General features: G+C 41.1%; 1 protein-coding gene across 1 annotated transcript; it reads right to left on the bottom strand.

Annotated features, from left to right (window-relative positions):
• Nucleotides 1-3,592: 3,592 nt before the first annotated feature.
• Nucleotides 3,593-59,874, bottom strand: LOC115046089 (metabotropic glutamate receptor 7-like). The gene is made up of 10 exons (XM_029506216.1): nt 59,371-59,874; nt 35,810-36,026; nt 29,201-29,336; nt 28,011-28,165; nt 26,050-26,187; nt 24,160-24,360; nt 17,506-17,645; nt 13,481-14,416; nt 6,664-6,916; nt 3,593-3,642 (listed from the first exon to the last, which is right to left on the bottom strand). Exons 1-10 carry the CDS (start codon nt 59,872-59,874, stop codon nt 3,593-3,595), a joined length of 2,730 nt encoding a protein of 909 aa, XP_029362076.1.
• Nucleotides 59,875-72,089: the final 12,215 nt, after the last annotated feature.

Consider the following 72,089-nt stretch of genomic DNA (forward strand, 5'->3'; position numbering starts at 1 on the left):
GTGACTGAGCTAATTGTGTACTGTCAGAATCCATATCTCCAGCAACTGTCAAGTGAGCAAATTTCAAATGTATTCCCTCCACCCACTAAACCCCCCCCCCAGGAACTAAAAGTGTTAAGAGGGGGAGAAGGGGGAGAAAGGAATAAATACCAGGAGACACTAATGTGATGAGAATGATGCCTGGCCTCTTCCGCTGATTAAAAATGCAATAACGCTATGACAAACACATGCTCACGCAAACACACAAATACAAGCACACACTGTGCACAAGGAGCAGCTCATGGAGCCAAAGATAAGAAATGGCACCCAATGACCCCCAAACCAGTTTATTCACTCAGAAAAATAGGGACTGTATCTTTTTCTGGGATCGCACGTTGAACAAAACAAAAAGCGCCTCTGCTGCCGTGCCTGTTTTTTTTTTTTTTTTTTGCATGATCTTCCTTCAGGTGGTAATTAGCGCTTCTGAGAAGATTTGAATTTCATGAATCATGTCTATCCGCTGGTTAGTTCACTGTACCACTAATTATACCACCTCAGTGTCTCTCTGTTCCCAGTAAACCATTACTGTTAGCGTTACCAGCACAGAGGAGGTTCGAGGAAGCAAAGCTTGCCGGAAAACAGAAGTATCATAAGGAGGTTTTCAGAATTAGTTGTGGTAAAGTAGTGGGAGATTAAAAAAAAAAAAAAAAAAGAGTGACGAGTGTCTTCATACTCCCTCTGTGATATCAGGTCTCGGTCACTGACTGGAAACAGATAAGGTCTCACTCTGGCTGGAGTTGGATAATTGGACATTTATGGAGAGAGGAGCCCAGGGCCCAGGAGCCATGAAACAGAGCTAATCTAGCCTCAGCATCAGTAAATTGTCTGCGAAATAGTGCATCAGGAGTTCTGACAAGATAAAGAAGGCTTTCCTCAAAGGCGGAGCGGGACCAAAGTGACATGAAAACTCAGATAGAAGGCAGTCTGAGCCTGTGATGCTGGGACTTCTACATGACACACAAGGCGCACACTGACATGTACATTGCATAGAGCAGTGGTGCCACCTTGTCATCCAAATTGGGTCACGCCGACTTGTAATTCTTACACGAGGAGGACAGTTTTGACAGCTTTGTAACCAGGCGGCTCTTAAGAGTCAGAACTTTTGGCAAGCATGCACCATGTACATTTTTAAAATCTGTTGTTCGACTTCAAATGTTCCACATGACAGTCCTTGGAGTTTGAAGCATTTAAATCCCGGTGGAGTGTGTCTCGCTCTCAGTCCACCATGATTAGTTTCCTCTCTTTGATGTCGATTCCTTCAGGAAACTGCTGCCCACAAAACAGGTGTACCCTGAGCAGGTGGGTTCTTTACACCGGAGCCTCGAGAGTTTGGAGCTGGGGCGAACCGCATATCACGCTACTCTAGGTAAGTAAAAACCATACCTGAATGAGCCATGCACAGACTTTTAAATATTTTCCGCATTTCAAAGGTTTTTGTGGGGCTTCATATATCAAGAACCGGAATTCTGTTGCTTTTTTTTTTTTTTTTATGTTTCTTTTCTTTTTGCTGAGCTGCAAATCTAAACTCTGTTCAGCCCCCTACTGATTACTTGCACACAGACACTGTCACAGGCAATTAATTTGGTGCGGGAGAGGCTGGTCTTAATTGGACATAAGTGGGATTTTTCTTGGCTGCGCACAACAGAAAATGACAGATTGTGTGTATGAGAAGTGAAGACCATATGCTCCCACAGGAGCTGAAAGAGATGCCAGACAAATGGAAAGAGAAACAACAGAAAACCTGTGTGGGAAAGGATGTCTCTGTCTCTTTCACACACACACACACACACACACACGGAAAAAGGGGAGAATCAGCAGCTCTGGGTCATATATCACTTGCTCATGTACCAGCCTGGAGGGAGATGCTTGCCGAACGCAGAAACAGTCTTTCATGCGTGGCCTGTTCGGGTTTTTATATAATAATCAATATTGAAAATAGGAACATTGTGCTTGCAAACGCGCACAGGAATAAAGAACAGTTAGCTTGTGAAGGCCTGGCTATCAGCGGGACAAATTGATATGACATGTTATATTACTCTTGCAGGGGACTGTTGGGGAGACTGTAGAAGGGACAACCGTGAGAAAGAGAAACAACAGACGACAGAAAGCTAGAGCGAGAGAGAGAGAGAGAGAGCGAGCGAAGGTGTGAGCGAGTGGACATCCTGTGCTCTCTCATGGGTTCATCTCTGCATGACAGCACCGTGCAGTGAGTTGGCTAATGCTCCCTGTCGTCAGGTGAGATGGTAAGAGCACATGACATTTCCATCAGTTCACGGACATCCATTAATAATAATAAAAAAAAAAACAACAAAAAAAAAACAAGCAAAAATAGGTTGATTCCACATATTCATAAGTCACTTTAAACACACTCTGTGTCCAAATGGACCCACACATACAATGTACGCAAAAATAATTATATTGTGCTGCCCGGTTTAATTGTAGAAAAGATACAAATTATTTTATTACATCTTCATAATATAGCAGATATCACAACATACTTGCATGATTGCTCTGATATGAATGTTTCCCACCCTGTAATTAGTACCATGAAGAAACTCGGTAAAGCAAACATGCTAGAACAAACGGGGTGGGGAGGGTGAGGCGACTGGGAAGTGGGTTGGAGGGTGTTGGGGTCAATTCAACAACAGATTAAAGCCATATTCTGTCACCTAATTAAGATCGGTCCTCGTAAAGAAGACAAACTGCATGAGAAAGCCGAAGCTCATTATCATTTTCAGAATTTATTTCTCTTTTTTTTCCTTTTTTTTTTTTTTTTGTTTACATCAAATATAACAGACATACATTGGCACATGCAAAGTGAACACTTTGTGGTGCTTTTCATTACCATCCAAATCCAATTGAACAAAGACTGAAGTATCTATTTTTGTACTCCAAACATGAAAATACTCTCAAATATTTACAAAGAAAATATACTTACAATGCTCGTCACTAACATAATAATCATCTGGGACTGATTTGTGTTGATTTTGGTAAAACAAAATACTGTATGTGGCAGAGTTTGCTGTTCAAGGTAATTAAATTAAACTTCAAGAAAAGAGAGGCACAGAAGAAAATCACTTAATACAAAACAGAAATCAGATAACGGGAACCCCAAGAGAATATGGCTTTAATGACATTTCAAAAGAAAACATTTTGAAAGCAGATCCATTGTCCCCCTTTTTTTTTTTTGCAGCAGTCTTTCACAGTGACCCCCCCCCCACCCCCCATTTTAGCAGGCAAGTTGTTCTCTGTCAGAGAGAAAAGGGGTGCCGAAACACAAGCTTAAAACCTACAGTTTGGTTCTGGCGGCTCGACCACACTGGCCTACAGCTGTGCTAGTTTCTGTCAGGACGTATGTATCATGTGGGATGAAGGTCAGGTGCTATCCACACAGTCCTGGAGTGCATGGTGCTGCAGGTGGTGCTGGGATGCCTGCGCTCGCCCTCTCCTGTGTCTGTCTGTCTGTCTGTCTCTCTTTCTCCGTTTCCACTATTGCTCCCCTCCCCTTTTTCAATCACAGATAAAGGACAAACAGCATTCATTTTCAAGCAGATCAGATCCTGAGGTTGTTGTAACTCACATATGTTTTCTTGGTTGCTTGACCTGGAGACAGATTAAAAAGAAAAAAAAAATTAATTTCAAAAAACAAAACAAAGAGGGAAAAAAAAACAAAAACATTTCCAAATTCATTAAGCAGAGACATATAAACACCCGCTTTGGGAAACTTAGCCTACTGTGCCATGCATTTTTATCATCAGCCATGTGCAATCAGTAGCACTATATTCTGAGCCAGTGTACCATTTCGACTCACAATGCCCTCATCTGAAGCCTTAGATTCTATTTTCAGATGTGAACTAGTGATAAAAAAAAAAAAAAAAAAAAAACAAACACCACACAAGTGGGCACTGAACAAATGCTACGGCGCACATTGTGATCCCAGACTGGATTGCCATGGAAACATCTGAATGTGGCTGAGTGCCTAGGTGCTGTGTACGTGTTTGTGTGTTCGCTTGTGCCGTGTATCTGTCGTTATGAGAACCAATTTGAGTTCCAACCCTTCAAAGTGAAGGCGTCGTTTGTGTACTGGCTTCATGGTGGCTCTTTGTGACTTCCTTTAAAAGGTTTCTTTTTTTTTTTTTTTTTTTCCACCCAGGTATCTAATATAGAGTTTTGGTCTGTGGATCTGGCTGATATTTGGACAGGGTGTCATGTTGTGATTAAGACCAGGATAAGAAAACGCCGGTGTAGTCTAACAGAAAGTACAAGGGTGTGTGTGTCTGCACACACTTTGTACTGTCTGTGCGGTGCAAAAGGTCAATATAAAATCATTTTCATTATCACAGACTTTTTGCTGTGAATTTCCATTCTGCTCCTTTAATGTTGCTATGCCGACCAACTCCCATGGGCTATGCAATTAAAGTCGCACCATTTCTTTACAGCAGCATTTTGTAGTCTTGGCCAGAGAGTATGATGAATAAAACATTAGTCAATGTACAACACAGTCTTTCTGGTAGCCATAAACAGCCATTTCTCCAAAAGATTGCTGTTTCTGAAACTGTCTGCGTGTGTGTTTACTCCAGGATTAACACATCTACCTATGCTGTCATCTAAATTTTTTATATCGATAACTGATTATATACGTCTCTCCTTTTCTTATTTTGGCCTGCGGTTTGTTAAGGTTGTGTATTCTTGCCAGAGAATTAACAATTGATGAAATGAAATCCACCTGAAAAACATTGTTCCCACACATCTGCACTTTTTTTTCTGCTATAAATGAGCCTCAGCAGTGACAGTGAACAGTTTTACTCTTTGAATTACAGGGTGAATCCTCCCATCTGAGAGGTGCACTGATGAAGATATTACACAGTATACTGATACAAATCTGAAGAGCTATTAATGCTCTTAATCCTATAAATCACTCCAACTCATCTTATACCAAGCTGATGGGCCCTGAACGGGAGGTATTTGGTGCTCTGATGGTTACAGAAATCGACGGACCGTCTCCTGGGATGGTCGAGGCACGGTTCAGGTTTCAGGGCGGTCGTGCACATAAATTTGCCATTAATAAATGTCACTTCCACTGCTGGTAGAAAAGAAGGGCAAGAGGAGGAGAGAGTGCACCGGGAGGAGAGATGAGTCGAGAAGACATTCATATAGGAGAGGCAGAAGGTGAGAAACGCAGAACAGATGACACGCTGCACTTTTGGGAGGGGGTCCCAGAGACCGCGTGTCCTGCTTGGGGACTTTTGATGTGCTGCTCCGACAGATGTTAAAGTTTCACCCAATACGCAGTGTGTATGTGCCTGATGAGCCACATGTGTGACTGGCAACGACGTGTTCCCAATCCCCTGATATGCTTGCATCATCTCCCCGACTCACACGTTCAGCCACACACCGATACACACATTGGGAAACCAAACACACAGACTCTCACATACACAAGCTCCTTTAACTCATGACACGTGAGCGTGACAACTGTTGGGTGTTTGGAGAAGTTCCCAGGAAAAGCTGTCATCTCAAAGGCAGAATTCAAAGAGGGAATGGGAAGCTGGTGCACCTGTGGGTGCCATGATCAGTGAGTGTGATTAGAAGCGTTGCAGGAGAGGAAACCTTTGGAGCCGCTTATGTGTGATTTGCATGAGCCGTCAATCATCTGTCTTCATTCTGACTCCATGACAACACTGTCTAAAAATCAAGTATTTTCAGGTTTACTTCTTTTAAGCCATTTTTAGTGTTGGTGTTGTTCACCTAAAATAAATACCTGAGTATGGAGAAATGTAGGCTTCCCCAGTCATTTAGGAATACCCAATATTATTTTTGCTAACAGGATCATGATTACTGTTGCAGATGAGGGGTGGGATGAATAGCACAGCTACAGAGACTGATAATCTCCCCGCGTTCTCAGCAACAAAGCCCCACTTCTTAAAATCTCTTCACAGAGCAAGTCCCCCATATTCACACATACTCTCTGCTGTGTGCTGTGTACTTGGACTGAAGGTCTATCATTTTATCAGGAAACAAGATAACCGGGTACATTCTACACATTACACATACTTTTTAACCAGTGGGCGCCCAATTAAATATCTGGAATGGTAGTTTTAGTGATGAAAGGAAATATGACAATGATATGAGAAGGACTTATCATTTTGCTCTTCTAGGGACTAAAGATATATATATATATATATATATATATATATATATATATATATAGAGAGAGAGAGAGAGAGAGAGAGAGAGAGAGAGATTAACTGGATCTTTGTGGTCCATAATATGAATTAATCTCCATAAGCTTTATTAACTTGTTGAAAACAGACCTGACAGTTTGACAGTGGCTGAAGAAATTAGCACACAGAGTTAGAACTTAATAAATGCTTTATAGCACACTATAGTGTAGTTGTATTTGTCAGCCAGCATTGCCAGTGTAATGTGGTGTAGAAACATAAAAATGGAACACTGCTGACATTTAAGTTAAAAAGCTGTAGAGAGACTTCAAGTGGTCCGACTTCATTCTACATTTATATCTAAAATCATTTTGACTTTCTACGCCCCGTGATCTCACAAACTTGAATGATTATGGTTCACGGTGCACATGTATGAGGCTCTGAGTCTCACTGGGACACTTACTCATGGGGTCAGCAGCAGGGTTCTCGCACAGCTCCGTCTTGGCCTCTCCATTGGGCCTTTCACTGGGCTTCTGGGACAGACGCGATGACATTGTGGCAGCTGTGACCACCGCCTTGAAGCTACGCTTCCTCTTCTGTACGTTCAGCTCAGGGTGGAAGATGATGATGTACACCTTGGGCATGTAGAGCATGCCCAGTGCTACTGAGGCACTGAGGTTCATGGAGATGGTCAGGGTTGTTGTCTGAATGTACAGCTGGAAAGAAAAACAGATCAGAAGTGATTTTAATTCAGACTGGAAGAGCGGAAAAGTACATGGAAATGGGCGGTCCCTTTGTTGGTGGGATTCGAGATATCTGTAAGGCAGATAAGTGAGGAGTCACAATTAAGTGCTTATCAAGAAGAATGAGGGACATCAGTGATGGTTAAACATCTGTGGCCAATTACAGAACAGTCACACTGCTGAGCTCAGTGATGAGGCAAAACTAACAATAACCATTGCCCGATATCAACAATGCTAATAATGTTTTTTTCCCTCCATCATTAGGCGATATGTGTGAGTTTGACATGCTAGTATAATGCAAAACTCCCAGTTACATTCAGCGATATGCGCAGAGTAACATAATCCAGCAGCATTTATTCAAGCCTGACCTGCAGCTACTCACTCAAGTCAAAGATGGTTCAAGCGTATTAATGACAGCAGCAGAAGCATCACAATGTCCCCACGTCGTTTTATTTCTACCAGTCCATCCAATCGCACCCTCAGCTACATTGGTAGACAAGGCTGCGACACGTTGGGGTTGCTGCTGCTGCCGCTTTCGTTTCCCATCAGGTGTTTCATCTCTTTTATCAGGTGTTCATCAGACCATCTACAGTCTCTGAGCTGCATTTCCCTCCGCTAACAGCTCCTGTAGCTGTCAAATATGGACTGAAACATTGTGTGTGTGTGTGTGGCGTACAGTCAGTCTGCATTGGCTTTCCTAATGCTCTGCGTGTGGTGGAGTGCAGCCCATGAAAGGCTCTCACTGCGTTAAGTGGTAACATCATTGGTAGGGCTGCCATTCATGTGAGCCTCACACGGCCACGTTCTCTCTCTGTTGTTCTTTTTCGGAGGTTACATAACACCTTTTACACCGTCAAATTGTAATTGTGAACTTGTATAACCCAGATCCCGCTATGACTGAGGATAGCACGAGTTTTCTGTAGTGACCTCATTAAAAAGGTAGTGATTTCACTCAGAGCTACCGAAGTCAGCCATTTAGCAGACATGCAAGAGCCTCTTGTTTCATTTAAGGGTCTTGGTGGAGAAAGAAACACTTCAAAAGGGGGCATTATTGTTTCAAGAGCACTGCAGCACTTGATGGCATCAGATGTCACTTACACAGTCTTCCAGTTGGCCACCGGTAATGTGGATGGGGAGAGGAGACAACTGTAAACTCATCGGGGCAGAACACCGAAAATGCTCAATGATTCACTCAGAGGGAGAAATGTCACCATTTGCATAGTTTTTGCTGGCAAATAGCACGACTAATGGTAATTTCCTTCATACAACATTGGCTCATTTACATGCCAGTCATGCTTCTGCCTTCCGATCGTCCGGTCATTCAGGTGCCTGGTATCATCAACATACCAGTGCACTCAACTGCTTCCTTCTCCTCCACCACCTGCTGTTTGTCTGTGGAGCAGCATCGGACGCAGTGATCTGGCTGATGCAACATGCATTAATAACTATGAATTTCACGGTGCTCTCTGTCTTGTGTCACTTGAAGCCAAGCGAAAGCTAAAATGTTGCGCCTTCTCTGATTGTCTGAGCTGTGAATTTGTAGTCATTATGATTAGACATTGGAGCAAGTGATTACAGCGTTGCCAGGAGTACACACAGCGTGAAATATAATCACAAGAGGATCTTCGCCCTGTGTGTTGCGCTTCCATGTTTGGTAGTTGGTAAGCTGGCTGGTATCCATAGCAACGCCACAGAGTTTGGTGCGAGCAACTACACACACAACTGGAATAAGCTTTTTAATGAGATTCTGACACCTTAGACACTGCAATGCTGACCCTATCAGAACTGATTTATTGACCATGCAGGAGAGCAGACGCACAATAAGCGTCAGGCACTATACTCGTCGCACACAAGCAACAGCACACGTGCACAAAAAAACATGTATCGGTATGTGCGCTTTCCTTCCTCTGATTCATTGCAAGTGCAAACAAACATGTGTGCGCACAGACCAAATCCTTTTTCTTACTCTCTCTAATCACCAAGACAGGGCTCCTCTTTGTGCCGCTCTATGAGCTTGACCCAATTTCGAAGCCCCTCTCACCCACCACTCGAATGTTTAGCTTGTCACAGAACATTCATAATTAATTCCTGTTGCCTTAACATAAATAAATACATGAAGTCATTTTCACAACTGCTTGGCAACGCCCTATTTATAGCTGCAGTAATGATTTATTAAAATCCTCATCAGAAATCAAACGGTTGATTTTGAATTTTACATCTCATCGACAATTCAAATGCCAACATCCAACCACAACAAATGACGTCTTCCATGTAGACAAAAGGCTGTTGGAGGGTAATTTTCATAATTATACCCACCAGGGATATACTTTCGTTGGGTATGGTTGAGTACTATAAATGCACAGAGTGATAAGGACTTGATTCGCTAAGTGACAATTAGGATAACTCTGCCCCATTAGAGAATGTCTTCAATAATGGATCCAGAGGATTTGCAGTCTCCTCTCAACTACCTAGATCCCTCTTGTTCTTTTGGGTGGCCTACTTTCACACCGGCTCATGTCATGAATAACTCTGCCCGGCTTTATGCTGCAAAGCCCTGTTCTGTTGGTGACACCGCTTTCTGTGCAGATGGTCTCCCCTCTACTTTGACTCAGCACAGGAGGTCCCCAATTTTTGGTCATTGAGGCTGCTGGATAAAGAGGCTGTGAGACACATCAAGCGCTCTGCCTGTGTTACAACAAGCAGGTGATAATAATCTAAATAATAATCCAAACTATCTGAGGGAAAAGATACAGCTTTTTGGTTTTGTTGATTGTTCTAAATAGGGGCTGTACTTATCGGGTCGTCGGGGGTGCTGGAGCCAATCCCAGACAACGTTCCATGCGAGGGCAGGGTCCACGCTGGACAGGTCGCCAGTCCATTGCAGAGCCAACACAGAGAGACAGAGACTAACAACCACTCACACTCAGACCTACGGACAATTTAGAGTCACCAGTTAACCCAAACATGATGTCTTTGGACGATGGGAGGAAACTGGAGGTAGCCCACGAAGGCACAGGGAGAACATGTATACTCCACACAGAAAAGCCCCAGGCCGGGAACCGAACCATTGACCTTCTTGTTGTGGGGTGAGAGTGCTAACCAATACACCGCCCCTCAAAAGATACATTTCTGACAAATATTTAGTAAATGTTGTGGCTCACTTAGTGCTCGTGAGCAGGATAACACAATGTTGAAAAATGAACATTGCAATGTTCAACAATTTCTAAAGTCAGAAATCTCCCATTATTTTGGGAGCTCATAAAAATTCACCTGTATTTGAGAACAACTTTAATTTTACTTTAACTTGTTTTTGTCCCTTATCCAGATACAGGTAATGCCAGGTGGAAATGGGATATATGTACAGAGCAAATTGTTATGAATTGGAAATATCAGATATTTCCTTTGAAAATAATTTCATGCTAAAGTCTAACTTCCATATCAATATCTTACATACGCAGATAATCAGAAATGAATGGTATAACCAACATGAAATACAGTATGTTAGTAGAGGATGGTGCCAGAACAAAGGACAAACACCACGAGTAACCAAAAGTTACTCGTTTAGCTGGCGCTCTTATGATGGTGGTGGAGAGTGATACATCACCCCAAAACCTGTTTATGTTGAGATCCTCTGACTGTGAAGGGCCTTGCCAATAATGATGTGAGAATAACATCATTCTCACCAGACCATTCAGTGACTGCTAATGTTACCCTATTTTTCCACTCATCTTCTAGCCATTCATTTGTAACCTGCTTGTTTTTGTTGATGACATATGTTGTATGCTTTCCCCTGCGTGACAAATAAATACAGGCTCTTGGCTGTGGTATCTTCTTTCTAGCGAGGTATGCTCAGCATGTAATTTTCAAAATATAAACTTCTACCTCTTCTTGTTTTTCCAAGTACACTTGATCATCTTTAGCCGTTTGCCCACAATCTTCTGGCAGAATCTGCTCAGGGTTTCAAACATAAAAGCAGCTGATGGGTAGCTGGTTTTCAAATGAGATAACACATCATGGCCTTAAGTGTTGTGTCTAACTCTTGTCAAGTGTAGTTTGTTTGCAGAGGTACAGAAGGATTAGACATTTTAATTATCAATGTGCTTACTGAAAGATGGAGTGAGAAAATTTTTTCTGATTATAGTTAGACCACTGCTAATGAAACTTGACAGTAAGGTAGTGTAGGGAGGTGTCTTACAAGAGCTTAAGTGCTTTCCAGACATGCATTGAAGATCGCTGTGTCAATTTTATTAATTCATTATCTGAGTTTCATAGTATGGTGTTTGAACTTTTATGACTTGAACTTGTCTTTAAAGTGTGGCTGAGTCTTTTTGTGGGTGTTTTACTAGAAGGTTTCTGAGCCTCGGGGAGGTGTTTCATTATATCATCAGCCCTCACTTCTCAGCTGGAGAAACATTCTGCTTTGTGGTCAAAGCAAACACAGAATAAGAAAATTCTTGTTTTCCAGCAAATGTTGATTCATTAAATAGGAAAAAAAAAAATGCATCGCTGTATTTCATTGTATTGGATTTTACACCTGCCTGTGAGGAGCAATTGCTCAAAAGTCGGCTTGAAGTGACGTGCAGGCCTGGGGTTTGTTTCAAAAGATCTCTAGGCCTGAGGACAGATGCATTTGGATGCTGGTGACTCTCACAGTCATTAACTTGAGAGTGCTGAGTAGCTGAATGAGCACATGCAGGTGCACAGGAGGGATGGGAGAATGCTCTGTGATCCTTTGTTACTGTTTTCGCATGGCTTCTCAGAACACGAGTTTGGATGGGCTAATCAGAGAGAGTGTGGGAGGGGGGAGTCACAGGTGTGGAAAATAAGTGCATCTGAATGGTGTAGAGTTATAGAAACACCACTCAGTGCATTGAAAACTTCTGCTACAATATAATGCTACCAAGCAACACAAGGCCAAACGGGTGGCAGATTTATTTATTTTTTTTAATAAATTTTTTTGGACATATGCAGTTGGCATCATATCACTTCCGTGTTTTCATAATTCTTTTCTGATATTGGACAACCGAGGGTGGGAGAGATGACTCAAACCTGTGTGGGTGTTTCGCCCCATCTGCACACACAAATGTAGGGCAAGGTATTTAAAGATAACGTCTAAAGGATCGCATTCAGCCTGACTAGTTTATTCATGCACACATTAGGACACATGCACAAACTGCATCCCTCTTATCTGACACCTAATGCTATTATTTTCCACTATTTCTGTGCCATTGTTTCAGTGAAATATTCATGAAGGAATCTTATCAGCCGGTGAATACATTCTGTGCACAACCAGATGCAAGTAAGGTGTGTTGTAAACCTGAGCATAAGTCAGCCGGAATGATAGATAACATCGCCTCACTTCACCTTGGTTATATATGCTGCTGCTTTTGAAAGGATGTTATCGAGACATGCAAAGGCACTTCTCGCCAGCAGAGGCTGAGGTGTAAGTAGAGATGCACCCACAAAAGCCATTATGCCAGGATGCTGCGGTGTGAACTGGAGGCGAGAGCTGGTGTGACCAAAGGGTTAACTGTATAAATGGGAAAGATAAACACATTACTGCCTCGCTGGTGGCCGTGAGTAACATAATGAACTCCTAATCGCTGCTGAAGGTGTAATTCATCTATGAAATCAGCAGCAAATTGAGATGAGGAAAATCACTTTCTGATCCATCTCATGCTGTAGCTTAGCAGGAAGGATATTGAACGATGTGCCGCTCAAAAGGTTAGGAGCAACACTTTCCTGTCAGCATCGATATTCTGTCAGTGGAAAACTTACCCACTGCTCTGTCTCACACACATGGCCTGCCAAGCAGCACGCCCAGCTCATGGGTCCAGCGGATGAATGCATTTGTATTCCGTCCAGTGCTGGCCAGATAAGCAATGACTAGCATAGAAGGTCAAAATGTCATATTCTCAATCAACTGCAGTAGCAGCCAATGTCAAATACTTTGTTGAGTGGAGCACGGCTCTCAGGAATGGAATGTGTTGAATCAAACTTCTATTTATTCCCCCCATTTCTCCCTGCCTTCATACAACTTCAGCACCTTGTCCTCAACCTCCCCTTTCTCCCATCTACACACTCCGCTTGGCTCCATCTCCACAATGAGGCATAATGCTGTATGTGGAGCCTTAGGTGTGAGAGCTAAGATAATGGCATCTTGAATTAGAGGGTGGGCACCCCCTCCTGTATCACTCCTCAGGCATTTCAGGATTCCTGATGCTTAACATCAATCCTTTCTCTGCCTTGATATGCCTTTTTCTGTCTGTGGGGGTCCAAGGGGGGCTTTCATGCACATCAGAATCATGTGAATATGAAATCAAAAGAAAATTAAGCAATAACTTATACAGTCAGTAAATGTGTGTGCGCGTGCGCCCATGCCCACGTGCACGCATATATACTCCCTTTATTTTTTATAGTTTGTTTGTGTGCGTGTTTAGGCTAGATAAAAGAATGAAAGGAGAAGGGAGAGAGAGAGACAAAGAGAGGGGTGGTGACAGAGAGAGAGAGAAAATGCAAACGAGAGAAATGACTCACCTTCTCTGCTGACTGGGCTGTGCCAAAGAAAATTGGGATGAAGGCCAACCAGACTATGCATGTGGTGTACATAGTGAAGCCAATGGGCTTGGCCTCGTTGAAGTCTTCTGGTACGTCCCTTGTCTTGATGGCATAGATGGTGCAGGTCACCATCAACAAGATGCTGTAGCCCAACGAGCAGATGATCTGTAGGTCTGTGATGTCACACTTCAGCACGCCGCGAGCCAGTTTGGGGTTGATGGTTTTCTGCTCATCATAGTCGACGATGGTGTTCGGTGGGTCAACGGCGAACCACACCAGCACGCCCAGCAGCTGCACACAGATCAGACTGGAGGTGATAGCGATCTGGGAGGTGGGACTGATGAAACGCGGGGCCGTGACCGTCTGCTTGCCCTGCTCGAAGATCCGATAGATACGGTTGGTCTTGGTGAGCAGAGCGGCATAGCTGATGCACATACCCAAGCCCAGGAAGATCCTCCTGAAGGCACACACTGCCACGTCAGGCTTGGCGATCATCAGGAAAGTGATGATGTAACACAGAAAGATGCCTGTTAGCAGGACATAGCTCAGCTCTCGGCCTGACGCCCTTACGATGGGTGTGTCGTTGTATCGTATGAAGGTCGCCATGACAAAGATGGTGGCGATGATGCCAAGCATGGCCAGGAAGACAGGGATTATGGCCCAGGGGGAATGCCACTCCAGTTTGACAATGGGGATTGGCTGACAGGCAGTTCTATTCAGGTTGGGCCTCATGTTATAAGCACACAGTCTGCAGGATGTCTCATCATACTGGTACTGGTAGCCATCACACAGCTCGCAGTGCCAGCAGCATGGCATGCCCTTTACCCTCTTCTTCCTTTCTCCAGTTTTGCAGGGCAGACTGCACACAGAGATGGGCACCTCCTGCTCCCCATCTGGCCACTGAAGCTCCTCCAGCTGGGAGAGAGATGACACACAGGACAGGAGGAGGAGGTTAGCAACGGCCAGATAAGCCAGAGAAAACACAAAATACATGAAACTACAAGGATAGTGAAGAACAACTGACGACAAAAGATTAACCCAATACAAGTACAGCATATTTCTTGAGAATTTCTTGGAGGGATTGCCTATTCTAGTACTTGAAAGTAATTGAAATCACCATGGCAACAGAGCTTACCTTTGCTCAGTGAAATAAAAATAAAGAAATGTGAAAAGCAAAAGACATTATGTTTTAATACCGTAGCCAGTGATGTATGAAATATGTGATGAGAAGGAAGGAGAATGGGATTTGGGATTTTAAAATGCCTCTTTTAGACTTTGCAGAGCTATTTCTATTTATGATCTTGTGCAATATACAGAAAGATGTGAAGAACTATCTGGAAATCCAATCCAAAAACATCCCAAGGTGTTTATGATTGAAGCACAAATGATAGTTTCAACATGCACACTAACCTAAAATTTTTTGTGTTCTTTTGTCATATTTGGAGCTAAAAAAAAAAAAAAAAAAAAAAAGCCTTTAAAAGCACCAAAAGAATATGTATATGTGTCTATATGCAGCAATATACACAGAAATATACCATTATTAAACTAAACCGAATGAACAGAGTCAAACATAGACAAATCATTCAAATATAGCAATCTGCCATCTTAATTATCAACTAAATTGGCTTATCATGAATTTGCAAGGATTTTTAAGAAGAGCAAGTATTACAATCACAGCAGCATGGCAATAAATTTTACTGAAAATGAACAAGAATTTATTTTTGCATTATACTTTCATGTAAGGCAAATTCCTGACTCCAAGGAAGGCTTGTAGCATATTGTGTTTCTTGCCGCGTTAGCCGAGAAAATCAATACCAATTTCATATATCTGTATTGAATATAAAACCACCCCTAGCAGACACTTATCCTCACTTAGCAAGACTGGAGACAGGGGCCTAAAAATCACTCAACAGCGAGAGCTGAATTTCATGACCTTAATCCATATTATACTGTCAATGTCATGGTGACAACATGACTTCAGCAAAGTTTCACAAGAAATAGTTTGGCTCATAAACCTTGTCAAAATACACATTTATTATAAACAACAAACAAAATATGAGACGAGAGTAGTCACACCTTGGATATCAGTATTAACAGATAAAAACTTAACCAGGGGCAAATTATATCACATATCTTGAGTCCAGCTAAACATATGAGAACCATGGCCCCCTCCAATGTGGCAACTGCCAATAATTTCAGATACAGAGCAACGGCTTTGCAGAAAACACACACATGCTTTTGCAGCGTGTTTGTGTGGTTCGTACCTGTATGACAAATGCGTTGTTTCTGTGCCGTCTAGGCAGATTATCATCTGCCATTTATCTGGGGGCCTGAAGGTGCCATTTGTTATTTGGACAATGAATGGTGCTCTCTGGAAAACCTCCCAATTACACCCAGTGTGGAAACAGTAATGAGACCAACAGCTCTGTTTCCATGGAGACCAGAGCCAAGATTTTTGACACCTCGGACTTGTGCAGTTGTTACAGTTTTCATTTGGGTTTTGCAACAGTTTTTATATTTAATTTCAGCTTGCAGAGAGCAGGAATAGCATTACATTGAACTTTTTTTTCCATTCATTTCATTCATTCATTGAGATATTCAATTCAAGGTGACCTTTAAATTACATTTGTTTTTATGTCTTAGTGAACAATTATCTACCTATTGAAGTGGAATATAATTATTTGGTATTTGGTTTGTAATTACACAAAAAGATATTCCATCTGTTCTATCAAATGCATTTAATTTTTGTAAACTAAAGTGCCATTTTGCATATGTTAACTCATCTGTATGCAAAGGTCGGTTTGTTAAGGTTGCATTGAAATTTCAGTTTCATCCTATCTTTCAGTATGTTTTTTCCCCCCCCAAGTGAATTAAACAAATTTAATGATGTGAGGAAATAAAAAATGTTTCATCCATCCCATAGGCTCTATCCTTTGAATATATCAAAAATGTCAAATAAATTACATTTTCTTTTAGTTCTGTATTAAAATCCTTCCATTTCCAAGAGCTTTCCTATGATTGATTTTGCACTACCTTAAATTCCCTCAGATGAAACATCATCATGGATTTTGGTTTCGTGTACAGGAAAAACTGCGGGAGAGCTGCTGAGCACCAGGAGCAACATGGGAGGTGTGTATTTAGTTGTCAGTTCGTAACAACATCAACATCTTCAGCAGCTCTCTGCTGCCAGAGACTGAACATATACGGGCTGACACTTGGGTTAAAAAAACATGGTCTTTTTCTTCCTCCCACTCTTCTACATCGTCAGTCCTCTAACCTGTGCAGTGGGAGAAGAGTGATCTTCAACAAGATTAAGAGCTATTCTCACTGTTTTCTTTCTGCTTCCCTCCATTTAATATTGAAATATCAAATTGAGACCCCCTCTGATGCCCAAACATCCTTTTACAAGCCAATATATCCCAACGGGTATAGCATACAAAATGACAAATTACCATCTTTTATCCCCATTCACACACTGATTTAAAATCTTCTGTTAGTTTAATTGCATGTTTTTTCTTAAAAGCAGATGAATATTTCATTAAATAAAGGCTGAAGGTATCTTATGTAAGAAGGCCGAATATGTTGTGCTATTAGATTACATTAGTAGGCAACACATCAACGAAAACACGTTATTTTGTTTATGCATTGTTGGATTGGTGGGAGGAAAATATCACAACTAAAAAGGTTTCTGCTGCATAAAGTAACATTTTTCTTTTTCTCTCAGAATTGCACAAACGGACTCATTTTCTACAACTAGAATACATCAATTAGAGTGAGAAGTAAAACATCTGCACCTGAACTCTCTTCATATTTGAGATGCAAATAATTTGCAAGCCCTTGTCACATAAGAGATTTCAATTTTAGGAAGTGTAAAAAAAGCCTTTATGCTCGTTAAGTGCTGCATGCATGAGTGTCTATATGCTTTTTGGACACAAGCATAAAAACATCATTTATAATTGGGCTTTTGTCTTGTGTGTGTTCCCGGCACCAGCAAGCGGTCATACCCTGAGCTGGAGGGTCTCCACCCACTGTCCTACCATCTTATACTCCGGGGTGGAGGAATTGGTCATCTGGAACTGGAACAGGTCGTAGCGCCCTGGAGCATCGCCATTCTTGTTAAACACAACAGAGGTGCCGGCGCTACCTGTGCAGAGCAGGAGAGAGAAAGAGCAGCAAATAGCAGAGTAGGAAAGTGTTAGATGCAGGCGTGACAGGATGCAACACCTCTTCTAATAAGAGAAAAACATGAACTTTTAACCTCGTTGCCTCTAACTTGGTAGTAGCTTACACAAAGGACCACAAAATGCCTGTCAGTTCCTCCAAACACTGTGACCTATATCTTGAACCTTCATGATAATTAGGAGCAGGGAGGCAACAAAGCCCTTCCTCACCTGCTTCTTATGCTTCATCGTCGCTGCACAGTGGCCACTGGAGGGATATATTTTCGCATTCAAAACACAGTTACTCATGAGGGCTCTCAGCTGCACTCTAATATCAGAAATTGACTGCTGCTTAAAATGAGCGCGTAGGTCCTCAGGTTAAAAGAAATGCCTTTCAGTCACACCGTGGACAACAACAGGATATGTTAGGAGGATAAACAGGTCAGCCAAAGCATCATACGGTCCATATCTGTTCTCAGTATGCATCAGCTTGCCTCAAGCAGAGCCCTGAAGATTTCACTAATTAGCTTAGAGATGACTGTGGACACATGAAATATTAGGCATGAGAAAAATGCCTTTTTAAATGTGTGTTTGAATGAGCTTTCATGTCTGTCGGATGCCTCTATACTGCTACAAGTGTGGCCATGTGCAATCACTCAAAAGTATAAGGTATCTGACCGCAGGGTAGCGTGTGTTAAAACAGATGACACTCAACATGCGATTTCCCTCACAGCAGTGAATGCTGAATGCCGTTAATGGGGACACTGGTTGCGCTTTCCTTTATAAATGAGGTCTAAACTGTTGAAGTCATTTCTACTATCTCACAATGCTTGGAGAGAATTTGAAATGACTACATTTTATAAGTCTACTCACCTTGGCACTGCACACCATAGTTCATCAGCACAAATGGAGATACCATTTTTGAAATGGGACAGGGGGAGTCTCACACTTGGCATGGGAATTAAGTACTTTAATAGCTCTGGCTATAAAAAGTATGGAGGAAGGACCAGCAGCATATGTCCAAAACTCTTGGGAGCATGTTGTCTTTTTTTATCTAGAACAGAGCTCATGGCCTCTGGTTGGAAGGCCACTGCACCTTTTCCTTACTTTTGCAGCCAAAAGGGAATTGCACTCACTCGAGTTTTATATTTTCCAAGGACATCTGACATTGAAAATTCGACAAAAGTTTCAAGGCAAAATACTTGTAAAACAAGGAAGGATGTGGTAGCCGGAGGAAAAATAACTCCATTCAGCCCAAAGAATAAGGGCCATTTCTACAAAACGCTGTCAAAAAAGACCCACATTTCTCTTTTGGACTTAGTGACACTATTATGTGTCAGTTTATAAGAGTTAAAGTGTCCATTTCCATGTTGATGCAGAACCACAAATCCCTCATTATCTGCTGTTATGCAAAGTGACAGCATACATATTCCACATTATGTGGAGGTGGCACCACTGGAGTCGTTTGACCCATCTGCCTTTCCACTTAAAAGTGGAACACTAATTCATTGGCATCCATGTGTCAGCACAGAAAATGAACCTCGACGGGTGTTCAGAATGAATTTAACTGTACTTACAAGGCCCACAGTGAAAACTCTGTCAATATAAAAACCAAACTCTATCTCGGTGGGGGCAGCCACCGTCCTGTCACTCCTGCTTCCAGCAAACAGACAGCACACTTGTTGACACAGTTTATAACGATGTTGACAACATATTGACTCTTGTGAGCAATAGCTGTGACAGGGTTACCATTTTTACTGCACGCCCCAGCAAATATATACAGCTTACACAAACACAAAATCATTCAGTAAAGTGACTTAAAAGATTGGCCACTTGGCACTTTTTAGCTTTAGAGAAAATAATTAAGTGCTGTTTCTTTGTGTGCAGATTTAAAAAAAATAAAAAACTATCAGAAACTACTTCCTATTTTTTTTTTCATTGGCTGATATTTTCAAGGGAACAAAATGGTCTGCACGGGCTCCACAGTGAGAGCGCTGTCTAAGATGAAAGATTTATGCCTTTGCATGTGGCTCTGAACTAAGACATGACAAAAGTGCAGTGCTGCTGTGCTGAGCAGTGTGGGTGGACTGGGGATCCACTGCTGTGTTTCTCTACATCATTATTCTCTTCCTTATTATTTTTTTTTTCTTCTTCTCACTCCTCAGCTCTCACCCTCAGACATAGATTAGCAGTGGCAAATACACGGGATAATGTGCATGGTTCTAGCCTGAATGCAATAAGGGGCATTGAGATATGGCTGACAGACACAACAGAACAGCCTTCAAGAGCCGGTAAAAGGTTTGAGAATATAATAGCAAGACAGGAAGAGGAAGATGGGGAGATGGAAGCAGCAGAGATCTTATTTGGACTGAGGTGAAATGGACCTCCTACCTTTGTCAGAGCCACACTGACTCATATGTTTTTCTGAGACCAAACCAAAAAAAAAAAAAAAAGAAATCCAGAAAATTCAGCAGATGCCCAAATGGTTAGAGACTGAACAGCACATTCTTGATTCAACGCATGAATCTGCACTCTAAGCTCTCTGAATTTGAATAGCACTTCTCAGACAGCTGCATGTGTCCTGTTTCTTCACTTCCACCTTAGAGGCGGAGGGCAGAGACAGAGCAAAGTGACAGTGACAGTTTTCTGACATTTGTGTACATAATTACACAGTAATTGTTGCAAATGCATACGATGAATTTGCAACTAAAAAGTAGGAACTGTACATTATGTCAAATTCAAATTTTAGTGACAAATCTCAAATAAGCAAAAAAAACAAATGTTGATATAATGACAAAGTTAGTCCATTCATTCATATTATTAATTATTTCACTATGCCACTATATTGTTGCATAATATCAAAAAAACAGTGAACCACAACTTTGCAGTGCATAACACATTCATAGTTGAATAGAGCCAGTCTGTTTTACACTGTGCTGCTGCTGTGAATAGTCGCACTCGTAATGGTCCCAAAAATTCATTACTGTCATCTCTTCATGCAACATTATGTTATTCATATCTTCAGTGACGGTAAGTACAAGTCAAAGACTGTTCAGGGGAGTATCAAAATGTTCAGAGATTAACTAAATATTTGGTCTTTTTATGGGATTTGAGACTCATGTTACATATAAAGTGGTTAAACATCTACTACATATAAAGCCTCAAGTAAAAAAAAAAAACTGAGCTTTTCAATTGTGAAAGGCAGACTTTTGAGTGGCGATAGTCCAATACCTCTGATTTTTTAAGAGAAACATGGTTAAGACACAAGGACAATCCATCCATCTTTGACTTTCCTATGTTCAAATCAATCAAGTGTGTCTCTTGAAGTTGGAAAATTTTGAGTGTCCTTTTAAAGCTTTTAAAATAATGACCTCTTTTCTGCTTCAAAGTTTGATTCAGCCCTTTGGAAGAAAGAAGTAATTTTGATTGAAGCTATAGCTATACAATATCAATATCATGACCTAAGAAATACGTTTGGTTTTACTCTGTATTGCCATGGTAGAGTCAGAAATGTATAGACTGACTACATGAGCTAAAAGCGGGAATCCCGAGACAAGCACATGCACGCAAAATACACACAACAACATTACATGACAAAGAAAAAGAAAAAAAAAAAAGGATCACATCTAGGGCTGAACGAGTAATCAAATTTTAATCAAAATTGCAAAACGCTGCAGTGTATAGCTCATAGTCTCCCCTGCACACTGTTTTGTGCACTTTGCATTTAATGTCCAATATAATGTGGAACAAATTCCTTCATGGTCTGGTTCTGAAAAAAGTTATCCCCACTAAAGACAAAAGACTGCTCCGTTAACTCCAAATTAATTTTGTTATATTGATGAAGCCTCCCTGACATTCCCCTGACAAGTTAAGAGAACAATCCCAACATGCTGCAGAGTATGTGTCTTATTTATCACTACTGAAAGCAAGAGGACACAAAATTTAGGTTGCTTCTGATCAATGGTCAGTAAATACTATCAAAATCCAATGCAGCTGTTACACAACTGCTAACAAAACTTCTGCTTTGCCTGATGGTGAAAGGGTTCAATACTGACTGGTTCAGTCGATACAAAGTAGTATATACCTAAGTACACGAGCTATATACACACACACACATACACACACGCACGCACACCTGAAAGGAAGTTAAGCTACAGTTTTCCCAACAAAATGCACCAGATTTGAATCTTATTTTTATGGTAAAAAGAAAAGAAACACAGTGAGCTGGGTCCACCTCTGAAAGTAGGCCAGGTTTCTGAGGAGATTATGCTGATTCCTTATTTTTGAACAGCTGAATTTTATCTAGAACATTTTGTTAAGAAACTATTCGCTTCAACAGCCTCTAATGATCACTGGCTGGCATACATGCCAGCACATTTGTTATGACAAAGACTTCTCTTGTTTTAATCTCATTTCCCACTTGGCTCTCTTCCCCCACTCACTCCTTCATTTCAGAGCATTTGTCACTAATGGCTATTTGCCATTAATTGTTTATTATCGTGCATATCTCTGTATGCACAGGGCAGAATTATATAAAAGTTCAAGTAGTGTTAGACCTGTAACATAATATATTGGCTCAAAATATGACACAGATCCAGAAAATGTTGTGATGCTTTTGACTATAAATGAAAATAATTGTATGTATGTCTATGACTGAGGTTCATTACAGGGCGCTGCCGTCACTTCATGGCATTCAAACCGAGAAAAAAAAGCAGAACACATTATGCTACATTGGTACGTCATCGCAAACACCACAGGCCGGCAGCCAGTACTCAGCCGTAATCGGCCATACGTTCAAGCTGCTAAATGTTTACCTCTTATAAAGCAGGCAGGATAATTGATAAGAGAACAGAGACTGATTCAGTGGTGTGGAAGAGGTTCAGCTATCAGGATCGGATAAACTTCCAGTTTGATTGTGGTGCTAAATGTGCCGGAAAGGAGCCGACCAGCGGCATGAACACATCCAAGTCTGTACGCCATCTGAAGCAGTTCACCTCCATAAAATATTCTAAGAGCCTGCAGACATGGCACTATAGAACTTTAAGCTATCCTGCCCCAAAAACAATATCACCACCACTTCATGTGTGTTTTTATTGTTGCTCACTCCTTTTCCTGTATTTCTGTCACACTTCTGAGCACTTCTCATGCCTTTTATATTCTTTATTGTTGCTGTAAAGTAATCAAAAGATAAATCAGCCTATTTTGTAGTTTAAAGTTACTTTAAAGATATTATTATTGCCAAAGCCAAGGTTTTTGGTTTTGACAGTGATGTCATTTTCTTGTTTGTTTATGAAGACTGAATACAAATAAAAGGTGAATGTTGATCCAATTGTACCATTTTTATATCTAATATATTATACACATTTATAGAGGAAAGTTTCATCAACTTGGAAAAATTATTTTAACCATATCATCCAGCCCTAGGTAGAGGCATTTCCCAGAAATAATTTCCTTTTTAAAGATTGTAAAACTGAGAAGACTCTAAATTATATTTTATATTAATACCTAACATGCAGTAAAATAATCCAAGACAAAATAGTGATCAAAGGAATAATTTCGAATAAATAATTTGATTTGAGATACTTTTAGTTAAGAAGATCCATTACACTGTCAAGTCTTTCTGGTAAATGCCCACTCAGAGAAAAAGTTATGATTAGCTTAGTTAAGTAGTAGCTGGTTGAAAAAAAACATTCCTATTAAATACTGTGACAGTTTAGCTAAACTTAACGGAATGCAATTAGAGCTAATCAACAATTTTCATCCTGTTTGTTTAGTCTGGACAAAAAAGTGTACAGCCTAAACAAGTGTAAAAAAACTTTGTTTTAGTGTAGGCAGGAGCCAGCCATCTGAGAAGCTGCTGCTAGTGCTTGGGCCATAGTAATAATCCCTATAACTATAATTTGTCATTTCTACACTTAGGTTAAGTACAAAATGAGCATTCAAATGGCTGTTAAACAGTTGGTCCTTTGAGGTGGTTTCAGTCTTCGTGATAAGATCAGATAATCGGCTGCATGGACAGTTAACTATGCTTTGAAAGTGGCGCCCATCTTCTCTTGTGAAAACAAACCTGTTCCTTTAAGTAATGGATTTGGGTCAGAGGGCTAAATTGAGCTCATATACTGCCAGAGAAACAATGATGATATCATTGCAAAGATATCATTGTTTCATCTTGCTTGTTTTTAAGGTGATTCATCCATACAGTATTCCTCCATCTGCAGCGCCATTATTCTGTATCTCTGTGATAGAAATTAAAGATAAGTAGAGGAAATACATTTCATGCTTTCAATAACAACAGTATAGAATATATCTGCAGCGATGACTAACCAACAGCCTAATTCTAACTTGTTTATGATTGGATATAAGATGATTTGCAGAAGAAGCGGTTGCAAATGAAATGAAAGAAATTAAATGCCATTCGGAAGTGAATTTGATTTTGCTTTTCTTACCCACATATCCTGTAGGCATCTGTTGTGTGGATATCTGCAATGTGTCACTCACCATTAAAGCTGGTGTTACGTATGTACTTCAGCAGAGTCTTCCCATCTGCAGTTTCCATTTGAGGACACACGCCAAGATGATCAGGACATAAGTCCCTGTGCATGTTGTGGAGAGCGTGGGCCATGGCATACACCGCATCAATCACAAACTGCACCTTCCCTTCCTGCTCATATTTGGAGTTAATCCCAATGCGCTCCTGGCCTGAGGAAAGTAAGAGGAAGAGGAGGACTAGAGCCAAATACACCATGAGCCATTAGACATTACATCCTCTCATCTGTCTCTGTCATCTGCAGTTCCACTTCTATTCCTCCATTTAACGTTTGCCGTCAGTCGTTTCAGTTTCGAAAGCAATACACCTAAAGGGACACTGTGGCACAGCAAATAAGACATTTAATTCCCAAGTGAAAAATATCAAGCTGAGCTGTGAGACAAAGTGTTTGTGACAAATACAGCAGATTTAAATTGAGTTGCTGTGGCATATTACAAAGTAATTGGCTGCTATGAATGGCAGTCATTAGCCCCCTCTACAAGATGATGGAGATCACCATGAACTTTAGTAACACTCCTCCATGGTGGTTTTCTGCTCTTTATATCCTTCTCCCAGTGTACTGCCCTTTTGCTATGGGCTGTTGCAAAGGTTTTTGCCTCATGCTCCTGATACACTACTTGAATACATAATGCACAACCTCTGCTGGATTTTTTTGTTTTTGTTGCAACCCGAAAGAGCTCATTTATAATCCCAGTATATAAAATCTCAAATTCAACATTCAACGATTGGGTGAAAATGATGAACAGCAAATATACTACTGATACTTTCACCACTAAAAATGATCATCATCATAATCATCAGAATTATAACATTCATGCTCCAAAATGATAAAAATCCATCAACGAGAAAATAGCATCATATACTAAAAGGCTATTTTCTTTTCAGTGAGAGATGCTCGGAGCTGTCGTGGAGGGTTTAGTGAAGGAACATATGATGTTAATAGGCTGCATATAAGGATGTAGGAGACTTGTATAGACTGAGGGAGGTCAAAAGCAATCTGTGCTGAAATTTCATCCCATTTCCCAGAACTTAACATATATTTCAGCCCACACATAGCCTTTTTGCTTTTCTGAGCTCTGCATAGGGTGCTCCATGGACAGCCTGTGGATGCGAAAGCCTCCTGCTAGTATTTAACATTCATAAATATAAGCATGGGGTATAAAAGGGGGAGAAAATATAGTGACAATTGTGCAGCTATTTTCAGAGGAAATAAAGAAAAAGGATGAAAGACATTTATAATCATTTTACAGAGAGGTTTGTGGGACTCACTACATGGACCAGCATCTTCTGTCTCAGACGCATGACAAACAACACCAAACATGAGATTATAAAGGAAACAAAATCCCCCCGCAAACAGTAATTTGTGTCACACTGCTATTACCATCATCACGTACGCAAGCAGGATTAATACAGAATCCCACATCACAGCCATCATCCACATAGATAAAACATGCACTGCCATGCCTGTCACAATCCAGCCAGGCAGATTTTAGATTAAAGACGCATGCATCACTATTAGCAACAACACTTACAGGACATTAGCCTCAAGAGCAGACGGTCTGTAACTGTAGTATGACTAAGACCACGTGGTGCACTATTATTCTAATTATAAACTCAGCCTGTCATGTACCCGCTGGGTGGCAACACCTGGTGTTAGACTCTCTGGCTGCAACGCAGACAGGAGGGGTTGAATTAAAACCCCAATAGACTATCTGCAGTGTCTACTGTGAACCAAAGGTCAAGTTCACATCAACCTGATACAGGAGGGTGAAATTATGCATAATATTTTATTGTTTTACAAATGAAATGATCCTAATTATTTCATGTCAAAACTCATGTACCTGTGCATTTACGACTCGTATCCTCTCTCTTTGAGGCACTCAGGAGCCTGCAGTCAAAGTTTTCTTCCCAAAACTCAGCAAACCACACATTCCTGCGATTGTTCTCGAGGGTGAGCGCAGTAAAGTATTCATCAAACCCTGGGAACAGAAGAAACAGGAGGATGGATCGGTACCATACTAGTTATCAACCAATTCAAACCTGGAGGAAATGAAGCAAAATTTAGTGAGGTGGTGGTGGTGCTGGTGGCTGTTATGTATTAAAAGCACACTAGCAAGTACTCTTTCATCAAAATTTGACCACAGTGGTTCCTTTTCCTCTCGAACCCCATGGAACTTTAATCATTTCTTTCATCTAGGAAATTGCATTAATTAAAAAACAGGATGCATAATAAATAACACAGGGACTAAGTGATGCCACAGCTTGTTGCCTCAGGCCTGAAGGTGCTGAACAGGGTGTCCTCACTTCTTAAAATACATTACAACAGAGGTGGGTTGAAATTATGATGTATTAGCTTATTGCTATTTCAAAAGGGTGTGAGGATGAGGAAGTTGAACTAGAAATAAATGCAACTATACGATTCACTGCTTTTTTTTTTTTTTTTTTAAACACACAAATTTCCACCTTGAGAACAATGAATTTTACATTTTAAAGTCTTCCTTCTTAAGTGAGTCACGGGTAAAGGTGAGAATGGCTAATCAGGCTGGAAATACCCAGCTGATTTTCTCTTTAAAAAGACCATCAATGATGCATGGTGGATTAATAATGTTCCTGCTGCTGCCGGAGTGTACATTTGTCCTGACTAGACCTCCACAATTTGAGAAAAGCTTAATATAACTCAGGCTTTCAAATTTCCTCAATTGCATGATTAGTGGTTATGCGGACTTTGGTGTTGGACAAAACTTAAATAGGTGGTACATGTTGACAATATTCTGTCTCTGTGGTGAATCCGTCCATGTCCTGGCAAATGTAGCAGTATAATTATCAATATGGTTTTCTTGTTTACCTCCTCCTTGCGGATTGATATTTTAAAGATGTGGTGCATCTAATTTGCATTTCTTTTGGGGTTTGCTGACAGAAAATGTTCAAATGATCAAAAAACATAATTTCTTAATATCAAAAACTAGATTAACATCTTTCAGTTTGAATTCATTCCCGTAATGAGACAGAGATGAGTGATGCACTTTACTCCTGCAGGCAGAGATGTGCAACTCTCCACTTTTATTTAGCAAGTAAAACCACACTGATCAATATGTCATGTCTCCAAGAGAGAAAACAGTAACATTGACTAAAACAGCCAGTTTATTCAAACTGAATTTAGTCTGGCCCTGTCCAACCCACAGCCAAATGTAACAAGGTCATACTTGCTCTCTGAGGACTGTTCAAAGTCATTCTGAGAAATGTAGGAAACTGCAAACTTCAGCTGCAATGGATGAGACAAATTGGGATGAAGTGCCTCCAAAAACAGGTAAACACAAATCACATCACATCCACTGAAATAAATTGAACATCACACATTGGTGTAAAGTGCATCTTATAGAATTGCTTTTTCTTTTGCCATTTTTATTGATTTGCATTTATATGGGCTTGGGAGCGAGTTAACAACAAATGGAAATCCTGGAGAGGGGTCAAATTATAAATATTTTGACTGTTAGACCCTACCACACTTCTTTTTAATCTGCTTAACAGACTAAAAAGACAGCATATATCAGACTTAATTAGGCCTGATGGCCAGAAAATTAATGTTTTTATAGCAAACAAGCACACCAATAAAAGCACTATATCACTCTGAGATTCTACATGTCAGCGTTGTGTTTAAAGCCTGTTTTTCAGGGCATATATTTAATCAATTATGAAATCTTTTGGTCTGTAAATAATTACACATAAAAGAAAAAAGGAAATTAGTTTAGTAGAAACAATCCATGCAGTGTGAGTATATGTGTTTGTTCCACATTGGTTGTACCTTTAATGGAGGAGCGCTTGGGCAGTATAGTGACTGCTCCCACAGCCACATCCTCAAGCTGGTGGATCGGACTGCTCTTGGCCCCCCAGCTGTCAGATCCAATCCACAGGAAATGGCCCACCTGATTGGCCCTCTTGGTGGCATTGAGTACTCCCCTGCAAGGACATCCATGTGTGAATTAGGAGAGAGTACAAGAGGTATGTGCAATCTAATATCTATTACAAAAGGAACAGCGGGTTTAAGGAGCTATTGGGGCATTTCAGTCCTGTCATGTACAGTTTTTCATCTGTTCTTCCATTAGAGGTGAGAAAGAAAGGATGGAAACGCCTGCTTTCAATTCACAGCTTTTCACAGTCTTAATTTCAAGAAAATATCTTTTTTTGTCTCTTTTTAAAGATGATAGGGAAATGCGGGGATGTTGTTCAGATATGCATCATGCGTCCCCAATGCTCCAGACTCACTTAAAATCTTAAAGGACGCAGTAAACTCACAATCCATGCGCCATATTTTTCCATGTAAAATGGTACATTGTGAACAACAACTTGTGTTTCATCTGCCATTCTTCCATTAGCAATGTTAGCTTCACTGGTAATTTATTCAGCGAGAGCACCAACTTTTATTAATTTCTCGTCCCTTAAAAAAAAAAAAAAAAAAAAAATTGTAATCAAATAAATAAATAAAAACTTTTGTTCTGGTGCAGGTTGCTCACTATTAGGGACCCAATTAATGTACCAGAGACTCAGTGAAATCACCAACAGGGATTCACTACTTTGAAAAAACTATAGACTATATCACTGAATGTAGGCAGTTGCACTTAATAAGCTCCATTTTTCTCACTGAGCTTTTCTTTTACGTTTTACTAACATATCACTTGTGGATTGTTCATTCTAAATGTACAGGTACCAAATGTTTGATTGTGTGTTTCCTTACATAAGCATTCCTCAAGGGTTTCTGTAAATGAAACTATATATATGTAGCTTTGTTGTGATCTGTATTCCCACTTCTCCTCTGAGATACGCTACAAGTTCTTCGAGGTATGTTTATTTTTGCAGACATCCCGTGCACACATCATTCTGTGCCTCTAACCTGTCTCCAGGAGCTGCTACTCAGAGATAAAAGACTTTAACATGGCAAGTCATCAACAGCCTGAGCAACATGAATGAAGCCAGAATGTGCTGTGTGCTACTCACCGTATGTCTTCTTCGCTGGCAAAAATCACAATTGCCCGCGAGTGCTGCGTTTCCAGCAGTTGTTGGATGGCTTTGTCATAATCCTCCAGTTTGGGGTTGTGGGGTATCTTTAAAGACTGGGCGATGCAGATTCCACCTTTTGATGGAAAAGGAGTAACAAATGAGAAAGCCTTTGGGATGATCTCACCCATTTACTTACTCTCGCACACAAATGTACACAAACACATTCACAAAGCCTGAGGTCACAATAGCTCCTGTTTTTCTTTGGAAATCTCGCCCATATGGAAGTGGAAAACACACAAACACAATAGAGATTTTGATGTTGCTGTCATGCTTGCTGTCGAGTCTAAATGATAGTCTCGCAGTGTATACATTTACATTTTGGCAATGATAGGAAAACCACAGCAGCGTGCAATATAACACTCAAACTGTGCCTTCCGACTGAGCACCAGCATCATTTCACAGAGAGTTATAAACATATCTGCTATAACAAATCCAATAATCTGCACCACCAGGGACATAAAGCTACAGATTTCATATTAAGTATTTGTGAAAATCCAACCACTTTCCATTGACTTTTCATTTAAAGTCATTATCAAACATCTCTTGTTGAACCTAGGAACCAATCAGATACCACAGCAGGCTATAATAAACAAAGAGGATATTAATATTGACAATAAATCATTCTCAGACAGGTCACCACTAATGAGTTTTTACAGGATGAAGGGTACTGATGGCTTCCGTGCTCAGCTAAATAGTTTCTAGATACTGTATTTGGCACAATATATTATCGCAACAGGCTTTTGACAGATTGCCAGGCATTGTTATCTGCAGGGTTACATTCTACAGCTCATTATTAGGCAGTGAAGTCCTATCTTTAACAAAAATAAATAAATATAGATAATAAAAGAGTTTTTGTCCGCTCCGGTATGGTAATTGCAGGTGTGAAGGACAAGCTAACCTAGGCAGCATTTTAGATGAACAGATAATATGATCACCTGAGTAAGAGAACATCCTAACTATATATTGTAGGTCCAGACTGAAGACAGGAACCTGAGTCAACAGCAAAGCGCCACACAAACCAATTAAAAAATCTCCCACTCAAGCATTTTAATAGCCTAACCAATAACCTTTCAGTTTGAATTTCCCTGAGTAGACAGAGAAATGGAAGGGATATCCTAATTGCCAGTCTCCTCAGGCTCATTACTTTGATATAAGCAGCTTTTAGCTGGCAGATCACACATCTCCCATCATGGTTTACTGTAGCATTTCTAAAGGCAGGAGATAGCAAAATGTCAGCCCCCTCTTAACTATCCTTTCTGTGTTCTAGTACTAGCAGAATTAAAAATATTTCTTGATGTAAGAAAACATTCTAGGCTGATTGTTGTTTTCCTAGCACTAAAATGTACTTTAACAGAAAACAAAAGATTTTGCCAATGGTCAACTTTTGTTCAAAGATTTGTGGTATCCTGTTATAGTGAGACTTGTTTGGTGTCATTTGTGTGGAGCAGCCAGCATCATAGGTCTCCAAGGGAGAACACTAAAGCACTGTTTCAGAGCAGAGCTTTTGGGGATGATTTCAGGCAGAAAGTCCTACAGTATGACACCGCACTGTAAGATTTACAATTTAGAGAACTGATGCTGTTTAGCATCTGATCCTGGCATATTAGCAGCAGCTTTCAGCTCCAGGGGGCCAGTAAGTCTGCAAGTAGGTACAACATTACACATACAGTCACTCCAGTGAGGAAAAAAAAAAGGATAAACTCATATGCAGAGAAGTGAAGTCACTTGAAAATACATTAAATTGCATTACCAAGAAAACCTCATGGGCTTGTGTGAAGACTTAAATGAGAGCTGTATTCTAGGTAAAACAAGTCAATTATACACCACAAGGGCCTCTGATGAAGATTAGAAGCATTTGAACCAAATCCCATCTTCAGAGAGCACTAGAGCAGAACATGCAAGAAACCTGAGACTACGCCCCCTCAAAAAAAAAAAAAAAGAGCAGGGAGTTGTGCAGTGTTGGCTAAATTATTGAATGCCTGCAGAATATCTCATCTGTCAGTCACTCAGATGGCCTCTCAGTGTTTCAGCTGTTGAGGCCGGTATGATGGAAATGCAAGTGGTGTATCTAAAAGTCTATGCTAGGCTTCTAGAGCACTGTGCTGTGGGTCGGACTGTCTTCACCTGTCACTGGAAGGTCCGGTGGACTTGAAAGAGTTCTCAAAAGAAACAGTCGGTTTATAGAAAAGCTGCGTGTTTGCGTTGGCTAGATGTGTGATGCAAGACAGAAAAAATGTCAGGCTATGGGAGAATAACATATTATTCCAACTTGTTGAAATCTCATTCCAGAAATAGAATTGTATAGTGATACCCTACTGTCTAGCTGTCACTTACAATCAGTGAGGATGACAAGTTTGCTTTTGCTTTTTGCTGCTTACAATGGAAGTGAGACATTCTATTTTGTGACACAGAAATTTTTTTGCTCACCTCATTCGTTTACCCGTAATAGAACAACATAATATCAAAAGTATGTGCAGCATGAACCACTACCCTCTGCTCCATATTTGATTAATATATCCAAGACAGTTTAATGATCACAATGTCTATATTCATCAGGTCTTGGAAGTTCTCCACTTATCTGAGTGCCATAGGTCATGGCCTGCATTAACTACTTCAATTATTCATCTTCAATGCCCTCGCTTCTTAAAATGCACTTCAGGGCAGGAAATCCAGCCTTGCCATTTTGCTTAGTGAAATACAAATCCCTTTAAATTAGAGGCTCTTGATGGATTTGACCACCCCCACCTGCCCACTCAACACCCTCCAAACCCAAAGCTCCTGGGGATCCATAATGCTGCAATTATATTTATCATCTCAACAGTCAAAAGGTAGACCTGCTCCCTGCAGCCTCCCCGCCTGAGCACATGGGAGCACATCAAAATGGGCTGACATGTGGCTGACATTCATATTCGACATCTGTGTGCCCCCCCCTAACCTGTACGCCTTTCCTGACTGCTGCTCAGGGACTTGACAATGTGAGGGGTCATGTAGAAATTTCATGGTCTATTTGATGGTGTTTGCTATGGATCAGGCTTTTTCCACAGTCCTTTCCTACTGCTAGACATTAACATATATAAATACATCAAGTGCTACACCAGCAGTTTATCCCCCCCCCCCTCCACACAGACTGGATCCAAACAATGCACAGGGTTTGCATCTTGCTGAAAACCATTCTTCAGTGATATTTTGTAGAAGGTTTTCTTCAAATGCAAGCCTTTTTATGAAATGGGAAAACTGATCTCTATCGCTCTGGCTTGAATCCAGAAAGGAAAATACAACAGGATGAATTTCTGCCAGCTGCACCTGCAGCCAGGATGAAGGTACAAAATGGGAACAGTGCTGGAGAGAGAAAGCAGGCAAAAAAAACAAACAAACAATACAGACAGGCTGCCACTCCAGTCTCAGCTTGGGGTAATTGGCAGCCATATTGCATTAAGGGTCCACTAGATGGTTCTCCTTGAAGTGGTGAAGCGAGAATCCTACTAATGCATCTGACATTTCACTACAAGCAAACAGAAGAGACACACAAAACCATCTCAAGGCCTCATTGATCAATTTGCAAAGATGTTCTAACAACAATACCCCAACAATGTTATTTTTTTGCTCTGAATTTTTCTTTATAAAACTTAATTTACTCACATCAGACGTACAGTATTCCCAGACATCCTCCCTCATTATTCAGTAAAATGTTTTCAATACAATCAATTTCAGCCAGTTCTGGTACAGAGACAGTCCCTTTGAATGAATCTGAATTGTGCGATTTGTTGTGCTATTACATAATTGCTGTGTTTATTAAAGATTCATTGGGAAAAGAAAGCCTTTCTTGAGAGGAAATAATTCCCATTTGTATATGAATACAAAATATTGCCATGACTGCAGCTCAGACTCAACAGGATGAGTCAACAGCAACAATGGTTTGTGATTTCATAGTTCTTGTGTAGCTGTTCAGAAGTCATAATAATATCAGTGTGTTTACTGCATTTTGCTAAAGGGAGAAGTGGAGAAAAAAAAGATATCTGAGAAAACCAGCTGGGAGAAACTGCATTTATCACAGGATATAAGATGAGCTGAAACTTCTAAAATAAGTCTCAAAGTAGGACTTTTCTCTCTGCACAAGCTTTCTTCTCTCCAATGCATATTGCACAGCCACAAACAGCTTCTTAAAGTTTTAATGAGGGATCACACTGGACATGGATGCACACAGAGAAAAAAAAAATGCATGCTGGACTTCTGATCGGTGCCTGTGGGATGTAATTAGCTTTGCTCATATTAGAGCAGTGGTGGGCTGTAGGGGCCAGCTAAACCTTCTATATATACACATATATACATATACATATATACACATATACATATATACACATACATATACATACATACACATACACACACACACATATATATATATATACACATATATACACACACATACATATATAGCGCCATGCAAAGTAAGTTACGCCGCTGCCTCGCTTACTTTAAGTAACGTTAACAAAAGGTGAACCTGGTGACCCGCTAACTAGCGGTTTTTCATGTATAATTGAAGAAATTTATCTCGCTGCATATATACTTTCAACCTCATTTTCTAGACCGACCTTTCGAGAGGAGCTGGACATCGTGAGGAGAGGTCTTCCAACTAGTCCCCCCACCTGCTAGCTAGTGACGGAAAAGGGTGTGTCCTCGCCGCCGCTCCGCTCGCCGTGGTTGCTGTGGCCGAGCTATCGTAGCAACGGAGCAGCGGTCACGTGTCCGGAAATAATCCCGCAGAATTTGAAGATTGACCAATCAGAATTGAGTATTTCAGAGCGCCATGTTCTAACTACTCTTAATTGGTAATGCGGATGTATTGATTGGTCCCCAACCTTCTTTGGGTCGCGGACCACCTGCATGCTGGAGAAATTGTCCGGCGACCGGGTGGAGGGTATGCTGTAATTAAAAATGTCAAAAAAAACAAAGAGAAATGTAACCACTACACCTTACATTATGTGCTTGTAACAACTATTAAATGACTATCACAGGCTCCTTCTCCTCTATCAAAGAAACACCCCAGCCACTTCTGTTTGCAGGCCATTTTTGCGAGAGTTGGCTTGCCAAGTTCACAGAGGAATGGAAAACACTTGGGAGAGAGGTGCGGGCGGATGTGGCAATTTTTCATAATAAATTACCGGGAAAACTATTGACTTTAAAATACATTTAATTTTAAGCAATCTTCTTTTGGGGTGCGGAATGCACGGCCCACCACTGCCTGAGAGGTTTCTGCACATTAGAGATAGAGATGACGCCCTGCAGATTCGCAGGAAATGGATTGGAATCTAAAGAGTAGTAAGAGTACTTGGACCTGTTGTTGTGAGTTGCACGGATGTGCTAGATTGGGTGATGTAGGGTAATTTGTCCTGACCAGCTCTTGTTGTGAAGTGGTGAAAAAATGGATTCGCACTTTGAATTCAGATTCAGATGCTTTACGGATAAAACATCACTATTACAAAAATAAAAAAAGATTTCTGGCAATTTAGCGCAATGGTAATACTCTACGCCTATCCTAATCTTCCAAAAATATTGCAAAGCAAGCACTTGACATCTTTCCAAATGTATGTATCCCACAATAGACCGGATGATTGGTCAAAGATGACCAACCTTTGACAGATACTGTACAGCAACTGAGTGCCTCCTGGCTACAGCGATGACCACTGATTCACGTGTACCAACAAAACGCCATCAATCCAGAAAAAGATGGTGAGTCAAGCATGTGCACAATTTTAATCCTAGTTGGAGGCAAAACAAGAACACATTGTTATGCCTGAAAAAGGATCAACACCATTAAAAAAGATAAATAAACAGCTCACCGTTAATGTTGCATTACAAGAGCCAGCAAACATGACATTCTAATAGCTTGCTTGTTAGAATGGTTGGCTCAGTGTGTTTAATCACATGGGAATTCCCAAAGATATTCACAAAAGAAGGCTGATGTCTTTCCTAACAGACTAAATGTCTAAAACCCTGCTATTTCATACACACAATGTGACCAGAATGGCTTTAATTGACCATGAAGCTGACTGTCATCATTAACATCCTAAAAGTACTGCATTCTCACTAACAGGGATTAAAAAAAAAACAAGATGAGTGAAACAGAAGAGCCAGCACATTAAACTAAACTGACAAATGACAAATTGCCAGGTAGTTCTTTCCCCACTCTGGCCAGAGACACCACATTGAAATCTTTAGAGTTTGCAAAAAGATAGAATGGGTTTATTAAAAAAAATAAATAAACAAAAACAACAACAACAAAACTGTGACATGGGTACAGGCAATGCTCATTACTGGGATGTGGCATCTTTGCTAAAAGCCGTTTCTCTGTCTACATTTCCTGTAACACTCCAAAATTCACTGGGGAAAAGAGGCAGAAGCTGCAAAAGAGATCAATAATTCATCCACTGAAAACAGATTTTATAATTAACTGGAAAACTGGACTTTCCCACAGTCAAGACTGAAGCAGACAAAAAATATACTGATAATTTTTTGTAGTGGCTTTGACTGTTGGCCTTTTCTTACCTGCTTCTTTGGAGAGTTGTGTGAAGGCCTCTATTCCTTTCTCTCCATAGCTGCCCTCTGAGGCAATGGTGGAGACATAAGACCAGCCGAGGGATTGGATAATGTCCACCATGGCCTGGGCCTGAAATGAGTCTGGAGGAACCACCCGCGAGAAGAAGTCATAACGCCTGTCGTCACTCAACTCCGGGGCCGTTGACGCATAGCTGATCTGCGGGATCTTGAGGAGAGAAGATGGGGGGTTGGACAGACAGAGGAAACGCTTACTCATTTGTTGATGTTATTCTAGTGAAGCATCATGTTCGGTTGTTTTTCTGAGGAATCTGACTGACTGTAGCGTTTTAAACTATTTGCTGCCTGCCCTTAATTTGAGTGTGAAGTGATTGGCAGCTCAGTTATATTTGGAGGCTTCAGGAATAAACATGATGTTAATTTTTTAGTTTATTGGCCCCTTTGGAAGAAAGAACATGGAAAAACATGGTATGCACTAGTTTGTGGCTACTTTATGATTGACAGACTGTATAACAAATGGACAACCTGCTGGACAATCAGGATAGAGTATAGAGCAGGTCAGATCTACCCCTTACTGGTCAGCCCCACCTCCTACTGCAAATATAATTTCTTCTCGTTTCATTAAACCAAGATGGCGATGGCCAAATTACAAATTCTAGGCTTCAAAAACTATTCACAGACTATTGAGTGACATAACAGTTGGGTGCCACTTTATATGCTGCTACCTTGACCAGCTGGGTCAGGTATAGTAAGTAAGTCATCTGCCCTAGGAGACAGCTAGCTTGGACCTGTCTGGAGACAATCTATCTTTCTAGGAGATCAACATCTTACTGATGAACATTTTAAATGTTGTTTAATCGAAGTTGAATAAACCTGTAAAAATTTCCAAATATGTGTAAGGTCAAATGCCAAAATATTTCTTTTAAAGTTTATTGACTCCATTGAGGCCAAAAGCTACTTGTATAAATTATTTCCTTCTAAAAATTATCTACAGTAACAAAGTAATTAATTTAGTATAGCAACTTTCATTGAGAATAATTACTAAGCACTTCAAAAGTAAAATAAAACTATACAGAAAACATAAAATCAATTAAACAGTAGTGAAAAATAAGCAATGGAAAGTTACAAAATGAAAAGCATTAAACCACACAAACAGGAGAGAAAGAGGTCCACAGGAAGTTAGAACTAAGACTGCCATGAAGAACAATTAGTAACTGCTGGTTAAAAAACCTCAGTGACATCGTGGTGATACAAGGATGAATGGGTGTACATGGGTGTGAAAAATTCTGCTGCTGGTCAGCTGTCTCGCAAGAGCATTTGCAACCATTTGTTGATAACCCAGAGAAGACTTGCTGAAGCAGATGAAAAGGCGAGTTGATGTGGGAGGGGGTTGGACGGAGGGAAGGAATGCTTACTCATTTGTTGATGTTATTCTGGTGAAGCATCATGGTTGGTTGCTTTTCTGAAGAATCAGAAAAGGGGAGTTGTACTAATGTAGGAGAGAATTATTTTTAGCTCTCTGTAAGAACATATAGCATAGAACACAGGGACACACCACAAAAAGGACCAGCCCTTATAGACATGTAGGAAAAAAGCACAGTGAAAAGCCTCCTTTCTGAGGCTCCCACAGAAACCTTCCAACTGCCTGAGCCTCTCTATCAGGATAAAATCCTGCAGTAAAATCCAGTAGCACCAGAGCAAAACATTCATCCTGATCAGAAGACATTGTCATTGGAGACATAGATCTTTCTTTTTTTTTTTTCAACACTCCTGACAGAAACTGGATTGGAATACATCTAATATGGTGTGTCTGGCTCAGACGAGCAGCCATTTGGCAAGTGCAGCACAACTTTTGAAATAAAAGGCAGTAAAGATGTAGGCCAGTTGTTTTGGGGAAGAGATGGGTCAAGGGTAGCTTTTTCCCGATGCTCAGCAACTGCTTGCTTAAAATAAACTGGAACACAACAAATTGCAGGGGGGGTTTTTATAAAGAAAGCAAGCATGGACTAATATGTCTTGTCTAAAGGCTGGGAGAACATTTCCATATTGCCACAAGAGCAATTCTTGCAGGATAGAATGTTTTGTTTTTTTACATATATATTTTGAAATTTGCACCGATTCTTTTGCCCCTGGTGAGAGCATGATTAGCTCGATCCCCTGTTCCTAACCTTTGTGCTAAGCTAAACATTTGCTAGCTATAGTTTCTTTTTTAAAGCAAAAGACATGAGTGGTATCGACTTTTCCATCCAAGCAAAAACAAGAACTATTCTCACAATATGTTTTGAGCACATTTTCATTGATTTAATGGGTGTGGGGAAGCCATAGAGTTTAAAGCAACAATTAATTCACGTCAGTACACAGTTTTGAGAAGGTTCAAAGTAGAGGAGAAAGAACCCACAAGACACAAAATAATAACAATTTAGCCCCAGTACCAGTGGGGCTGCAGGGAGGGAAATAATGATCTGTCAGTCAAGAATATCTTTGATACACAAATTCAAGTTAGAATGAAGATCTCCAAAGTTTTCTCCAAGACTCCGCTTTAGGTCAAGATTTGTCAAAATAAGCCTAGTTTTCACAGTTTAGTATGCTGAGATGGTGAGCATGTTAACAGGATAATTTTGCTCAAAGCCTCAAAGAGGCAGCAACGTGGCTGTAGACTCCTGTGCATTAAGACAAGAATGTGAGGTGAATTGTAGAGGACATACTGCTTACAAACATCATGGGAAAATGACTAGATGCCCACAAAGCAGCTGAAATGCATCTTGACGATATTAAATTATTTACGTTTTGTTGAAAAAAAATCTGTGCACAGATTTTATAAATTAGTTTCATTAACACAGCCTAATTTCTGGGTTCAGTCTGTTAATGAGCTGAACTGAACAGATGCATCTCTACAGAGGGTCCATGTGCCTGTTGGTGGCTACAACTAACACCTGAAACAACAGTAGGGTACATTGGCTGCTATAAAGTATCTGTCTGCATTCATATTTTTCACACTAGATCAAAATGTGAATCTTTACAAAACCATTACAAAGGTAAAAAAAAATTGATAAGGAAATCTGGTGGTAGGTTGTTTACATTGCTGCCTTATGAAATCCTAAATATCGCCTTTGCAACTACGTTTGATGTTGTTTAACTGCAGTCACACCTGGTGGCAGGTCAAAATGATCACCTTTCATTTGACAGGTGAATCCACATGTAGCAACACACAGCATTTTCTCCTGAAGCCAGTGCTGTTCCACATCAAACAGTCTAATCTGAGCACTGTATGAATGCCATCCATTTGTGCTAGAGTGATCAAAAATGGCCAGACACAGGGGAAACACAGGAATGAGGACACAGTGGCTCGCTGATGGGATTGCTTCAACTGACAGAGTGTGAGCAATAGCTTTGACCCACAACTCAAAGGGGGTCAACTGCACAAAGCTGACAAATTGTGGAGCGGAGTAGAAGGTCAGGCTGATGATAAATCAATGTTTGAAGTTGCCAAAATAACAAAAAAGATAAATCAAAACAAATATGTGGATAAAACGTCTAAAGCGTCCGGAAGCAAAAAAATTAATATTTTGTTTACCAAACAAATTCACAGGTGGCAATGCAGCAGCAATGGCACACACTGAATCACTTCAGTGCCGTCTAGAAAGAGAGTACAGCAAAGTAATGGAAAAGCAACAGATACAGTGATTCGCATATTAAATACTTTTTTCCTAAAAAAGTGAAGTATATGTTTTGAACATTTGATCGAGATCTATTCTTAACAAAGCTGCTAAAGTAATACTACAGAGTCAAAAGGTGTTCTAAGTGTGTTGAGTCACATCCCATCTTCGTCCCAGTTGGGATAGAGAGCTGCTTCAACATTTGTCTCTCTAGAGTGTTTTGCTGCAGGGAACCATTTAAGATGGCAATGTCTTTTCACTTTGGCCCAGGCTTGTACCCTGCTGATATAATTTCCTCTATTCCTTTTTCCCCAGGAATCTACACCACCTTGCAATACAAACATCCAAGTTTTCAGCCTGTGCTTTTTAATTACCACTTTGACCTCGAGCAAACAAAAGTGCTTGATCAAAACCTTGATTACGATCATGCAGAGGTGCGAGGATTAAACCTGGTGGAATTACGATGCAAGGACTTGCTGACTAATTGATACTGATTTCAATCTAGTATCTTTGCATTCTCTCTTTTTTTTCGCCCTTGTACACATAAGGACTTATAACAACCTACAGTATAAACGGTGAATGCACTTCAGTGGCTCAACCTGCTCTGTGATTGATTGATTGTGAGTGCTGTTTAAATAAGCTCTTGTTGCTACAAATTGCAGCATATTCAAATGTCTTTCATGCTGCTGATAATGCAGCGATATTAAGGCAGGGATGATGTATTTTTATAAATCAACATTTTAAAATGACTTTCTGTAAATAATTTGTTTGGAATGAGTCAGATTTTTCTTGCATATTAGGAACTGAAATTGAAATCTTATTTCCTTAAGAAGTTTGAAGCCATTACTCAAGAAACGCATCCTCAAGCATGACAAAATGATCAATGTGCTCATGGTATCAAGGGGAAAGGGTGATTGTGATGGCTGCAAACCGCCTCCATTGACAATGACCACAATAACCACAAAGCAATCATGAGCAACTGAATTCTGGCCAAGAAAAGAATGAATAACGAGGCCACCTTTCAGCATCACTATTAGCCAAAGCCGATGTCTGGCACCTGTCATCTGCAGTATAGATCAAAGTTAGGATTGCTGAGGGTAATCGCCTGGCTTGCTCTTCAATGTATCTGGGCTGACAGGATCGATGGAAGGAAAACACAGAGGTCTGTTATAGAGGACACTCTTCTATTGATTTACCGCCACTAAGTACTATGGCCGCCCTGAATAAAAATATGTTGCTGAAGTCTAAAGAAGGTTACGGAAAAATAAGACAGGGGTGGGGAGGTGGTAGGTGTGGGAGTGGAGGCTGTGGTGGAGTAATCTGCTTATTGACATTAAGTGAGAATTTCAACCTGGGTGTTTAAGAAGAGAGGTGACTAAGTGAGGTTGTGTAAAGGTTACCCATTCCTACTTACGTTCACATTAAGCGGGAATGCCAGGCGAGGTTAATTAGAGCGCCTTGGCCTTTCAGATGCATTTTCACATACAAAAGCTAAATAACAATCAGGGCAGCCTTAAAGAAATGTGAGTGACTGAATTGCCCTTTTCTGGTGATGTGAGAGTAATGATTCTGATGAATTTGCTCTGCCTTCTCCATTTTGTACAGTTGATGCAAAATTGGCTTTATTTTGCATCAACTGAAAAGCAAAAAGAAATTTCTGTTTCTGAAAAAAAAAAAAAAAAGAAAAAAAAAGAAAATAGGCAGCATATGGCACGACACAAATCTCAGTCGAAGTAATGGCAACCATCTATCCTTGCCATCTGAGAGGAGGGAAGTCTGCAGATTTGAAAAGACAAGCTGTCTCCACAGAAAACAGAGGGGTATAACAGTCCACGGGCTCTTAAACAAACTCTTAGACCAAAAACAAAAGCCATCCTTCAGAGACAAAGCTTTTTTCGTACAAAAGGAGTAGACTCCATCAGTGTCAAAGAATTCAGGCACAGGAAACTGGATTGTTGCACAGGCCGGCCTTGGTATCAATTAATCGGCTCTCAAAAACATAGCTGTAAATGAGCTGTGACTGTGAGAAAAGTTTCTCATGAATGGCTTTAACGGGAGCAAGGGCAGCAAAGCAGTTCCTGTTGCAGGAATCCCTTCGCCTCTATTTGCTGCATGATTAGCTTCTAAGTATATCTTGACATCAGACAGCTCCACTCGGCTGTTTCAAACCATCTCCACGGCGATGGCGGAAATGACAGCGGGTTCTGACAGACCCGACTCCAACCCCATGCCGTCTCTGGCCTGACACCAATGCACAGATTGTCCTCATGACACTGGCACAATGACGTGCACACGCACACACGCACAAACTGTAAATATGATCCTGTAAACTGGCCCAGGAGCCATTTTGAAAGCAATTCAAAAACTACACATAATGGGATAAACATTTTCTCACGAAAACACCTCTCATCCAAAAGATTTATCTGTGGCTGTTCTTCCCGCTGTTGTAAAACTGTGACGATCAATATTCTACAGACAAAATAATATTGTACGAGAAACAGGGCTATAAAGATATTGAGCAGTTATCATTGTTTACATCTTTTACTGCTAAATCAAGCCTACGCTAGTTCATAGCAGAGGGGTAGGGGTCAGCCAGGTGTCGCTTTTTATTCAGACAGCAGTGCCATTTGTTAGCAGGGCAGAGGTAATGACTGTGTCCATACATGCTACCTCAGGCTGGGCTTTAGTAATCTCTCTTCACCAGGGTACAGCACTGCCAGCACAGCTGAGAGAGCAGTGAGGAAGGGTGGAGGAAACTGACAGCTTTCCCTCCCTCTCTCTGTCACCCCCCCCCCCCCATCTGTGTCTCTCACTCTCACTCATACTCTCCTTTTGTGAAGGCTGCGTTTCATCATTGTGCCCTCACACAACCTGTGACTTTCACTTTGGCTCCCTTTTTTCGTGCGTTCCAGCCCCATCGGAGAGTGACGAGTGAGTCTCATCTTCCTGTGTCTCTCTCCCTCCCTCCCTCTCTCCCTCCCCTGTCATCTGTCTGCATGCAGACACGCCCACACAGATGATCAACAGACACTTCCTGCCCACAGAAGTCCTCAGGCTGCCAGTTTCCCCCCAAGTCGACACAATCTGCCTTCAGCCATTTGCTTGAACGTCAGCCAACTTTTTCCCCTTACTGTCCTTAATTTCTCTGTTTTCCCCCGAAGACTAACTATTTTCCCCCCTTGTGTTCATTTTAACACTCACTATCAAAAGTCAACTGCATATTCACTGATAATATATCAACAAAGTGTTCACTGGCCGATGTAGCAGGTTCACACTAAATGCATCTGCAAAACGAATTTCCGCGAAGCATGATGTTGCATTAAACTGTTTTTGTGGTTATACCTACGGTACTCAAAGCATTTAGTTGGATGCACATTTATTGATTTTTCTTGACCACATGTGGAGACAGCATAGCAAGCTGTAAACACAACACTACCCCCTGATATCACCTTGTAAAGTTGATATTGGCAAACAGTTGCATTGTATTCTTTGTTTGTGTGTTTGTGTTGTTTCTGTCCACCTCAAGAACTCAATTCCAATATTCAGGTCCAAAGCATTTCTTGCAGTAAATACTTAATTTAACTAACTTCCAGCTGGGCAGATAGCATGTAATTTTTTTATTTTATTTTATTTTATTTTTTTAAAGATGCTTCCTAATACTAAAATAATATTTTGCTGAAAAACAGCTGGAGTGAAAGATGAGGTTCAATAGTTAAAAGACATTTCAATTCTTTTTAAAGCTGAGGAGTGCTGCAGAGTTGTGCGCTCATTTTCTGTGACTCAAACCCATTTACATACACACAGTTGTTGGAGCCATCGTTTATACAAAAATATTGTTTACACAACTGTAGGAAAATGTCATGAACATTGTTAAACAATTAAAGTCTTGAGCGAGATGAAAGTTTTGTGCCATAACAAGAAAAGCAATATCTTTCACAAACCTAAATCTAGCAATATGTAAGATGCCTCATGTTAGTTCCAGCCTCCACTGTCTAAGAAAGACTTAAGCTCTGTAAACACAATCATCCACCACAGCTTTCTCCGCTGGGAGGGCTTGTTTTCTATATGGGTGTGTCCCGAGGTTTTGCAAACGAATACAATTCAGGCAGCTCTTCAGTTTCCTCCACATCCCCCAAAAATTTGACATTATTGGATGCATTTTGGAAAGGTCTGAAACGTCTTATAATAACTTCTCCACCGAACATCTACTCTCTCCCCCCCCCCCCCCCCTCACCAAGGCCAGTCTCGCATCACACTCCTACTATATATCTGCTCCATTTTTCAGCCAGTTATTCTACAAGGGCCATGCCTGAATAGAGATTAGCCAGCCAGGATGCTTATTGTGTTTTTCAGCTTTTTGTGCTAGAGGAATCACAAACATCACCCTTTTAGATTTGCCCACACCACTGAACTAATCATGGTGTTATATGACAAAGTTAGGCTTTCATAATCCTTCATCCAACACGACCTTCCACTGTCTCCATCTTTCCGCCCACTTCACTTTTTACCCCCTTCGATTCCCTCACCCTCTGTCTCTCCCATTCGCTCCGTGCCAGTCCCCTGAGCAGCTCCAGCGCTCTGTTCTGGACCTGAGCTTTTGCATGGCTGCCCTGCCAGAGTGTATTTTAAGAAAACCAGCATGTTTCTCCATGGGTATAGAGGGTAGGTATGACTCACAAATCAGATATTTGACCAGGACAGCCACACAGAAGAGTAGAGCTGAGGCGTGGGAGGAAAGTGTGGATAGATCACAAAGGGAACCTGACCGACCTCCATCTTTCCATCTGGTAAACAGACTGCTATTCCAACTGTATTGGTATTTCAAAGATAGAATTGCTTCCCAACACCAGATAGGTCTCCAAGCCTCATTGTCTAACGAGGTGAGGCTCAGCAGCTACTGCATGTACGGCACTCTAACAGCGTAACATCTTGCTGCAAATACATGGCACAAATGGAGCTTATTGACATGACAGTTGAGCTTTTATACTGTCAGTCATGAGATTTATTATGTACCAATCCAGTTATTTATTTCATTTATTTGCCTAATGTCGGAAAAGCTTCTTTTGACTTCAGCTGCAAACAAAGAGAACAATGCAGTTGGGCAGAACGGCCTTGATCATCGTGGCCATTGTGTGCTCTCCAGGTGCGACAAAAACTTGACTCGTGGCAATAATAAAAAACAGCCTGCAGTTTTATGACTAAGTGTTATCAAATGTATTCCTTCATATCCACTGGGTCTCACATTACAGATGGTTGTATTGATTTTTCCCTGCCTGCAAAGTGCACTGGACACAGCTTTGTTATCTCTACTGTGTTCTTTACGGTCTGGATGATAAGTTTATTTTTTCCTCTTAGATATATGAAATATCAGTGAAACCAAACTGGTCTGAAAGAAACACAAGAAGTGTGACAGACATCCAAATACAAATGTATATTACACACTTGTGTTGTGTCGTTCTGCTGTGTGCAACATCTTTACATTTCTCTTCTGCCTCATTGCTCCGTTCATTGCCAATATGATTCTGACATATTCATCAAAAAGCAAGCATAGGTGCTCGTTTTTCCCCCAACTACACCTGGAGCATGCAAGGTCTGACACAATCATTGCCAGTCTTGCACCTGCAAAACTCTGACCTGCATCGCAATGATTCTCTCTGTGCTGTAGTCCCAGCGCTCTCTTCAGACTCGACAGAGCACCATCTCCAGGCCCATTTCTCCCCTAATAGTGCAGACAAATGCTGGTGAGCCTCCTCAATCTTTTCTCTGTCTGCTCCTCAAAGAATTCTTTCGCGAGGCCATGTAATTACACTCTGATCACAGCAGTGGAAAATATCATAGACATCCTATTCTTTCTGTTTTCGTCTCTGGGCCCCCACTTGATGCAGTGCACTAGAGATATATGTGCTGGTTTAAAACAGAACAGAGTATTTTAATGGGAAGTTATCCATTTGCTTAGCACTGCCTGAAGTGCTGCCTTGAAATTCTCCCCGAGTTGAGATTATTGTATTTTATGAGCAACATCTGCATTCCCAACACACTCCAAATCCACTGTCAGTATAGATTTGCTTGTCAGAAGTTGCAAATGAATGAGAAAGAACACGCACTCCTACAAATGTTTGACATGCGTATTTCACCAGCTAAAACTGCTCTGTCGTTTTCTTTTTGCAGATTACACAGCTCAAATGTGGCAAATGTACTGATTTTCACAGGAGGAGCATGAAGATGAATGTAGTGTGATTTATGTTGAGATGATATCTTTATATTGCAGGAAATAAGCAGAATTGACTGTGAACTGCCATTCACAGTAAGATATTCTTCCTCGTTTACCAGGGCTTCACAGAGCCGACATAGCACACAACATTAAAACGTATAAAAAAGCAATAAAATTCCAGAAACACATTCTCAGAAAGAGTAGTTAAAATGAAATGGGAAAGTAAATGAAGGAATAAATATATAAACAAATACAGCAACAGATAAAGCATTCAAAAATCACAAATAGCACAAGAAAAAACACAAAACATCCAACAATAACGCTGATGAAAAACAATAAAAGTGATTTCGAAGGCAACAATGAGACTGGTAATAAAAAAAAAAAAAAAAAAAAAGTCTTCAAGGTAAACCATTTCACAGACTATCATGGGACTTTATTGCCAGGAGTTTAGCTGCAGAGACGGATGTGGGACTGGGGAAACTCAAACTGGCCCTCACATCAACTATCTACGGCCTGAGGCATTTCATTGGTCGAGCCTGTTGGGGGCAGGGGGTCACATATCAACATCCTGGGAGGCTCAGTTCAGGGCAGTAAAGTCCCTTTCCTTTGAAGTCTCTAAGTTTTAATGGCAAAACCTTTCTTTTAAGGTCTAGAAAGGCAACAGAACAGCCGCGGGATCTCAATGTGATTCATGAAGAATGAAACTTTCTTTCATCCAAAGATTAATTTTAAATCTTGTATTTAAAGTTTCTGTATTCAACACGTATGTAACTAAGAATCTAGGGTTTCTTTATGGTTCATTCTGGCAATTGCAATTATTAAAGACTTGCTAGTTAGTATGATGGCATTAGCATGTAGCTCAAAATATTAGAGTGCCATCACTGAACTTAAAGTCTTGTCTGAATTAGTTTGTTTTTTGAGGTCTTTCTTGAGTTCAACTTTAGCAAATACAACTGACTAATGAGATTTAGCCTCATTACTTTCCTCATTGCACTTTAAAAGAAGCATGTAAGTGATTTTGCAGGTCAAAGCCAATTTTCAACGATTACAAATGGGGGGCAGAGCTACACCCATCGTGAATCGCACTGCTGTGCTTGCCAAGTCTTTTGTTTCTACTACTGCAGATATCTGTTGTCTAGAATTTCTCAACTATCCGAAAATTTATAAGGAGACTCTTGAGACTTGATTTCACTTGTGCCTAGTCTGCACCAATTTCCATCGTATTTATAATAGGTAATCTGATAAACAGAGTGCAGAGATCCATTTTCACTTAAACTGCATTCCTATACAACAACAATGTAAGATTAGCCCCAAAAAAAAAAAAAAAAAGAGTACGGTCCTTTAACCTATTACCAGCAGCAGAAGTTGGGAGTGAGCATTACTGTTGTGTATGTTCAGTGAGGTAGAAAGTTGATTTTCATTCAGCCACTTTTCTGCCCAATTAATTTAATGCTCAAAACACTATTTTATATGATAAACATTGTCTTCACTGATGTGGTTTGACCGGTGCTGCTTTAATCACATCATCTTAATGCGCACTCTTTAGTACTCTTCTTCTGCACCGCTTTAATGGCACCCAAGTGAAAAGAAATGGCACTACCAGCTGTTTATCTCAATGAACCAGCTCCTCATATTCAAATAACTGTAGTGGATAGAAAAATTTATTAATTTACAAGTCTTGTTTGTGTTAAAGATGGATGAAAAACCCACTTACAGAGAGAGGCTGCAAAACTGTCATTGTAAAGATCTCTTCGGTCCCCATAGGGCTTCCGTCTTCCCACCCTGCGGCTCACACTGATGAGAATGATCCTGTCTATACTCCCGACCTGGCCAGCTTTGGGCTGTCTGTATAACTTGCTGCCAGCGTGGTGCATCACTGAGGGCATCTGACCTAGAAGTCTTGTCAGAAACACACTGGCTCCACCACACAACGGGAACAATAGGCAATTGTCCACTCGGAGAGTGCAAGATGCTTCAGCCAGCGCTGCACTGAATAACCTGACAAGTGTGGGAGAAATGGACACAGCCTTTTCGATAAAGCTATTCTGTGTAGGCAGACTCTCATTCTCACTGCGATCATGATTTATCAGAGCAATTGTCTCGATTAATGGGCCGAGACGATTTGTTCGGAATGTGTTTTGGTGTCATGTACATTTCGCATAGCTTCCGCTTGCAGTGAGACAACGTGTCAGAAGGCTGAATGCTGACATGTATTTCAGAGCCAGAATCAGAGATGCGCAACAGACGCCAGATCAGACAATTACCCACAGACAAGTTAACCAGCTGAAACAGGATGGGGCCCCGTCAAACACAATGGAACTGTCACACACCACTACTGAAGGGTTATCTTTATTTTCAACAAGAGCATAAAGACAAAACAGCTCATGCAGATCTCGAGCCTGCTAATATCACGCTGAAGTAGCACAAACAAAACAACTTAAATATATATTTAGAAGACCTGAAACCTGTTGGTTCATTGAGCATCTGAAATGAAAGGAGACCAAAAAAAAAAAAAAAAAAATGTATGAAACATTCTGATCTTTTGCAGTATTTCATAGATTTCAAATCCACAGTTTGGGTTTTCAACAACTTCAGGAAACATTTCAGACAAAAGCTCCAAATGCATAAAACATAAAAGGCTGATGACTGCGTTCAGAGAAATAAGAGTGTTGAAGCTAAACCCATTGCAGACAGGATTGCGAGAAGATAGTAACACTTGACCTGCTTATGTCCTGAAAGTAGACGACAACATTATCCCCGTAGGCAGTGTCAGTACATAAAAACACAAAAGTATGTTGTTCCAAACCACTTAAGCTACGACCAGCAGAGTGAGGGGCTGTGAGTGTCTTACATTTATTCAGTTCTTGATTTAATGCTCATTAGAAAACATTCAAAACCTGTGGACGGTTTCTCTGAAAAAAAAAATAAAAATAAAATAAATAAATTGTGATGGGTTTCCAACTGTGCACAAGAACTGGAAAATTGGTTGAGCACAGAGAGCGTAGGATTATTGCTGCCCTAGAATACACACAGTTGTTTTCGTCGCTTTGGAGGACCGCATTGAAGTACAGACTGCATGTAAACACCTTGGAGGTTTTAGCCTAACCTCGGCCATAACCTCACATCTGTCTCGACTCACATCTTACACCAACCAACCACAACTGAACCCTCACGGCAGACTAAACCGCAACACAAATCTAATGGTTAACCTTGTGGCCAGCTCCAAGTGCTCCAGAAGAGGGGTAAATGATTCATGCAAGCAAAGAGACACACAATCACTTCCATGAATTTACATTTATTACCTGACGACTAACCCAACAAATCCTCCAAATTAATCCACAAATTACACAGCGCGTAACTGTCCTCCGGAATAAAACGTACACTCGAGGTGTTTTGATGTCACGTCAACATGTCACTGCCGTTTTCACACACCTTCCTCTGCACTTTCTCTCCCTGTAATAACATCACACTACTGCTTCCTTTGCTCCCAAAGGACGCATAATTACAGCAACTAAAGAGCTTTGTCAATGAACACAAAAAAAAACTGTTTTGGTGAGTAAAAAAATGATTTTCCTTTATTTTGGAAGGACAATATCAATTTATTCTGAATCACCACCTTCTTAATCATAGCCATTATCCCAAGGTCTAAACCTTGAAATTTACTGTTTGTTCTTGTAGGCTACAATTTCTGGCAAAAATACAGCATTTTTGAACATAACTTTGTTCCATAAAAGTGACCAACACATACTTACATGTGCAATTTACCGGGAAAAGCAATTCTGTCCTTCTGAATTTTATAATATTGGAATTTTTGTCACTGAAGTGCAGAGATGACTGCCTCCTAACACATAAAAATGCTTTTCTTTCAAATGCCTTTATAAATTAACTGGCAACTGTCAGATCTGATTGGCCTTTGACCTCCAGGTAGAGAGCGGATGACAGCTCTATGCATAATCTACTGATAAATGGCATGCTATCGATCCACTTAGCCTCACAATGGGCACACGTGCTCCAACGCTGATAAGGCAGTTAAAAAACATTATATTCTGCCATTGATAGCTCTGGTGCTGTAGTCAATTGTTGTTTAAGTGACTTTATTTGAAAGGGAAGGAGCTGCCCTAATTTGCAAGATGTCAATGATAATAGAGGTCTTCCCCCAAATCAATGCAACCGGCAAATGCAGGCGTTTCAGAGAGAAGTGGAAATCCCACAGCATTTGCATCTGAAAACAGTAATCCTGTCAACTGATTTTTTTTATGTACGTTCTGGCTTGCCGCAGAAAAGAACACTTTTCAAGCTCAAGAGACCAGGGATACACAAACACATTCAAACAGCACGCGTACGCCACTGCACCCAGGCAGGAAAAACAAAAATGCTGCAAAGAAAATGCAGTTAATGAGAGTAAAATTCAGTGATTTCATTTACACAACAGCTACTTTGGTATCACTATCTGAGGCATTCCTGAGGAATAATGTAGTCGGTCCTACAGAGCTCCGCATTGCACGAGTTGACACAATGTTTATATACGACTGCCTGCTGTTAGGAACCTTTCTGATTCACCAGGTGCTGCTGGAGTAGCACAACTGAAGGACATGGAGTGAATCCTGATTCTGTATCTTTCGAGCACGCACACTGGACCCTCACATCTCTGAGATACCAACAGCACGCACAAACAAACACACACAAATTAATTTGCTATCAACAGTTCATCTTATATCCTAACATTTTAAGAGAATGTGTTGTACTATGCACCATATCTATTTGACAGCTACTTTACTGACAAAGATTTCACACCCAAAACATTTAAGATTAGAGTATAATTTATTACAGACTAAAGCGCCTGCTAAAATATAATATTCAATTTTGAATTCAGAAGCTATACTCATGTTTTTTTGCTTCATGATATTGCTACTTCCTACACTACACATCCCAAAAGGATTCTGCTTCTTCCACAGACCAATGAAGGTCAAAGGAAACATTTTTTTTTTTTTTTTTTATTAAATCAACTGCAACATAATTTTCAGAAACAATCTCAAAACTGGAGTACGTGAAACTGTATCAACTGTATCTCTATGTCGTCATGCCACCGGAGGTAAGTGAGAAGATATTGAGGCGGAAGAAAAGCCAAAGGACCCTTGTGTTTCCTTTTTGCTCCCTTACAGCTCAAGCTGCCATGCACTCTCTATTTCTTGCTGCTCTTCAGTGGCATGCCAATCTACATTAGAGCCCTCACATGGGCATGCAGTCTAAACACAGCCTCGTGCCTCAAGCCTCCAGGGACAGCAAGACAGCCATGTGAGCAGTGCACCTCCTGTCCCTTTAAAGTTTTCAGCATACTGCTAGCAGTTTATTGTGTCTTGTTCTGTCAGTCTTTTCGAACATATCTCGCCGTGTGAACTTTGTTAATGTGAAATGGATGCCAACGTCTGACTGTTGCTTGCTGGATCACTAGTTTGGTCGAGCTGGACTGCAGTTCAACTGCTGCATTATATTGAGACATCTCCAGGGGATAAATCCTATAAAAATGGCTTTGGTCATGCTTTTTTTTTTTTTTTTTTTTTTTTATACCCACCACAATAATTCATTAGTTATTGAAAATAATCATAGCATTAACGTATACAAGCCTGAGTGACTCTTTCATTTTATAGCTTGGGATTCCAAGAGGAAATACTGCATATTTGCCCTCACTGAATTTATTTGACAGATATAGTTACCAATTACGTTACTGTAAGACTGAAGCACACCGCACATTAACGCGTTACATTATAATGATGAGCGCTGACATTAACCTTCTAAACACAAGCATGTTAATAATTCCATTGTGAGCATGTTAGACAGCTGACAGCAGCATGCAGCATAAGTACCAGTGTGCCTGAGCTCAGCCTCTCATTTACAGGATTGCAGAGTGTTGTCATGACAAGTTTGGCTTAAATATGTTAACTCATAGTTGCGTATGTGTTTAGTGCCACTAAGAAAATGTAAGTATGGAAATATAACATAAGATATGGCGAAGAAGGTAGACAACGCTTGCTAAATATCTTTCTGTTAACAGTTGTAGGCATTAACATTTAGCCAAAACACCACAAGGGCAATCTCTCAGACCATTTTACAGCATTATAACTTTCTCCCCTGATTTAGCTCTGATGAGCACGATACATAAACAAGTAATGAGTGTTTTACAATAAAAAGGTACATAACGTTGTTGTACGAAGCTATAAGGATGTGTTAAGTGTTTATTCAAGTGAAATATCTACCAGTTGTAGCATCCTCTGAACATACCTTTTATATAATTTCAAGTGCATTTTACTTCCATTCACTCTCTTTCCATGCTGATTCCCATGGGAGGAGAGTTACAGTTGTTGATACGTACATTAAATATAGCTGCTGAGCTACATTTTAACATGTTATAAACTATTCATCCAATGTTTATGAACTACTTATAAATTCTAATAAAATGTGTCGCCCTTGTTTCCTTTAGGTTGCCCCATTTGCCTTAAAATTGAACATCTTATGTGTTACGAGGGAATTTTGTCTGACAAGTAGATCCAAAGGATTAATGTGAATTGCAGTGTAATTTCCGAGGATGAAGAAAGTTGCATTATTCCCTTTTTGAATCTGCAGTCAGTACCAAGCAAATTCACTTAACTCATTTGCCAGGAAATGAGAAACCAAAAGAAAGAAAGAAATAAAAAAACGGATCATATGTAAAACTTATCTTATAGATCTGCAATTACAACTTATGTTCAGGGTTTCCCTAGCAAAAGCAAACATATAACATTTTCTTCAAAGCCAAGCACACTTTGTAATTCAGGTGCTGTTCGTTTAAGGCTTGCGTGAATCACAGACCACTACAATGAGCCCTGGGATAATGCCTTTCAACAGACCCATTTTCTGCCGAGGCAACCAAGACATTTTTCCTTTTGGTGGGATGAGTGAGAGGCTGACCAGCAGCCAGCAGAGACATCGTCATGATTCTCCACTCATCCCCGTAAAAGGATCGGACATAATGGGGCTTCCTGTTCTCTGGCTCCCTCTGCTCACCAGATAAACTGCAGAATACTTCTGCCAAAGTCTAGGAGTGCTACTCTTGTCATATTTTATAGTTATACTAACAATAATCTTTGAAGACGTGACCTCGATGTGAGTGAGGCTAAGTTGTAAAGCAGGTGCCTTCTTCCATCCTTAAGTGCAGTGCGGGGAGGGTGGGGGGGGGGGTGAGGGGGAGTAATAACCTGACTGAGGGAGTCTTGCTGCCACACCATCAAACCCAGACCCCAAACCCCATAAATACACGAGATGCCACTGCATTAAACATACCGAATCAATATTAATCAGTTTTAAGTGGAGTCATTATGCAGACAACTATATAACTGAAAACAAATGAGGAATGGAATAAATGTGTGCTACCCCTGTTTTCATTGAGAAACATTTATTCATATAACATGCCTTTTATGTCGCTGAATAATAAAGTGAACCAACAGCTCCAGGCCCGTGGGAATAGCCAAGACCTTAATATCAGGCGTGCATGGTTTTTCATATTCTCCCTGTGGCAGGCTGCTGACCTAATGACCTCTTGTCAGCACCAATGACAACTTCTCTGACACAGGGATATTTTATTCATTTTATTAATATTGCATCAGTAGATCACATTGTGCGTGGTGTTTGTATGTGTGTGTGAATATATACCTGCATTACTGAATATGAGCAGCAACACTCCATCATGACCATGAATCTCAGAACGACTCTCCGAATTTTGGCCCTTTTTCGGTGAAGTAACCTGTCATCGTGAGGCTAACAGCTGAATTGTTGGTCTGAATTTAAAGCTACTGGATAGCTTTTTCTTTTCTTTTTTTTTTAATTCATCCAATTCAGGCAACAAAACTCTGGAGCCCATATCTCTTTTCAGTCCTGGTGCTAAAGTTCAGAGCATTGCTGGCATCTACTCTGTTTTAACAGCATGTTCACTGCAAAAATGACACAATGGAGAGAAATTTACTGCAGGTCATGAATTGATCCTGCCTTGCTCATTTCAATCCGTTTGAACTGTGACCTGAGATACAACATTAGTCACTGGTGTCCAAGCAATTTTTTAAAGAGCAGGAGGGACTGGCCTCTGCTTAAATAAGTATTGATTGCTTACATCCTTGTTTGGATAACTGCATACTGCAGATATTATGTGGCTGGTAATGAGTGCATCAGGGGGAATATAGAAAAAAAAAAGGACACTTCTACAGTATGGAGTAGTGCTCTGGCTCAGAATTAATAATAATAAAAAAAAAAAAAAATAGATGCAAAACTCTCAACTTGTTGAATGTTAGTGTTGCCGGTTGGCTACACTGCAATGAATGCCACTGTAAAACACTGGCATCCCTGCTGCCAGTACTTTTATTTCACAGTGACTCATTTATTTCAATAGCATATAACAATATTTTGGATTTCTGTTCACAACAGTAGGATAACTGTGGGTTATGGTAATTTAACAGTACATCTACTGTGGTTCATTTTAACAGTATACTGCCTACTACTTGGAGTCCAGTAGGCTCGGACCACTAGCAGTGATAGTCTTGCAGGTAAAACTAGTGACAGACACCGAGAGCAGCACAGAGGAGACATTACAAACAGGAGTGCTGCTCTGATGCTGTTTTTAAGAACCAGCCAGAACTGACAGAGCACTCACTTTACAATTTAACTTAATTAATACCTTTATAATAATTAATAATAAGATTTTAATAACTCCATAAAATGAGAACAAGACAAATATTTTAATCAAACTATCTTTATAAAGGTGAGAAATCTTTTGACTAATTAAGCTTAAGCTAGTTACTGAACTTGCTCTGCCATTCTCAGAAACCTGACCTAATAAACACAGCAGCAAATGGACGAATGATCGCGCAGACAAAACAATATTGGACTCTCGAAGGTTCAACCAACGAGCTGACGTTTTCTTGATGTCTTGAAACTGTCACCCACTGAATGCTGCTGTCCCGTCTTTTCACCACATGGCAGAAAATACTGTAATGGTGTTAACTTACAGCTTTTTATTCTTAACCAAGCATCGACTGTAAATATACCTGTGAGGGATGATCAGTATTTTACAATTATCAGAAAATACAGTAAGATAACTTTGCAATCCCCAATAAGGTTGTAGTAATACAATGCAAATACTGTTTAATGCCGTTAGATAACAGTTATTTACTGATATTTTTAAATGATTTAACTGTTTAATTTACATGCAAGAGCTGAATATTCAACAGTAATTTAAAATTACTACTACAATTAATAAATCACAGTAAGACAGTGTTTTGAGTCGACTGTAAATACACAGCAGCGTAACACCTGCTGCTTTTGCTTGTAACCCTGCCCACATCATTTCCTGTCTCCCACCTGCTCTTTGCCACAGTGTGAGTAAATTTCACCCTGCCAATTCTAATCTGACCAGGCCATAAGTCAGCGTCCGATTAAATAACGCGCCTGTCATTGCCAAGGACTAAGAATGACAATGACTCGATTCCCCACAAAATCTGCACAAGTGTGTCAGTGTAAGCGATGACCCTAAAGTCTGTCAGGCAATTGGGTGGATAGGATGCTATTAGACCACAACAGAAAGGAACTTAACTGTTTTGGAAGTCAACTTTCTTTTGTAGAATTTTCTGTTGAATGCCATAAAGGTAATCCTAGATTGCTGATTGGTGCTTTGTGTGAAAATGGTCAAAATAATGCTAATAAAAGAAATCGGTCATTCTATACAGAGAATCAACCACAAAGTGTCTCCCTGAACTATCCATGTACTCTGCTGTTGGCAACGTATTCTCACACAGGTTATGTGATATTCACATGGGTATTCCGTTTATCCCACGTAATTGAATTACTGGGAATATTGTCCTCACACGCACAATCTATTATGAATGATCAACTGCACAACTGATGTTATCACATGCCTACTTTAATAAGAGGAAGAACAATTATGGTCCAAATTTTTCTACTAATTTCCTAATGACAGACTGATCCAGAATGACAATTCAATTCTTTGCATAAAATAAAAACTTCAGTTTTATATTTGGCTTTTGAATGGTTACATCAGTATGCTGGGGAAGGGCCCGTTCATATGTTTTGAGGAGAGAGATTACCTATCCATGTTTCAGATTTGTGTCATAAAGTTAGAATGCACTGAGCATGGCCTTTATGTCACACTGCGAATAAAAGCCAATTAGCAAGTGATGGAGGGGAAACAGAGCCGAGACCACCAGTGTGGATCGTGAAATATCTATGAGACACTTGCTTTTTTTATTCCTTCAGCAACTGTAATGGAGCTCCTTTTCTCCCCACTGTGTGTGTGTGTGTGTGTGTGTCTGTCTGTGGGGGTCTACTTATACACTGCACACTTGACAAACCAACAGTGTCTCCAGAGATATAGGGCTGAATGCAGAGAGATGTGACTAATTGACCTGAGCTGCTTCCTGCATCTATATACAAACGGCAACTGTGTTCAGAAAAGGAAGGCAGATGTAACCTCTGACATTTAGTGTCACTTTCAGAGCTTGCTATGTAATTCACACAAACACACACACACACACACCTTTCATATTCCTCTGGTGTCCGTCTTCACCACTGTCAGATGGCTTCATTGTCCCGCACGTCAATTAGAGATGATTCCGTGAAAAAGGAGTGATAAATGGCTGAACAGAGCCTGTCAGAGCTGTAAGTGCAGAGGATGCCAATGCCTCGCTTAGACAGTTAGTCTGAAGGGACTGCGTCCCTGGACGGAAGGACAAGCTGGAGTTCACCTGCATTCAGTATAAAGTTTTCCCTTGATCTTCATGAGAAGAGCTGCGATTGAGAACTGTGAGCTGCACTCCCTGGTGTAAATGTCATCTGGATAAAAATCTGTTTTATCATTCATTCATTGAAGAGGCCAGGACTTACAAATGAACAAATTTGTCCTCTCTCCTCAACTCCAGTCGTCCTCCCTGAGAATGGCTGGATGTAGAGGGTAAGGACTGGGCAATTTTTCAACCATCAGAGCTCGTGGCAACAATCCAAAAGTTTGGTTGATTGATTTCTTTTTTTTTTCCAGTGGCATTGTTGCTTCTCATTTCCAACACAGCATGAAAGGCAGCAAAATAAAAACATCTTAGCAGCAAATCGGCCTCACCATGGCAACTGTATTGATCAACCCTCCTGGGTCCTCAGAAAAATCCATCCCACATGTCAATTTTGCAGCATTAACAGTTCAGCAGATACTCATATCCTGAATAGACAGCCATGATATTTAGCATCTGGCAATATAATCTGCAATCACTGTCTTGCTTTTCTGATGATTCTGATGATTTACCACAGGGGTGAAAAATAAAATGGCCTGACTAGATTTAAAGATGACAAGGTGTAGGCAAGAAGGACAGCTCAGGAGAGGTTTTTGTTTTCCAGGCTTGAAGCGGAAAGATTTAACTCCAAGCTTGATTAAATTGTTCAATTATGGATCATATAAAATCATCAATTATAATCTGAATCAGCTAAGATGAGAAATTGAGCACTGTATGATGCCCCAGTGATATCGCTTTCCTTTCTCTTTGATTCAAGTTTTTTTTTTTTTTTTTTAGTAAGCTTCAGTTCTTTAGTCTTGTCTGAACGGCTGTTTTCTGAAGTTTCTGATACCTTTCACTGGTGTAGTTTGTTTTCAACTCCAAATGATCAAGTATCAATATCAGGAACTTGAAATTCCTGCTCTGCACTAATCAAATGCTGTAAGACTAATGAGAGCAAATGAGCTGAGGGCTCTCACTTCTGGTATGTATTGATTATGCAGTATCATGTGGCTTCGCGTTTAATTAATCATCATTACTACCAATCTCATCATCGCAGCTGATAGAAGACGAGGAGGGAAAGAAAAAAAAAAATGCTGAGGGCCAAAAGGATTCACAGCAAAGCGGAATGCATGCACCTCAGGTGTGCATATTTAGCTGCGATGATTAAAGCTGCCTTTCTGACATCATATGGGTGAAATGAGAAGAAAGTGATGGCCAGAGTTGCATGACAACTGCTGTCAGATTCCTCAAGCTTCATTAGCTACAAGGCCTGTGCTCCAGAGCAACATTACACATGGACTACACCTACACTCCCACAGCTTGACACTTGACAGACATGCTGGTACACCTGTTGTGAGGAGGAAAGAGGAGAGGAGATTACAAAACCATGTCCCCCTATCCCTGCCTTCAACCCTCTAAACTTCACAAAAGCAAACATGCCTGCTTGGAGAAAAAAAAAAAAAAGACGACTTACAGCGCTCACATTCTGCAACAAAACAGAGTGTAGCGAGGATGCTTCAAAGCATAACTGGAGGGCTTTACTAACTTAGTTTAATAAAAATTTAATCTCTTAACTCAGCCAGCAGAGAGCAAATAGCAAGCAGAGCCAGACTGAAGTGTGTGGTGAGGACAGTCAGTCTAATTGTCCAGCCAGTGGAGCCACAAAGCACCAGAGGATGGCTGCTGTGAAAAAAAATGTGTAAGACTGTTTTAGTGTGTGTGTGTATGTGTGTGTAAGAAGAGGAGGAGGAGGAGAGAGGACGGGAAGGAAGGTGGGGGCTAAAGCATGCTAAGTATTTTTATGGTTTTGCAGTTGCAGTTAAGCAGCTACTTACAGCCAGGTCAGGCTTTGTCTCACTGAACTGGAACAACAAAACTAAATGACAACACATTGAGTTACAGCTCAGCCCTGCAGCTCAGGTGATGCTCCTCGAGTTGAACGCCGCTCTCGTCACACAAGTACAGTCAACATATTTGCAAAACAAGCATCCACACGGTGTTTCGAGCAATTAGACATTTTGCTATGTTGATGTGTGCTAAATAATTAATCTGCTGGTTTGGTGCCCTGCTGTGTTTCCCACTCCACTGCAGCACCAGCAGTAGGCCGACTCTATTAGCTGACTCCCAGCCAGCAGGAATTCAACTGTGTTCCCATACACACAAACGAAGACATGCCGCCAATATTAGACCAAATTCACTTCATACATTTGCAGCTATTTAATGGAATTGGGTGCAGGGAGAAAAGAAAAGGGATCGGCTCAACCTTAAATAAAGCTTCCCTGGCCTGAAACTATTCATTAAAAATAACGCCAAGAGGTTCATGTGATCGTGTGGGCCTGTTGTGTTGGGTGTGATTGTGTCAGGCTGTCAGTGCCCACTCATCCAGACTTGCGCTGGAACAGGCGCAGACGGGAGCTGTTCTTTCAGCACCACCGGGCACGGGGAGCAGCACTCTGAGCTGTCTCATCCATACAGTGTAGTGGAGGGCAGAACTCTGCTCTCCCCCTTTTTCGGTCCCATTTTGTTCAAGACGGGAGTGAAAATCGGTCCTGGCATTCAGTTAACTACAAATCAAATCGAGAAAAAAGGAAAACAACGTGTTACAGGCCACCTCATTCAAAAACAGTCGATTTCCGTTTGGTGGTGAGATAAACATTCCCCCACGAGATTAGTTGGTTTTGTTTTTTTGGTTTTTTTTTTAGTTGTTGCCTACTTATGGCATCCCCTTCCATCTGCTTCCCTTTCCTGGGTGGGTAGCGATCAGGAGGCGCATCACTTCACACTCCCCTTAAAAGAAAAAAAAACTGTTTCTGCTTTCTGACACGCACACAAAGAAACACTGTTTGCCCACCACTAAACTCTCGCACAGCCTCCAAGACTTGCCTGAAAGAGGCGTAGGATGTTGGCAACCATGATCGATACCGAACTCGCCGAGGCTCCGATGACTCCCACCACTTTTTCGGGTTTGACAAACACCGGTGGCTCCCCGTTCGTGCACCTCACGTCGGAGGTGTCCTTCGTGATCAGGGCTTGGACGAAAGTTAAAGATTGCTCCAGCGCGTAGGTATCCCTCGAACAAGTGTCCAGCACCCGGGCGCCTAAGGTGATGTTGGGCAGGAGCTGCTCGTCCTGGTTTATTTGGTCCAAAGCGTACATCATGGCTTCAAGCCGCTGAATGCCGTTCTCCTTTTTCAGATCCCCGCACGGCGTGCCGTCGGCCCCTCTGGCGTGCACCGGGAAGAGTCCTCCGAGGGTCAGTTGGCCCTCAGTCCGTATTGAATGGGGCGCATAGGTCTCCTGAGGCAGCGCCAAGTCCACCACAGTCCTCATGAGCCAGAGGACTCTCCACACAGAGCCCGGCCACACGCACACGCCGGGACGAGCCATGGTCAACTTTCTAGGGGAAGGATGGAGAGTTCGCGATCCGCCGACGATTGAAGCAGAAAGGCAAGGAAGTTTGGTTAACGCGGGCCCATCGCGGTCCACCAGGGAGGAGATTCAACAAGCTGGAGGGCTGGACAACCGAGACGCCTCAGACTAACTGCGCCCATCGCTTTGCTGCCGGCAGCGAGCCGAGCAGCTTGTTGAATAACGTGAATTCAGTCCACCCCCCCTCCGGAATGAGAAGCGCCGTCCAACAGTGCGAAAATATCAGTCAAAGAACAGAAACACCCGCCGCAAATGAACTGGCCTAATTTTGCCCATTTACCCGAAATCCGAAGGACAGAAACACAAAGAAGCCGCCGCCAGTAACTGCTGTATCTTCGCAACCTGAAGCGGCGGTTCAAACCGAAAACGATGTGATGAATTTCAGGAATTGTCCGTGAAAGCTCCACATCCTACTTAAAGGCGAGGACCGGCAGAAGTGGGAGACATTTCTTCTGGCTCAGACCAACTCCACGGGAGGGCAGGGACGGCTCGGCGGGCTGTGGTACTGGTCTCCCTGGGGTGCATATCATCTCCACAGTCTTCAGAAAAGGAGAGGGAGGGGGGAGAAAAATAGGAAGAAAAGAAGAGGGAGGAAAAGGGCGTCTAGTTTGAGCTGTGGTGTGCGTTCGCTGAGCGGCGGACTGAGGAAATCCGGCTAATTAAAGCCAGACTCTTTCTGTCTCCGCGACCGGTCGCATTTATACAGAATGAATGAGTCAGTGAGGGATTCGCCGAGTTTTCAGCCCCCTTTCTTTCCGAGACGTCATTCAGCGGGATGGAGAGAAGGAGGGGGAGGAAAAAAAAAAAAAAAAAGTAGCATCACTGCATGGCAGGAAGTTGCCGCTGAGTGTCTTCAGACATCAGTTGATCTAGAAGGTAAACAAGACGAAGAAATGCTTTCAGTGGCTTGATAGTGAGGCAATTGTTCCTCTGAGTGGCTCTCAACGCGACGCATCTCAGCATTCATAATCCCCCCCCCCCAATCAAATACACACACGGAAAGTCTGAGCCTTTTTCCCCACCCATATTTTCTTTGGATGCTGAAAAAGGCGGGTATGAAACGGTTATTTGTGGCTCCATGAAAACACGGCAGGTCCGGACGGCTTCAGTGAAAAGTCCATCTTCCTGAAATAGTTTTGGATTCATTAGTGATGCACCTTTAAAGGACCAGAGAGGAGGGGGGGGGGGGTTCAGACTGGTCGCCCAGGCAACCCTTCTTCAGAAGACACCACTGATTCATCCTGCTCTCACAGGCAAACACACGCGCGTGCACGCTGGCACGCAGGCCGGTGAGAATGAACCACACGTCCAGGACCAAGGAGCCCCTTACATCTTCTTAACAAAACACTATCATCACCCAACTGTTTAACTGCACAGATGGTGCTTTTACAAACAAGCCATATTATCATAAGTTGCCCTTTCTTTGTGAAGGAGGGGGGATAATTACTACAATAAGGGGAGTTTCTGTGCTTATTTCAGAGAAAATTTCATTTTCAAAATGATAACTATATATATATATATATAAAAAAAACAAAAAAACACTACGAGGCTTTGTGAATGACTGCTGTAGTCACTCGGTGAGTTACACTTTGAGAAAAGGCGCCCAGCGAGCACTTTGTAGATCAGCTACATAATTCATGTTCAAGTCTTCATTTCCTGACCAGTTTCCCCAACAACACCCAACTGCTGCTGCTGTTTTTGAAAAATTACAGCAGCACTCTGGGAAAGAGTCTCACTGCAAAAAGTAAATGGATTACGGGATAAGTCAGTTAAGGTGCTTGATCACTGAGCAATAAAGAGCCTCTGAGAGTTGCTTTATCCAGAAAATGATTATGAGGGTGAGAATCGTTTCATGAACATGTCGCTTTCAGTCATTTCTGTTCAATTAAAAAGATTAGAAAAGGCAAAGTAGCTCTTATTGAAACATGTCCTATTGACATTACAGGCTTGGATGGACATATTTCTAATTAATTAAGTTGAATAGAGATTTATTCAAGCCTAATCCTGCCATGTACTGTGTTTATCCCCATTAGCTGCACTGATTGTGTGAATATCTTTGAATGGGAAAATCGTGCGTTTTCCAACTCAGAAGGATGATAATACTGTTCTCGGTGCAAATACTGTACACTGAGGCCAATATTCATAAGATGCACCAAAAATATATTTAAGGAGACTGTGTGGGAACTGCTGGGACGAGACTGCAGAGGAGAGAAATGAGGGATGTGAAAGGAGAGGAAAGCAGATGGCCTCCTCCAGCGTGAGCGCACTGAAACAGGCAGGCAGGCCTGGAAAAATGCAGCAATAGCCCCGACAAATGACACCCAGAGAGACTGGTGTTGCAACGCACAACACTAATTCCACTGCCTGGACGCTGCGGTGAGAGCCTGACTCCCACTTACACTGTCAACGGAAAGGTTACTTTTGAAAAATGGGGCGCTCACTGTGATTTAATTCACTGACTAACCCCAAGAAGAGGGCCCTCTCCCCCGGGGAGGCTGTGTGATTTAGACTGAGATTACACTTCGGTTTGGATCTTCTCTCTTTCTCCTTCCCCCCATGCTCAGACTCACACACACACACACACACACACACACACACAGACTTGGATGAATTCAATTTCAATTCCATCATGAAAAGCAGGAAGCAACAAGTGAGGAGGAATGAGAATGTATTCTGGAAGAGGTTTTTGTTCAATATAGTTGACCAAACAAACAGCCATATGCCCAGGGAGCTCTACATTTCAGTGCATCCCACTAGATAAATTATCGGCTCAGATGAAAAAAAACAGACCTTTTGTTTCAGGCATTCAATAACATGTCTGCAAGATGCAGTCTTCCTCAAGTCAATTACAGGGCTGGCACTGTGTGCTCCTTTAAAGAACTACAAATCAAACAACAATAAAAAGTCAACCTTCGGGACAAGAGGCAGAGAGGTTTCCTTTTGGGCTGACACTCAGCACAATGGGGTCTGTCTGTCACATTAATTAGCCTGGAAACCTGTTTAATTTCCAGACTCAAATGATATCCACGGGAAAGAAATATCTCCAGACCAGGAGGTAATTGCATGTCGAGGGGATTTGCTGGAAAGCACACAGGCCAGCAATCAGTTTGAAGTCATGCATATTCTGTGTGGGGTGAGGTGTTAATGTTAGATCAATGTAGGGGCAATGTTACATTAGTAACACGAAGGTCACTGAGCTGCTGGGCCCCAAAGTCTCATTTTGTACCATCTGCTGTGGAATAATAAAGTCAGCCTACCTATGCTTTTCTTTATCACTCTAAACAGAATCAGTGCCTGTGTGGAGAGGAAAGACAAAACAATGTATTGTAATTCTACAGGCGCACTGTATAAGAAGACAAAATTTGATCTCTTCTGCTGTTTATGCTAAAGACGAAACAGGTGCACTGCAGCTAGGACGATAGACTCTCCACACTCTCAATTATGACCGTAATCCATCTGTCATACCTGCTCTCTTCTAATTATGTCTGTAAAGCTGCTGTGTGAGCTCGGTACCCATTCACACTGAAAATGTGAAAGATAGAGAGATAATGCACAAGTGACCACTGGAGTACATATCTGCAGTCAGTAGCCTGGTAATAAGAGGTTTTTCTCCCCAGGCTATCCTTTAAACTCTCAGGTTATGTGACAACGTGCGTTCTTAGGTGGTTATTCATGGACACGGGCTTCTACACCAGTAAAATATGGAGTGAGGCAAAAAAAAAAAAAAAATTAGAGAGACAAGAATATCTGACCTCAAGCGCTGTGGTTTCTCCGAGACGCGAGGAGTACCTGCTCCTGATTGGGAGCCAGCCTGGCAGTGATAATGATCAGAGGGATTATACGCGGCAGTAACAGACACAAAAGGTGCTGACCTCCCACCTACAGAGTCCCACAGACTTCCAGGCGCCCTGTTAGTGGGTGACTGTGCCGTTGTTTTGATGGCTAACCACACGGTCCGCTGGGCTTACGTGATAAGTGGGTGCAGCTGTGTTAGTTAGCCTGGAGGACTTTAGCCACAAATTTGAGTGTAATAGCAACTGCCTCTTGCCTTGTGTCTGTTAATTAGCCGACCTTCTGAGCATCTCATGACCTCAGCGCATTATTTTATCTCAATTTTAATCACAGGTGTCTTCATGGTGCATTGTGATGGAAGAGGCTTTCATTGCTGATTCACAGTCTTTGCCAATGACTCATAACAATCCTTCTCTGCAAATGTGGGTGTGCGCTTGTGTGTGGGTAGGGGTGATGTGACATGCTTGTGTGAGGATAGAGAGACAGGTGCAGATGGTCTGACTACCTTTAATAGCTATTCATCTGTTTTTCAAAGGAAAAAGTCTCTGCTCTATAAATAAATAACATTTCCACTGCAAATAATTGTTTTGTCGGTAATATTTTACCGTACGATATAATAATTATCATAACAAATGACAATAGCAGAACTAAAACTGAACACAATGAAGCTTTAACCATTTAAAAACAAGAAATTCCTGAATATTTTCAGAACTACAGAGAAAATAAAAAAATTACTTTTGGGCAGACTTCAGGATTCGGTGTAAAATGAATTGTACACCATAATGGCCAATATCTTCATTTGCTGACTCGCCGAGTTAGAAGTACGGCACAGCACTACTTTTTTTTACGTTTTTTTATGCTACGTTATAAACCACAGCTAAGACAAAAAAAAAAGAAGCATTACTCCAGCATTGTCAAAAATCTAACTATCAGCAGCTAATTTGTTTCAAAAATGACTTTTTATGGGGTTCTATGTGCTCGGCTGCTTCTTGTCTTGGCACAGTAAAATCCTGGTGTCTTCTCGTTATCATGAGGATGAAAGGGAGCCAGCACAAACCCCAGAATGCTTTGCTTATTGAGACCGGTGTCAATTGGCAAGAGAACAGGTAGGGAAATTGGTATTGGTATTTGTGGTCTCTGTAGTATCACAGTTGAAAAGGGACAGAAAGCTTTAATTTAGTTTTCAGAGTAAGCAGAGGCACAAACATTGATCGTCTCATCTAACTTTCAGAAAGAAAGCAAATAAGTTGCACTTCCCAACTACTCCTTTAAGGAAATTGTAAGTAATCGTTATTTACTTGAGATCTATGAATTAACATACAAACAGCTTTCTTTATGAGTACTTCCTGAGTAACTCTGGTGTGCAGCACAAAAATTTAAATTACTCATTTGTTCTTACATCTGTGGGCTTTCAAATAAAATGATGAATCACACTGCTCAGTTGCGGGTTTCTTAACTACACAATTGACTTGTCACGGCTTCCTATTTGTACAATTTCCCATGAACGAAGTAAAATATTGTCACTTGTTACCGGAAATTCATTGTTAATTCCTTTACAACAAACCAGAGACAGAATGTTGTAAAATATAAAACCATGTGAGGTTTGATAAACATCAGGCCTTTTCTCAGTAGTGTGCAGATGAGCCGTTTGAACGTACTGTTCCCATCTCTATTCAACAGTATCTTGTTCTTCTTTTGAATCGATTTTCTGCGCCCTGTGGTAAAGATAGTCTGTTCTTTTCAAAATGTCTTTCTTGCGAGACAGTGGCTCCAAATGTATTGTGGTGCTGTATTTATGATGCGACGGGAAGGAGACATACACTTCCAACCGCAACGCTTTTCTCTCCCTTTCCATCCGCAGAGACTCTTTCAAACTCAAAGAGGTAATGATGCCAAGTGATGTAACGTTTAAAGTGGACCAAAATTTGACTAATTCTTAATTGACACTTTCACATTCATGAAGCCACAAACGCTGAGACACTCCGCACACTGCCCTGCAGACGGACATCATGACTTCATCATTCCTGCAGTTTGGAAGGCAAACGTCCTGGTTTGTTATTCATTTCAAGTCATGTTTTGGCGGCTGGTCACATGCCACCAGCGCCACCACGCTTGAGTTAGTTAGCATCTGATATATTTGCAACGCACAAGCCTCACTTCAAACTATTTTATTTCTGTATTGCTGCGACGCAGATGAACTTCACTTCCTCCATTTTTCAGATGAACTTTGCATTTCACCCACAACGTTGTCGCTGAAAAAGCGGTAATGGATTACGGCTGTGCCTTTCGAATTAACTGCAGTGCCGTTTGTGCTGTAAATAACACATTTCCTCCATCTTACACAGCTCATTACCATATGGAGCTGCTGGCGAGGACTGCAGTGGAGGGCACCACTCCTAAGTGCCCCAGTAGTTCTTAGGAGAGTTTGAAATGCATACACAAAAAGGTACACATAATCTCACACACACACACATTTTGTGCAAGAAATTTGCTTTGCCTGACTGCTGTGCAATTCATCATGCACATGAATTAATCTCTCTCACTCATTAGGTGGAAAGCTGTTACAAATTACCGCACACAGCTATCGCAAAAGGTGGAACAATAAATCACCTTGTTCATGTATGAAAGCCATCCACCGGAATCTGCACTTACGGTTGCTGGCTCCTACACTGCCTATCACCTCATCGAGATGAAGGCCGAGCACAATTAGAGCACAGGTTCGAGATAAACTTTGAGCATGTGCAAACCTGGAGCGGCGCACAGTCAGACAATGATCCCCTGGGTTTATCTGCTCAGTGAGCTCGGTGCCTCCACGGTCCCACAGTATCCCTCCTGTCTCTCAGCTCTGGTCTGTCTCCCTTTGGTCTCCCCATGGCCCAGCGTCCCCAGGGGAGCACTGTGACTGGAATTAAGGGTCACGAAAAGCCACCTTTTCCCGGGGGGGCTCTCTGTCAGCACAATGGGTGCCTTTCTGAGTCATCCCAGCTGATCTCACACACAGACGATGAGACTTGAGAGAAAATGCATGTATTCAAAGAAAGCTGCCTCCTGCGTTACAATAACCAGTTTACTTTGGATGCACAATGGAGACGAAAGGAGTCGCGGGCAAGTCCCGGTGCCTATCCCCAAGTGACATCTCCCCCTGAGAAATCATGGCTCGAAGTGAAAGAGAGTAACAGTGAGCACATTTTGTTTACAGATTTAGGAGGAAGGAATGATTGTGTATTGTAGCATTTAATGGGTGCCCGACAGTGTTGAGTCAAAGCGAGTCTTGCCGACACACAGGGCCAAGCACAACACAGACCAAGCTGAATGGGAGTTCTTATGGTTGCTCAGGGATTGAATAAAACCCAGTTCATTTGCTACATATCACATTTTGTTACATGGCTCCCGACAATTCCTCATATTTCATCCGTGGAGCTGGCAACGGGCGTTTTATATCCTTCCTATTTCCTCCACCTGTCAACTTGCTTTAAGCTCCTCCGTGTCATAAGGGGGGTTTTTTCCCTTTTGGAATTTCGCCCTTTTTGCTTTCAAGCTGAAAATCAAATCTATAAATCAAAGCCAATGGGAGAAAGACATGGGAACTGAAGGACATTTAAATCCTTTCAGCGTTCCCATAGCTTCAGACAGTGAAATAAACAGGAAATTAAATGAAGCTAGAAATGGGAGCAATCCTTCTTTTCAAGGGATTGAAACCAGGTGCAATTCTTAATGCTTGCTGCTTTATATTCTGTTCTGTAGGGAATGGATCCTTCTCTCCCCTATTAATTTCCTTGAAGAAGAAATAGAATTAAAGTCTACATGAGATGCCAAACATACCAAAATGTTGACAGTTTCCTTTTTGCTACTTTCTTTTTTGACATTTTTATCAACTCGAGTCAGCAAAAGACATCATTTATGTGCAAAAAGACAACAATGGGGGATAAAAAAAACAAACAAACATGCAGTGCAAAGCTTACTTTCATCAGGCTGAACATAGTCTACAACTGTCTGCTCACCTGGCCTCATTTTTTACAGAAATGCTGCTGTCGAACAAACTTGCGAACTGACCTTCAGATTGAACTCGGTTTGCATAAAAGCATATAATTAGACAAGGTGCAGCCGCCACTGAGACAGATTTATTCGCACTTGACAGGCACTGACCGCACTCATGAATGAGTGAGTAACCACAGTTCACCACTGAATGAACAAAACCATTACAACGTTGTATGACGTCTGAGAGGTTGGACTGGGTGCCTGCTGCGTTGAGGGAAAGCTCATGTCCTGCCGACAACGACGACGACTAAGATGCTGATTTTTATGTCAGTCCTCCTTCTTTAGCCAGTTAGCTTGCTTGCATTCGCTAATTAGCCAAAAAAAAAAAAAAAAAAAAAAAGTTGAAGGCTGATAGCAAAGACACTAGTTTTTCAAATGCATTTCAACCCCACCAAAGTCTTAGGCAAATGAAATTTCTGACCTTAAGATGGCACTAGATGGGAAATTAAACAGGGCTTAAAATTAATACAGCTCATGCGGAGGAAAATATGAATTTATGAACAATATTTCATGGCAAACCATGCAGGGGAAATCCCCCACATTTCACCACAAGTCACCCTTGTGGAGGTGATAAGGGTAAAGTCAGGGGATCATTGAATTAAGGAGGTTAATTCTCTGGGGATCCACAAAATGTCATGCCAATCCATTCAAAAAAATACTGAGATATTTCAGTTTGGACCAACATGGCAGGCTTGCTGACAGATACTGGCAACGCTACCACCTGCTGCTGGTCCAGCTTAAAAAGGAACATTTAAGCACATTAATAATTACCAAATGTGGAGCTTAATTAAGGGAAATATATTTTCATTTAAGGAAAAAAAAGAAGTCTAGTTATCTTCAGGGTTTATAGTCTTACCCAGGAATCCAATGAGCCTTTGTAGATAAATCGATGAATATCATGTTTTTCCTTTCAGGCTTTCAACAGAATGCACAGGGACATTTAGCTGACAGTGACAAATTCAAATTAAATACATGAATCTCCTTCCTACATCTGTGTGCAGAAAATGAGAGGCTATCATAGGCAAACATTATGAGTCATGCAATTCTTCACAGCCTCGTCGCAGGATTTTAATTAAAGCCAAGCTTGATGCCTATACATACATCACACCCTCTGTGATCACACAAGTAATACTATTGATTAACATCCTATAGATCCTTTAACGCAACGTCAGAAGTGATGTTGATATTGACCATTAATTTCGGGCAACATTTCTTAATCAAAGGAGGGCCAGGAGTTTAGCACTGTGCAAAACACAAATAGATCTGCTTGTGCTGCATAGATCAATATTCTTTCCTCTTTGTTGTGACTTGATCGGAAAATCTGAAGCACAAACATAATCACATCAAAATGACAGCCGTATGAAAAACGATATGCTGCTTCACCCCCCCCCCCCCCAAAAAAAAAAAAAAACCTCTATACAATAAATTGCACGCCATCAAACTGAGGTTACAAATCATGGCACTCTGAGGCAATGGCAGGAATGAGAAGAATGCTTTCCTTTTAAGTGGAGGCTTACAATTGAACCTCAGGCACTAGAGTCCATAAATCGCAGCATCAATTATTAACCCAAATCTGTTTTAATGTGCCAAAAGAAACCCCAGTAGGCAAGCTAATGTAACTAGCAGGAAATGAGGAGAACAGATAAAATGACCAGTGTGGCCAGAGTTGGCCCCTTTTTATGTTTGGGAAGAGTGCAGGAAAGCATCAAGCACGAGCCCATCCTGTCAGACTTCAGAGGCCATCAGCAGCTGTATTAGCAGCGAAATAACAGAATTCCACTCATCTGAGTGTGGAAACACTAGTAGAACGAGCCTTGAGGACATAATTGATGACGGCCTCGGAGCAACTACGTCCCCTGTCCGCTCTCAGGATGCTTTTAGAAAAATATGCATGTCGAAAAGTTCACAAGGCGATACCAGAGATCCATAAGTGCATGGAAAGCTAACAGTAAACCATTAGGCGACAACCTCAGCAACAATGGAGCCGCAGGGATGTGGGTGTATCACAATCACACCGAAAGCAAATAGAAACGTCGGTCCCTTCGGGGTCAGTGATTTCCTGCATAGTTCATTTTGTAGATGTTTTTCAGCGATTTTATCAAACTGTTCAGGATCACAAGGTATGCAGTACACTGAACGGAAAACATCTTAAGCAGACTCTTGGCATGAAGGCTGTTGTGGGGAGAATTTGTATAAACATCATTTCTGGATTTCACAATTACAGAGGAAACATAAAAAAGCTGTTTCGTGAAGGACGTTTAAGCTTTTAAAAGAACGAATGGCACAAACTTCAATCGGGAATATAATTTTCCCTTTAGGAAAATAAAAATTTCTAAATACAGATGACAATTTCCATGCTTAAAATATTTATTTAATTATTCATTGTGTTTTCTGAGGAGGGGGGGGGGCACTCATACGTGAGCAAGTCCTAATTTTGAAAAGTGGATGCTTGCCAACAGACAGCAGCAACCCAATTGCTTCTATTCTGTGTAGATGATGCAAAACCTGTATCTGTTTGGTTTTCACACATTTAAAAACATTGCTTAGGACAAAATATATCACAGCAGCACATCCATCCAAGTCACTTCGTTATAGTTTTTCTTATTTATCTAAGCAATCAGCTTTAGCAATCAGTGATCAGTGGGGAGTCTCTCCAGGATGCAGTCAGATCATCCTCTTCCTTCATCTGACATAAGAGAAGTGGGGAGTGTGTGAGATGAACACTGAAGCTGTCTTTTTAGTACTTAACTCTCCTGCTTAGACTTCCAGATTGACGGGCGGCGGTGAGGGGGGGAAAAAAAAAAAAAAAAAGAAAAAAAAGAAAGTGTTCATGCAGTCTGCACCATAAACAGTGGCAGTGATAAATATCTGCTGTCACTTTCACCATGACTCACTTGTCTGAGTCTCACACAAAGGAGGCTGGAGCGAAGCAACCATACACTGCTGCAAAATCTTTATTAGATCACAGATAATAGATGCACTCTATAAAATAGCTTATATTACCACAGACTGAATTGAAGAGCGGAACACAGTTCAGAGCCAAATAGTGAATAATGAGCATAATGTTATAAAAAGAGCACAAACTGATACAGGTAAAAAGCCATACAAGTCCTCATTACTCGTGGAATGGATGATCCATTCCTGTCAGTTTGGACTTCCATTGCTTGTCTGTCCATTTAGCCCTTTCCGTGATCACCACAGGCCTGTCCGTCTGTTAGTTAGTGAAGTGGAGTAAATGAGTACAATGTATACCATAAAAAAACCCAAATGGCTTAAAATTGTACTTGAGCGCAGTCGATGTTTTCATACTCTGATTCTGTGGTTTTAAAACCAGCGGTAAAGGCACATTTTGAGTAGTGATGGACAAATAATGATCACTTTACAAATAACCTGAGCCTCAACATCAGGTCATGACATGAATTCATTATATTATTTTAGAATCTCAAAATAGCACTTTCACAAATGTCCCCAAACACACGAGACCCTCACATGTTGATAACATTTAATTATTTTGTGCATGTTCGTGTGAATCAGGGAAATTAATTACTCCAAATTACCCATAGGTGTAAGTATGACTTACTAAGTGAATCAGTGATCACTCTGTGATAGCGACAGACTCCTCAGAGTCCCAGATAACCATTAGATGGTTGGCCATTTACTTTCCTTTTAATATAGCAGCTGAATAATAGCCGGCATCTGTATGATACAAGTTACTCCAAAGCTAAGAAAAGTACAACAAGGTTGAAATCTTTGATTCTCTAAATTACATTCAATTCACGTTCATTAACGTATAGGTGTCTTCAAACTGAAAGGAAGTCAGATCTTCCTAAAGCACTACATGACCTTTATTTTAGCTTTACTTGTCACCCGATAATCAGTTGTGTTTGGATCATTGATGAGCCAATAGCTAAAATAACAAAGATATTACCAAGCTACACAAAGTCCCTCTGAGCAGGGTTTACCCTTTTGACATTATCATTTTATCTCCCATTTAAAGACCTGGCCGATGGACAATTTCACTTCTGGAAACTATGACAAAAAATATGAATATTTACAACTCCAGAGCTGATATATCACAGTGAGGACATTTATCTTCACACTTGATAACTTGTAAAGTGAGAGTGTAATGGCCACGAGCAGTATTTATAAATTATCCTCTTTCCAAGCAGCCGTCATGTCTGCAGACGTATAGCCCTCTTCAATCTCTGACAAAATGTCAGAGATTGAAAAAAGAAGAGAGAGAAATCCACTGAGTGCTCAGGCATGTGTCTTTTTCTTGGAAACCCAGACATATAAGGGATTAGCTGATGCTAATTGGCAAAATAAGAAAGTGAATTATAATC

Source organism: Echeneis naucrates, chromosome 7 (genome assembly GCF_900963305.1).
Source record: "Echeneis naucrates chromosome 7, fEcheNa1.1, whole genome shotgun sequence".
In the NCBI taxonomy this organism is placed as follows: domain Eukaryota; kingdom Metazoa; phylum Chordata; class Actinopteri; order Carangiformes; family Echeneidae; genus Echeneis; species Echeneis naucrates.

Coding starts and splice junctions, on each gene's coding strand:
- LOC115046089 (XM_029506216.1), bottom strand. CDS start 59,874: ATGGCTCGTCCCGGCGTGTGCGTGTGGCCGGGCTCTGTGTGGAGAGTC. Junction 24,361..26,049: donor TACGAGTCGTAAATGCACAG/GTACATGAGTTT, acceptor TACTTTCCTCAG/GCCAGGAGCGCATTGGGATT. Junction 17,646..24,159: donor ACGTAACACCAGCTTTAATG/GTGAGTGACACA, acceptor TGCTCTGCACAG/GTAGCGCCGGCACCTCTGTT.